Genomic DNA, 56,828 nt, shown 5'->3' on the forward strand with positions numbered 1-56,828 from the left:
CCCACGAAATTTAGTGGTCGTACGGTAAAGGTACGTTTAAGCATTGGTTTGCCGGGCGGGAAAAGGAAATGTAGAGAAATGTACGAACTTAAACCCTGCCTATATTAAAAGTGGCATTTTTTTCTGCGGAATAAGTGACCACATGCCTATATTTCTTAGTCTAAATCTGAAAATCGATAAGGTAAACACACGTACCAGGACAGGTCAATGTATCACGGAAAACCGACTTGAGAATTTTCGTAATCAGTTATGTCAACTCGACTGGAGCGAAGTTTACTGCACTATAGATAGTAACACAGCCTACGAATCATTCTTGAAGATTTTTAAAACAGCATATGACGCTAACTTCCCTTTGCTTACCACTCAAGCTCATCCGCGTAATATACGAAATCCGTGGATCACGAGGGAATTACTGAATAAAATCAAAACCAAGTATAAATTGTATAGAAAATTTCTGAATTCACGCGAGCTGTCTGATTTTAAAGTATTTAAGTCTTTTCGTAAGCAACTTACAAAAGATATACGTAAAGCCAAAACAAATTATTATAATGTCTCGTTTGACGCCTGCATGAATGATACGAAGAAAGTTTGGAATAAACTTAACTCAATTTTGAATCGTAAAACTGAAGTACCACATACTGTGCAAATCCGTAAGGATGGACTTGAAATTGCCGAACAATTAGTCCCTGATACGTTTAATGAGCATTTAACCAGCATAGGCAGCAGTAACTGCGATCTCAATGCTTGCCGTTTTATCACGACCAACTCTGTCGACACTATCTTTCTTTATCTTACCAGTGAATCAGAGGTAATTCATATTTTCCAGGAGATCAACAATAGCACTACCTGTGATGCTGACGGCCTGCAAATTAAACCAGCCAAGTTTGTCATTAATGTTGTTGCTCCAGTATTAGTTTATGTTTATAATCTATGCCTATCATCAGGAACCTTTTCTCAAAAAATGCAAGTGGCGAAGGTTCTTGCATTGTTCAAAAAAGGAAATAGAGCATCGGTATCTAACTACAGGCCGATTTCAATACTTCCTATCTTTTCTAAAGCTTTGGAAAAAATTATCCTTAATCGCCTATCCAACTTTCTGGAGAAGAACTCGGTGTTATCGAATTGTCAGTATGCATTCAGAAAACGAAGGTCGACACATCTAGCGTTACTTGAGCAAAAAGAATTCATTCTGAAAAACATTTAAAAACGACAACTTACATTAGGTGTTTTAATCGACTACAGCAAAGCCTTCGATAGTATAAATCATAAACTACTGCTCGAAAAAATGCGTTACTATGGTATCCGCGGCATAGCTCTAGAACTTATAACGTCATACTTAGGTCACAGAAGCCAATTTGTTCAGGTAAATAATCTTCGCTCTAAAATAAGACAATTGCACTTAGGCGTACCACAAGGCAGTATTTTAGGGACCCTTCTCTTCAACATGTACATTAATGACATCGTGAACGTTGACACTAATACAAAATACATAATTTACGCTGATGATGTTACTCTCCTTGTTTCATCTTGTGATGTCATGCAGTTGGTATAAACCGCTAATGAAGTGCTTGAAAAAATACACAGATGGTCAGCGGACAACGGCTTAAGAATTAACGTAGATAAAACGAAAGCGATGCTTTTTCAATCCAAAAACAGAAATATCCTTTTACTGGCTGATATAATGTTAAACCACTCCAAAATTGAACTGGCGATGTCTGCAAAAACGCTAGGTGTTTTTTTTTCGACCAAGACATGTCTTGGAATACACACATTAATTTTCTCGCAGGGCAACTTTCGCGCATAGTTGGAATGGTATGTTCTGTACGTGACCTTCCGTATAAAGTCAAGTTACTGTTGTACAATTCACTATTTTTAAGTAATTTTAACTATTGTTGTCTCGTGTGGAGCACAACTTCTGCAACTAATATAAATAGGTTATTTTTGCTACAGAAAAAAATTATTCGGCTTCTATGTAATGCACGTTACGATGCTCCTACTGCCCCTTTGTTTAGTAAACTTTGTCTACCTAAGATTCAGGACCTGCTTAGGTACCGCTTAGCCTACACATATACTCTAGAACGCAAAAACAATACTAAGAACATTTCGTTGATAGCTAATCTTCAAATTAATCATACGCCCTATCCGACTAGACTGTCTGAACGTTGGAAAGTTCCTCGCCCACGTACAAACTGCACTTTGCAGATGATTGGGTATACCCTTCCGAAGTTGTTGAATGGACTTGCATTTATTGACTTTGATATTGACTCGTGTACAAAATCTATGCTGTTTAACTTGTTTGTTCGGAAAGACTATGATGTTTGGGAATAGTTCCCTGCTTTGTTTGTGCGGTTTGTTGCGTATATTTTTTTATCACTACTGCCTTCACGTCCTTATATCCACTTATTGATGCGCTATCTATTGTAGTTTTGAACATATTGTATTTTCCGTGCTAGTTTTGTTTGTCACCCACAAGTGGTGTCTATGTACTGCTTTTTTTTGTTTTCCCCGCCGCTGTTGTTTATGTTGTTTCTGTTCACCATGAAGGATGTAGGGCTTCGTCAAGTTGCTGAGTGCAGCTTTTTACCCTATTTTCCGCCATAAAGGTGTACGTTTATGGAAATAAACTTCAACTTCAACTTCAACTTCCATTTACAGACACCTGGCCGCTAGAGAAACGCCAATTTTCGGGTACTGGTTGTCACGAATAGAATTGCGATTTCTGAATTGCTGAATAACAATTCAGTCGTGTTGTAACAGGTATTACAAAAGACGAATGGAGGAACTGGTTCTGGTTAATAGCGATTGCAAAAGTTCCTTCAGCTTTCTCGCAATTCTCAAACTTGCGAAAATATTTAGTTTACATCTGTAAAAATGGGAATCCCTAAGCTCACATGCCAGATTGTGTTTCGGTGACTGCGCTTGGGTCGCGCGATGGTGCAGCCCCGAGCTAGCACATTGGGATGGCCAGGTTCCACTCTCTTACCCTTCAAAACACGCTCCTCTCCATTTTATGTCTGCCGACTCACAGCCGTGCTACAGCGGCTGCGTCCGCTACTCGAGCCTGGCCGTAGCCGACGCTGCTTCGTTCGGGACGGCGCTCTCACGAATACCAGGCAACGGCTGGCGTAAACTGGTTTTACTCTTGCTAGAGCCACGTGTGTGAATTCAAGTGATGTCGCATGTGGAATTGTTGTGGGGTGTGCTAACAGCTTTGCTTTGCAACCACTTTCACAGCGTGGATTGGAGCCATTTTTTATGTGGCGTGATGAGTATTCCTACTCACTGAGTATAAATAGACGCAGTTTAGAGGTGCACGCTTTCTCGGTATGACCCCATCCGGCGGTGCGCAAGTGATCAGATGCCTAATTTTTGCGTCTTACCTGCGTAGCCTTGAATCAACTGTGTTCAGTAACTTAACGGGGCTGTCTGAAGAGACGAGTGGGGAGGCGCGTTGCCGTGCTTGACTTTGTGTTTTATTGCTGTGGCACATCTACCTTGACATTAATCCTCGTGCGTAGTGCATCTGCCCGACTCCTCCGCCACCGGCCCCACAAGTCCGTATCTTGCCTGGCACCGGCTTCCCTTCTACGACTGCAGGCGCCGTACTCCCCTGTACGTCGGAGACTTCCAAACTTATATGGGGGAGATTAAAAAAATGGAAAATTAAGCGTTTGGCAAAAAATGGCCCGGCGGCAAATATAATTACACCACGAATTCGGCGCGACTTAGCTTACCATCACGGAATACATAGATGCGGACGTTTTTTTGTGCTTTGTAGGAGCGCCCTGAGGCTTTGGGAAGTTTTGTTTGCTATTTTGCCCCGTTGATCTCATGCATACTTTCTGTACTGTGGTTAGAGAAACTCTAAAGTGAATTGTAAGGATGGAAATATTAAATCTGCGGTATGATGTACCGTTTCTTACTCCTCTCCAACTGTTGTCATTTCACCTAATTGCAGACTGTCTCTCCAATATTTCATGTTTAAACCAAAGCATGCTTATATCACTTGCGTGTTTCGTCTGACGCAGCATGTACCTCATATATATGTGATCCAAAAATATACAAAAATACTCATAATTGTATATCATGCATAGCACTTCTCACGTCGTTTCTTCTTTCTACCAGTGGCGCTTTCTTGGTGACACCGCAAAAAACGTTAGCCTGCACAGAATTTTTGTTTTTTTTAGATATTGGTGACATACTACTACCTCATACAGATATCGTGGATTTTACAGAGAAGTGAAGTAGGGTAGTCGGTTCATATTCTTGGCGAAAGAACAGCTAACACAAGCAGGGCATAAAGAAAGAAACGAACACACACGAGCGCTTTGTTTGTCATTTTCTTAGTATAGTGATCCAGTTTCTTGGTGCTGCTTTCTTTGCCAGCCTTGTTTGACATTTGTGCTGATTTTTAGTTCCTTTATTTGTTTTGTTTTTATTACCATTGTAAGGGTGCTCCACTAGATACACGGGTGCGATTCATGCCGCCGAGTACGTTTGTTTTTTCTCGCTTTTAGTTTTCCCATATTACCTAGGGTGGCCACTTGTGGGCATGAATAGCGAAATTGAGCAATATTTGGTCTGATTTGGTTATACTATTTGGTCTTCCTTTCTTTGTTTCCTACAAAATTATTTTGCCACGAACTATACCAGTAGTTGGTTCATGTGCGTGTTTCATTGCCAGCGCTTGGCCCCGCCCAGCGGTCTTATCTAAGTTAAAACTGAAGCAGACCGCTCCGTCTCTTCTGTTTCTCTGCCGCGAAGGCTGTCCAGGAAATTTTATACAAGAGTGTATCGGCTATCGCCACTAGAATTGAATATTCTTCTTTAATCGCCACTGTTCGACATATCATTTAAAGGTTCTCTAAGGGTAACGCCGAAGTACAAATGCTCGCAAGGCAAACAACGCGGCATTCGATTCGCCGAAACTCGCCTGTGCACGTCGCATTATTGACTCCTGCTTCGCCGGTCGGGTATAGGGAACCTGCGCTGGAGCTTTGACTGACAGTTAGCGCCGCCGTAGTGGGAGCGCCATTTTATTTTTGGTAGTACCTGCAGCAGACGCTCAAAACAAATGTGGCTGCGAACGCTAGCGGCGGCGGCGGTTGTCGCAACGTTCCCCGCAAAAAAGCCATGTAAAGCAAGGTATTCCTGTGTCTACCAGTGCCACAGTCACGAAGGATTCGATGCGAATATTACGTTCTACTCCTCACCGTCGAAACCGCACGACGTCGAGCGGCGATAGCGCTGGATTCAGGTGGTCCGACGGGCGAAGCAAGGAATCCGACTTCTCATTGCAGAGAATCTTGACGTTGCGAACTTTCGCGCGGCTGAGAGCGGAGAGGAGTTCACGAATATTACCGCGAACCATGCATTGGGTTTGTTTATTTGCGTTTTACTTTTACCGCCCGGCTACGCCGGTCTGTGTTATCTCTGTGCCAAGGGAAGCGCGTGTTCCATTCTTTCTTTCTGTGCCGCATGTGTTATCTGTTCTGATAGGGAGAGCATTCCGATCTAACGTGAACAGCCCGGAATGATCTTCTTGGATCTACAATGTTCTCGATTCGAATCGACGGTTCGAGAACCACGCGCGCCGAAAGATAAAAAGCCGGCAGAGCAGACGCGGGGTATTCGATTCTGCGACGTTCGCCGACGCACGTCACTTTGTTGAACGCTGCTTCGCCGCCTCTGTATTATTTTGAGTTGTTAGGGGAGCACAAGTTCGCTCCAATAAACTTGTTTCTTTTCCAAAGCAACTGCGTCATCCCTGGCTTCGTGACATCTGGTAGAGGTGCTGGGTACGCACCCTTCATGCCCACTACAACCTCTGAACGCCGCCAAGCCAGTCCAGCCAGAGCCAGCCTCCGCCGGCAAGATTTACCACCCGAGTTCGGTCTGCTACCGGAGAAAGCAAAACACAAATAAACAAACCCAATGCATAGTTTACGGCAGTCCGAAGCGGCCGTCCTGGCCGCTTCGGACGGCCGCGGACGGCAGGGGGTACACGTCCTTTTTGGTGATTTTGTTCAGTAGCCGGTAGTCAACGCAGAGCCTTAAGAGGGTTCAGCAGTGCCGGCCTCCCGTAGACAATACATGGACACTTTCAGAAGCCATAGCGCGCCTAATATTTGGCCTAACCCTATGGGGATAGTATCAACTTTTTCCGCTTTCAAAAAGGGGGGGAATGTTGCGGCCAGATTTTTAAACTGGGATCTCGTTTTTTTACAAACAAGTAAGAAATATGAGCGAAAACATGGGTTTTCGGGGTGCCTGTGTTTCTGCGCGCCGCATTGAAAAAAATCAGCCAATATCGAAATTCTGTTCGCAACATTCCCTCCCTTTGGCTCTTCTGATTGCATACATGCCGGTAGAATTCTTCTGAGGCGAATAGTTTTAGCGCTAGGCTTTCTGAAAGTCCCGCAGCTCGAGAACGCTCGCAATCAAATTTCCCACTCTTGTTGGTGGCTCCGTCTTTCGTAATGAGGAGGAAACATTATTAGGCTCTACCACTCACCGCGTACACGCTGCGGTCTTGCTATGTTACTGCGCGAATAGCCGGACTTTTGGGCTTATGCGGCATGCGCACGAAAGAGCGAAGAAAAGTTTGCCGTCACTCTTGCGAGTGACACCACCGCTTTGATTGCAACTATGCATTGCAGCGTCATCTCTTGCGAGCCGGGTTCCACGCTTATCAGCGCGCGGGGAAGAGCACGGTTAGACCGATGGCGTTGGTCGAAGCGGTGAATATTTTGCTTTTTCATCGAACGACGGCTTGATTCCGCAGTAATGCTGTTTAGTTTTAAGTGCGCACTTTATAAGCGACCCCAAACCATCCACCGCCGGCGGCGGCGGCGGCGGCGTCGGCGGCGGCGGCGTCCGCAGTGCTCCTCTATACTTAAAAAAGAAACAGCATCCGGCGCCAGGTTTCGATCCGAGGACTTTGCGGCCGCAGCGCGACGCTCTACCGACCAAGCCACGGACGCGACGCTGATATCAGTGTTAGTGACGCGCCTTATATCTTTAACGCATTCAAACTACGTCGTCAGCGGCGTGCGTTGGCGACTCAGCGGCGTTATAGCGGCTTGATAACTGCGTGGTGTACACGTGATACTACAAACCCGATGGAAGAGATGGAAGAGAAGGCGGCGAGGCGGTGGGCTGCGGGGGCCGAGCGCAAGCGCCGCAAGCGGGCCGACAACCGTGCATTCGCACTTTCACATTCTCCCCCTCGGGGAAATGCGGGGGAATTTTTTTTTTATTATTGAACTCTGAGCCAAGACGAAGCATTTGCTCGAAGTGAAGCGACCTCAAATCTTGCCGGTAAAGCTATTGCTTGTTGCATACTGGCGGTGTCACGGTGCAAAAATGCAGGAATAATATTTTTCATGTACAATGGGGGAAGAGGGCAAGGGGGTGGTTTCGCACTTGAGCGGCTAAAAAAAACTTTAGTTGGGGCTTCCTGAACGAAAAACGCCACCTGACTTCTTTATTTTTCTGTTTGCTCCTTAAAACATTTTGCCTCCTCTTTCTGCTCCTCCTTCTCCTCCTTCTCCTCTCTCTCTCTCTCTCTCTCTCTCTCTCTCTCTCTCTCTCTCTCTCTCTCTCCTTCGCGTAGCATGAGCAATATACATTTAGGAGCACCCGTTTTTCAGATTACAGGGACAGCTTTTTCTTTATCTTCAACTTCGGCATTCCCGCGAGCGGAGACTTAGCGTATGCAGCCACTTGCATCTGCGTACGCGTGCGTTAGCGGAGTAATGCGTAAACCCGCTGACTCGTGCGCTAATATGAAGCATTGTTGTATTGTTCAATTAGCGTAGCAATCTTCCTAAATGTCAGGGCGCCTTTATAGAAATCGTAAAATGCAACGTTTTTATTACTTGATTCCTTGTTTATATCCATTCAAGGCTGAAACTGCTGAAAGTTGCTGACGGAGGTAACTGTGCGATCGCACCTTATTTGAAATTAAGTATATTAAGTCAAAAGTATCACTGTCCTTGTACTGCAATTAATGTAAATTCTTCAGGCTGACCAGTGAGTTACTTTTACTGTCGGTATGAAGGTAAATTTTTCTGCAGTTTAAATGTGCCCTTTCAAAATTGCTTCCAAAATCCTCCTTCACACCGTTCGATTTTCAGTCCCCAAGGCAAAGAAATGCACGGTGTGCTGTAAGATGCACTGATACAGCGTAGAGGTAAGAAAGCCACGCTCGGAAGTTTAGCTTAGTCTTTGAAAGAACAAAATTTGATTTTTCTGTTTTTTTTTTCGTTTCTTTCTTTCCTCTTATTTTCCATCCCTGCTAGCGCGGTCTTTGCTTAATACTTTTTATTACGTTTAGGGTTCATCGCTCATTTTGAACCCTTTAAAGCATGGATAAACAATTGGTCGTCAATGACCGTTCACCGGTGTTTGCCTTCTTTTATTATATTTTTTGTGCCAGTCCACGCACATACATCTTTTATTCATTTTCGCAGACTGTTGAGTTCGTGTACAAATGAAACACGAATGTTACAATGTGTTTTGTAGTATCTGCGCATAATACGTATTTTGTAAGCGAAAGTTCCACTTGTATGTAATTGTAGCTTGTATCAACGTGTTGCAGCGCAGCACAAGACGAGGGACAAAAACGCAGAAGACACACATCGCACTGTGTGTCTTCTCCTTATGTACCAACTCGCCAAAACCACTACTCTGCTGTAACTGGTATGCATTCATGTGTCTAGTACGTTGGCTACAACAGCACTTGCCTTGTTTATGCGGCACCTTTGTCGTCAAACAGATCAACGGCTTTATGATTTTAACCGCCCCCCCCCCCCCCCCACCCAACATCCAGAATTGCTGTTGGTGATGCTGAAGTAAAGATTTGAGTGATTCGTATTTGTTAAAATGCTCTTTGGCGGGTACTTGGTTCATTTGCTTTCATTTATATTCTATTGGAGCATGCTCGGCGCATTTTTGTTACCGACGACCGATCTAGACCAACCACCGGCAGGCCACGACGGTGACTTGCTTGATCTTGTCCCCTCCATCATGCTGGCGCCATGGCTTGTAATAACTCAGCGAGGTTCTGTCCTTTTACAGCTACATAAATGATACCATCGTAGTCTTAACACTTTTATTAGAAAAATCCTTAAATTGTATTTTGGATGAAACAGGTTGGAGCTCTTCCATATTATATTTCCCTTTTTCCCTTTTTTTAATCTATTTCTGGTCCCACACATGGATGTGTAATTTACGCTGTATGTTAACCTAGGGATTTGGGAAGCCAGGCATGTCCTGCTCAGAGAGATGGTTTCGCCTTCACGTAAAATAAGTGGACTTGTTTGTTTCTTTTCGAGATATCACACATTGATTCTTATTTTGTGTATGCCCCTATGCACAGCTCTGTGATGTTTTTTTTTATCGCTTACTCTCCGCATTTCATCCGCACTTGGGGCGGCGAGATTCAGTGCCCGTAATATTCAGATTTTTTAGCCCATTTCAATAACTACGCCCACAGTAAATACATTTGTAAATACATTTGTACCACACACGTGAATCTGACAATATCCAGTATACAGGGCGAGCCTGTACCTGATAATGCTACGATGACGCATCCAGATTCTGGCGGCACGCTTCACAATTATCACCCTCACGCTCTCACAATTATCACTCTCACACACACGCACACACACAGACACGCACGTGCACACGCACACGCACAGAAACGCGCACCCACGCACATACGCGCACACGCATGCACGCACGCACGCGAACGCACAGAAGCGCGCGCGCGCACGCATGCACGCACGCACGCACACGCACGCACGCGCGCACGCACGCGCGCACGCACGCGCGCACGCACGCACGCACGCACACACGTGCGTACGCGCACACGCGCGCACACACGCACAGAAACGCGCACCCACGCACATACGCGCACACGCATCCACGCACGCACGCGAACGCACAGAAGCGCGCGCGCGCTCGCACGCACGCAAGCACACGCACACGCGCACGCGCACGCGCACGCCCACACACACACACGCGCACGCGCGCGCGCGCGCACGCACGTACATGCACACACGCACGCATGCGCATTCACAGACGCACCCACAAACACACGCAGGCACGGACATGCACACACGTACACATACACTCGCTCACACGCAAGCCAGAGCTCTTTGATGTTACTTGATGTTCTCTGAGTTACTTTGATACAGAGTAACTCGGGGTGCAAGCATGCCAGTAAAATTTGACGCCAAAGTTGCATGGCGATTTCATGCAATTAATTATCGTGCATTGTATTTTCTGCAGATTCTTCACACCTATCTTTTAGAATTGCGAAATCAGTTTACCACGTCCATATAACTCACGAATAACCATTGCTGTCCGGAATAAAACAGAGTGCTACTCAAAGATTCTTGATCAATTCGATAGCAAATTCTGTGCCTTGCCTGTACCTTGAAATACGTCATAGAAAGATACGCAGCACGCCCGTCCCACGTCGGGGAACTATACGAATACAGTGTGGCTAAAGCGAACGACCCGTGTGTACAGGAATAGCGACGTCCCTTGCTCAGTGGAACACCGCCGTGATTTCAGGGTTGCGGGAAGCAAAAACACAACTACCCAGGCTACAGTCATCACACAACGTCAACGCAAAATTTAGCAATTTACCCGCCGCCGTGGCTCAGTGGCTAAGGCGTTGCGCTGCTGAGCACGAGGTCGCGGGTTCGATTCCCGGCAACGGCGGCCGCGGCGGCCGCGGCGGCCGCTTTTCCGATGGAGGCGAAAAGCAAAAACGTCCATGTGTACGAGATTTCGGCGCACGTTAAAGATCCCCAGACGATCAAAATTAATCCGAAGCCCTCCAATGCGGCGCGCCTCATCGCCTGCGTTGCGTCGGCGCGATAAAACCCTACAATCAATCAAAATTTAGCGATTTAAAAAAGCGAAAAGCAAGCACTCGGGAATGTTCCCATAGCAACCCTGCAGTACCCGTGCACAACCGGACAGCCTAAACAAATATGTCCAGATACCCGTCACTGCGTGGCTGCGACAAAAGCGCAGCGAAGATGCGAGTGCCATCCCGGCCGCTCTTCAGACGGAGGCGAGAAGGAACAACGTCCCCGTGTCGAGATTTCGCAGAACGATCTGCAGGTGGTTGTAATTCATCCGGAGCCCCCCACTATCGCACGCTTATATCCCAGACGTGGCTTCAGCGTGTTACAGTCCCAAATTTTCAATTTTTTCAAAGCGCACCAAGCGCAGTCCAGGCCGAGTTGACCTCATGCCCGTACATGGTACACCACGTTCGGAAGTCGCCTTGTAGTCACAGCGTCAGCAGGCGCATATTCGTTATCTCGCCGCTGCGACGCGCGTCTGTCGTAGCCCCGTGAACGCTGCGACTATTGATAATGCTGGGTCATGTAGTCTTGGACAATGCGTGAGACTGCCCAGTTCGCGTTATCTGTTACAGTAAACGGTCTATTTTTTTTTCTTTAAACGTTGTTAACGGAAAGTTGAAAGGTAGTTTCAGGAAGTGACAGAAATCTTGTGTTCGTGGCAGGCATTCAATAATCTGCATGGGTCTTTCCATGGTTCGAAAGGAAGCAAGAGCGCATCAGACAGGACGGAAAGAGAAGTATAAAAAAACACTTGCGCGAGTGTTTGTCAAGTTCTCTTCGTGTTCCACCTGATGCGCTGGTTTCTTTCAAACTTAGTATTGATTAACCCAACTTTTCACTCTTGTTTTTGGCGTTATTTTCTGGTAATTACTGGGGTCATTGCTGGAGGTTAATTATTACTAATTGCTTTAAAAGTTTTTCGGACGTGTCGATTTCGAATAGTGCACAATTTAGTATTCATTGTTCTTTACGTTTTCTGTACATATTAACATTCAAGCTTCTCTTTCACAGCACAAAAAGTGCCCAAAAATATTCATAAATGATCATACATACGTGCAAAATCTTTTTTGTTAAGTGAATTTTTTCGTTTTCTGGAATGTTTGGTTTATTTGATTGATTGTAGGGTTTAACGCGCCGACGCAACGCAGGCGATGAGGCGCGCCGTAGTGGAGGGCTCCGGATTAATTTTGACCACCTGGGGATCTTTAACGTGCGCCGAAATCTCGAACACACGGGCGTTTTTGCTTTTCGCCTCCATCAGAAAAGCGGCCGCCGCGGCCGGGAATCGAACCCGCGACCTCGTGCTCAGCAGCGCAACGCCTTAGCCACTGAGCCACCGCGGCGGGTTGATGTTTGGTTTATTTAGGAAGACGGCTACGTTCACGGCCGCCAAGGCGTGCAACCACGCACTATTTTATTTATTTATTTGAAGCGCTCACCGACAGTGGTGTGCCTTCCCGGGTGAGGCATTGGGTTAATTAGGATTATAAGACATACAGAGACAACACATAAGCAAGGGTAGTAAATCAAAAATGGGTAAAATAAATGTGTGGGTAAACGGGGTGTTTCATCGAGACTAATTAATTAAAAAAAATGGGATTTTGGAAGTAAAGCTGTCTTTCTTGCGCTAAGTGATCAGGGGCCGTGGCAGGTGCTAAGTGCTATTTATGGAAATAAGTAACTTGACTTGGTTAATCACTGTTTCAATTATCCTAAGTTAAATGCTTTATTGTAATGATTAACTTGTAGATGATCATGAGTCCATCTCGTATCGATTATTACATTTCCGAAATTGTAACTGCGTTCAAGAGGTACAGCGCTCAGAACCTATAGGCTCACCGTATGTGCGTAAAGGGCTCCGGGCGGAAGCTGAGCGCCGCGAAGCTGCGCCCTCAGGCTCATGTCACTCGGAGCTGTACATGCCACACGCACGCCGGGCTTAACTTCGGCTCGAACAGAAGCAAGGGGCACATGAACAGCCGAAAAGCATCTGATAGCCGGATTTCTAGGTTACAAAGTTCCCAGTCAGGGAGTTATTACGTCTACGTCTAAACAATCTTCGGGCGGCCCATGTGGCCACCGAAACAATATAGATAAAAAAGCGCTCCGACATTGGGAATGAGAGTCTTGGGTTATTGTGTTGCTGGGGGGGAGGGGGGGGGAAGGGGGATAGGGGATATACCACTGAAAGTGAACTAAGGGAGGGAATGTTTTGGCCCAAACAGATGACCGTTGGACCACCGTGGTAACGGAATGACTACCCTGAAATGAGAATACAAAGAGCAGAAGACCGCTAGCGCTATGAAAGACTGAAATAAAGAAATAAAGCGTAAATGAGTTATTCGGACAGAGCAATGTAAAAGCAGTTGGACTTCCATGGGCAACGCCCTTGATAGGCTTATCATTCATTCATTCATTCATTCAATCATTCATTCATTAATTCATACATACATACATACATACATACATACATACATACATACCTGCGTATGCACGTACGTACGTACGTACACTACTAAATTTACGCAGTGTGGACGTATTATGAAAAAGTGAGAAAGAACGTGCGATAGTTTAAGTAAACCGGCATCACATTTCGTTGTCACATTTAGCTCAATGTATAACATGTGACTTTAGCGTTACGGTAACGTTTACCTAAGCTGTGACGTACGCATTGCACTTGTTACATGCGCTCTCGTCGTTCCGTAATGTTTATGGTCACAATAATTTGTTACATTCCTTTACAAAAACAAACAATACAACAAAACGCCTCAAATAAGTGCGCTGCGTAGGATTTAAAGCCGTCTAAATAGAACATCTTGGTACACCAAACACATTTCGCAGAAAAGAACGAGCTAAGAGAGAAATCACCATTGTTACGTATAGCAAGAACAGGTCATAAAAGAGCGTTCTAAGCAGAGCTATGGCTGGATCCCGTCCGCAACACCCCCTTTCCCGTTTCGTTTCTCATGCTAAAAACACCGGGCAGCTAGCCAAATTCAATTGTCCAAGAACTCACAAGTCGTCGCAGCAATGGCCACAATTACTACCGTTCGAACCACTATGTGCATAACTTAGATTGGGCTTAACCGCTTGCATAATAGTGTGATCGGGAAAGTGAAAGTTCTTCTTGTTTGGTGATTTTTTGTGACGAAATGTTATCTCGTCGATACTACGTACAATCGTGTACTTTTACTTCAAATCCCATGTCGCATTGTACGAAACTTTTCAAAAGCAATACAGCGGTAATAAATTCCAACTAAGCTGTTTCACTATTCGAGAAATGTTATAAATTATGTTATAAATGAGAGTACAAATATGTCTGCATGTTAAAAGCGAAGCGGGTGACAACTTTAGGCACCCTTCTTCACCTAGAAGGGCTGATAAAGCTGTAGTTATCGCCGGCACAACGCCGCACAGCGTGATTTGCTCGCCCGCAAGAGATGTGTTTTCAGTTTCTGCTCTGACATTGGGCGATTTTCTTCATGCGTAACACTCGCAATCGTTGCTGCAGTATTTAACACGCATAAGTGGGATATAATTCTCCTTGAAGAAGACACGTTTCGTGGCTTCCACGGGAGCGCAGCGAACCAAGCTTCTATCCCGCAAACGGCAGGATTGACAACGAATGCTGAGGGAAGCCTGCAGCCCAGTAGATCCACACGCACCCCTTGCCGCTTCCGTAGCACGCTGAAATGCTCTTCTGTCGGTCAGAGCCATGTAACCGCCGCCGTTTATGCTGGCGCGAAAGTGAATTGTGTATACGCGCTGTCGCATTTCTGTGTTCTTACCTGTGCGCGTAGATTGATACCAAAGGTTTAGAAAACCTGTAAATACATTTTCTGTCGCCTTCTTAGACGCAGTGGCCTTATCTGGGGGTCGCAGGAAATGATTGTATCTTTTCATTCGCACCACGAGAAGCACCCTCCTCGCCCTCTTTGCAAGTCGCCGACTTCGTGTTCTCCAGAAAAAACAACACCATGCAAAAACGCTAAAAGAAACATCTGGGCCAAGTCATGCCGGTATTCATCCCGTACTGATATCTGAAATTCTTGGCCACGATCTTCGGTCGTACCAGGGAACGCTCGTGTCATCGCACGACCGATGCATGCCGTCATCGGAGCTATATTTCCTTTCGTGCGGCGGAATAAAGCGTGCTTCGGTGTCCTGGTTGTTTTTACACTGCTAGATTGCAACTACCTGACGCAGCTTTTGGGGGGCGGTACGTGATTCGATCTATGAAGCGAAAAAGTGCGAATCTGAGTTGGCGCCGAACGAGTACGACCGGCTCAACCCACGGACTTCTCGATGGCTGTATTATGTCGTCGCTGAGCATGTCGTCGACTGGAGTCCATATGGCTTCCCGCTCGTGTGAAGAGACGCGGTACGGTGACTGTCGGGTAGGTCGGGCCCCATCTTCTGTTATAATTCGGTGCTTCGCTAGGGGTGTCCAACGTAATTTTGAGTTTGCCGGAAAACACTCGCTGTAGCTACAGTGCAAATCCAGTAATCTGTCCCGATTTTCTTGCGGCAGTGCCGGGTTCACGTCGAAAGGTTGCGGCGGCTTGGAAGCATCTGCGCGTGCGCATTCAAAGTTACGAACGCGATCACTTGACTTGCTTCTTGCGTTTCTTCCAGGAACACAATGGCAGCACCCTTGTTTACATGCTGGTACTCCTCGGTGAAATTGGTGACCAAAACATGGGATTTGCATTCCTTAAAGCGCGCAATGCCTCTTGCGACGGAGACACCGCGGTTGAGAAGCAACCTTTGGTCACCCTCTACGATAGCGTCGATGTTAGGACCAGCATCCTCATAGTAGACGGCGATCATCAAGCTTGCGCGGGGTGGCCGAGTGACGGGATCGTCGACGATCCTTACAGCAGCACGGTGATCGGGGTTCAGTGGCGGCGTCGTGGAGTGATCAGAGGAAAAACTTATCGACTTGGTCTGGAGATCAATTATTGCGCCGTTGTCCGTCAAAAAGTCCATTCCGAGTATTACGTCGCGGGAGCAGTTAGGTAAAATTACGAACGAAGCAGGGTACGTGATGCCGTCTATGGTGACGCGGGATGTGCACGTTCCACTTGGTGTTACGAGATGGCCTCCTGCTGTGCGTATATGCTGACCGTCCCATCTTGTCGTAACTTTCTTCAGCTTAGACGCGAATGACCCTCTCATTACCGAGTAGTCGGCTCCCGTGTCGATGAGGGCGACTACGTCAAAGCCGTCGATGGACAACTGGACGTCGGACGCTGCCTTCCTCGAGTTCCGGGTGTGTCGGGGCGTCGCATCTCGGCTTGTGCCTGTTGACGGTCGGGTACCGTGCCTCGTCGTTGTCATCGTCTCAGCGGCAGGTTTGGTCATGTCAAGTACGCGTCGCGCCCTGTAATTGTCGTCGTGTTGATCAGTCACGTCAGGGTTAGGTCGGGTCGTCGGGATGAGGGCATGTCGTAAGTCACAGTCTTCGGCGAATTGTTGCGTCGTTGGAGGGTTTTCGGTTTTCCGCCGTTGTGCAACTTCACCTCCAGAAGGTGCCGCCTTCAGTTTCCCCCGCGTGGGCTGTGGGACTTTCCACGTGCGAAGTCAGCACTGCTACGGCGGTACATAAAGGGTGCGTATCCCGAGACCGTATTCTGCTGATGCGATGCGCCTCGGATGCTCGTGACGTCAAAATGACGTAAAAAAATTGCCAACGCTCCGCCCTCGGAGCATGCCTCGGAGATCGCGGGTAGTACGTCATGTCCGGAAGTGCGTGTCAACGCCTTCGGGGACAATCTCATAACTTTGAAATGCTGCTAGATCTCAATTAATAAAATTGTTTGAATATAAGAAATCCCTTTCTGTTTGTGTGTTTTCACGGGCACTCCCGTTGCTGCTAATGCTAGTTGAACATGTATACACGCATTTATTTTTCTACTTTGTTCAGTTATGAGGCGCCAGGGAGCGCTGCGCGCGGTACAGCTGTTTTTAAAGGAGGGATATTTGAACGCTGAGTGCAGGCACTGGACAAAGATTTCGTCCCACCAGGTTGTTCTCTTGGGACGAAGAGCGACGTAAACGGCAGTGCACTTTCTCGTGCAGCTTGCAGAAGACCATTCCATCGTTTTTCGAGACTTGAGCGCCCACTCTATAGTGGGAAAAAAAACTGTTGCCAAAGCGGCAGTATATATGAGTACTGTGACGTGAGTATGATATTTCATTCAATTTTCTAACGCCATGTCATTGTTCGGCCACTCTGGCTTGTGCAGCGAATTAAAACCGTTTTCAAAACGTATGTGTGCGTGTTTTGCGCACGATCAGATTGCGTACTTATATTGTCACGAAGCCAAGGATGACGCAGTTGTCTTGAAAGAGAAACAAGTTTATTGTAGCGAACTTGTGCCCTCCTAACAACTCGAAAGAATACAGAAGCGGCGAAGCAGCGGTCAACAAAGTGACTTGCACAGGCGAGTGTCGTCGAATCGAATGCCGCGGCGTCTGCTCTGCACGAGTTTATCTTTCGGCGCAAGTGTTTCTCGAACCGTCCATTGAAATCCAGGACATTGTAGATCAGAGAAGATTATTCTGGGCTAGTGACGTTAGGGCGAAACAGTCTGCTTATTTGAATGAGATAGCCAGTGCGGCATAAAAATAAAGAATGGAAGACGCGCTTCGCGGACAAAGATAACAGAGCCAGGCGTGGCCGGGCGGTAAAAACAAACAATAAAGAAACCCATACATGGTTCGCGGCAACATCATGGCAAGCTCATTTTAATTTTTTCAATGAAAGCAGGGCTGCAAGTGCAACGGCAGTAAAAAATAGTACTGACCTCCAATCTTTAGCGTCCCGAGGATACGTTACCCGCATAGCTTTGCTTCGTGAACTATATTAACATGCTGTTCTGCGTGACGAACTGCTCTGACAGCCTCAGCATGTATCACGTAATATTGACCACGCCCACATATTTTGTGTTTAATCATGCAAGTTGAAGCAGTTTGCTCAGTTTTTTTCTTAAAACATCCCGAGAATCAAACCGCCTTCCCGCAGGTATTGTTTTCATCCGCGATAGCCACTTGTTTCTACAAGCATAGGCACAACTCTGCAATGAGGTGTAATTTTTGTAATTGAGCACCTGCATTGTATCCTTACGTTAGCATATTTTGTAATTCCACTTCCCTATTTAATGCCTCTATCCTTGAGGGTTAAATAGGTGAAGCATATCGCAATACGCTTCGTTAACTAAGATAGAGACCAAATTTTCAACCCTTTGTTGTTGTTTGGCCGTTAAGCTCATAATGAAAACATTTTCAGACACACTGGATCTGGAGAGCTGCTGGACGTGGAAGGCGCTGAACGAACAAGCAGTACTGTGGGCCACAACAAGAATAGGTGCCAACTATGAGCACTTCAACAAGCTGGAGTAGAGAAAGCACTTTTGGCATTGCATCACAAACATCAATGTGCCTTTATTTATTTTTGCAAAGAAGATAGCATTGGTCTCTGTGCACTTTAAATAAGGCTGTGTACCATCACTACAGAAATGCTATAGTTGATTTTGTCACAATTATTTTTTCCCAGTGTTGGTTACTCCCCTATCGAAAAAAACCTTATGATTTTTATATGGGTCCCATAAAATTCACACGGGCCCGTAAGAATTCATATAGGGCTCTATATGAATTCTTACGGGCCCATATGATACAGACCCATAAGGAGTCTAACCACATATGAATTCTTATGGGCCCATATTAGATCCCCATATGGCATCTTACGGGCACATATGATAGGGACCCATAAGAAGTCTAACCCTATATGGATTCTCACGGGCCCATATGAAATCTCCATATGGATTCTTAAGGGGCATACATGATACGGTCCCATAAGGGATCTATCCCTATACGAATTATACGGGCTTGTTTCAACCACCATAGAAGGCTATATGTGGTTCATGAAGTCATGCGGGGCACCACGCTGCTTTCTGTGAGTGATATAAAGCTATGCACAGCCACGTCGTTACCACACTGTTGCAGATGGGGCCCGTAAGGTTGTAAATGTTTTAACAAAAATTAAATTTCATGTACTGCATGAGCATTAATTGTGAACTAAATTACATTTATTTTTATTCACTCTCATGATATCTCAAACGGTGCATTAAATATGTGCACCGTACCCAACCGATTCCCCTGACCCACTTTTCTGAATTTCTAAGCTTATGCATGAACCATATGCATTGTGTATATTAACAAATTCTCAATTGATGGTCCAGTGGGCATTTTATGGACCCGCGAAGCTGCTCCTGGAAACTCTTAATTCACCCAATTTTCTTCGTCAAAGCTTGTTTGGTATGCACAAGGGTAAATTAATTTCTCCACCTACCTCGAGGTGTGCTTTTTGCACAACACGCCAGCTATGCAGTAAAGCCAGACACACAAGACTGTTTATATGTTTGCAGGCGTTTATTTTCAAGAACAAATCACTTCACAATAAGAAATGCAACAGCGTAAGAGTCATATAAGAAATGCAGGTAAACAATGTTCTCAAATCTACAGGAAGAAGTTAACACAAAGAATATCAGCCTCTACAGCGAATGATGCACAGTACACTGCTGTCCACATACCGGAGTACTACTACATCACGATTTAGGAGTGGATCACACACATCTGCTTTTATTACCCAGCGTGTACATTTTGCACCCACCTAACAACACACATAGAAAAGAAAAGTAACTCTAGCTAGTAAAACAATTCGTATATCATATCCGACCTAGCACAGCCTAAGCTTATACATGTACCTTAGAAGAACTGCCAGTTGGACTTGGTATATGTTCATGGTTGAAACAGCATTACTTAAAAAGTGAAGGAGGAGGAAGACACACAAGCGCTACTAGAAACTTTATTTTATGTTGAGAAAACGAGGATATATGTAAAAGGAAAAAATCAAGAATCAGCATCATCACCAAAACAATGATGCATGCGTAGGACTTACAGGTAAACACCGCAGTGTTTTTCCCCATCAGCAGCCCAAAGAAATGCGCAGCTCATGCATAGGGTTGTTCGTTTTCGGGATTTATGTATTTTAAAAATTGGGGGTAAAAATTGGGTTCTATATTTCAAACTGACGATCGGGAGAAATGGGGTCTTTTTGTAAAGCCATCCCTAAACACGTTAAATACTCAGATCCACTTTTTGGTGCCTTAAGCATTTCAAGTACTAAACTTGTGCTGAAAGGGCGCATTAACTTGATGCTTTTTTCTGCACACAAAATTGGTCAGACGGTTCTAGCTGGCATACTGTACCGGGCGGCTACGTTCTTTCTCACCGGCGGAGACGATATTTCAAATTGCGAGTTGTTTTGGAAAGACAAACTTTTCATTTTGTAGCAGCAGAACTCAACATCGACAAACTAACACCACAGATAGCAGTTAAGACGCGTGACTACACGCCAAAAGGCATACCTCGAACCTAACCAACACCATACTGACACGCGCAAACCCATGGTAGTTTCCGGTGTGGACGAACCTCACTGAACTAGTGCATTTATCCACACGATTTTCTAGAAAAAGCCCAAAAAACAATGGCTCATCAGTGTAAAGAATTTGTTACATCAAGGTTAACAGTCTCAACGCCTTCATTACATAAAGATAGGTCATGAACACATGGGTTTCAGTGGGCTGGCAATGGGGAATTGAAAAACCTAAATCCAGGAATTTGTTACTTTGATGTTCATTACATCCAGGTTTAACTGTAGAAGGAATACTGAACGATCTAGTCTCGCTCGATGAAGTTTGGTACAGTGCATATGAAATCCTCTCTGTCACCAAATGAAACAAAAACACACGGCTTGGCTATTGCACTCAATTTTAGTGCAATGACAGGTTGTGACCGTGACAAAAAGCAATTACTAATGTGATCTGGAAGATCTGCATGGGTGTACTCACGCACAACTTTGCCACAAAGCAAAATCGCTTCCCCGTTTGCTGTGGAGCGAGCATCTGTCACTTCCAAAACCCTTTTTATCACAAAGCAACCACCATCATGGGCCCCAAACACTGCGCTGTCTCGTTTCCCACTACGCTTATACTCCTTACTGTGAAAAACAGTGCCCGCATAAGCGAACCTAAAGTGCTCCTGCACATCATGTACATCCCCGACCAATGAATTGACTGAGGCCGCCTCCATGGATGACAGGGACAGTACTCTCTTTGGCCGACCAAACATGCATGCACCCCCAACATGGTAGGCCTTCTCTAGTCTCGGGCAACCAAGGAAGTCTTGGCACAGCTGCTTTACGGAGGGTGGAAATGAGGCCAAAGATAACAGCAGCTGCAGCTCCTGGTGCATGACAACACGCTCAACGATCTGCTCTTTCACACCATTTGCAGCGGTCACAAGCTTCACAATACGACCATTTCCACTTTCGAATGTGAAAGCGGAATGTGCCCACAGAGGGCCATACTTGCGTGCAGCTTGTGCTAGGTGTGTCAATTGGTGAACGTTGAAGGTCATGCAATGATCTCCATACAGTCGTGCAGCACGGCCCACAAACTCTTGGAGAAGACGATCTGAAAGGAAGTAATTAGTGGTTGGTTAATATTACATCTAGTTGTTTTTCACTTGTGTTTCGTAAAAAAAATGCAGCATACCATTTCTACTGGGTTCTGCATATAAGGGATCAAAATTCAAAAGATGAAACACAAGCTACCTACCCACCGTAAAGTTACGAGAGAACGCCCTCCCCCAAAGCATCGCCCGCCTCCCTTTAGGTGTGAAATATTACAGCGAAGCTGTCAGCCTCTAGTTGCTAGGAAGATTTCATGTCGTAAACAAAAAAACCCAGGCAGGATCCAGCAGTTCCCGCCTAAGACACTGAGCGCATGAGTCAGGCTAGTCAGACGTGCAGCATAGAGCTCAGTATTCGTGTAAAAATCCTCAACAGAAGTATCTAAGTCACATTATGGATGATAAGGCAGCTGTGAACAATGGAAACCACCTCCCCCCCCCTGTGTTCCTGGTAGAGATTATGTTTGCAGATTACGTTTGAAGACTAGGCAGGGGCTAGTTTCACTAAACAGAGCAGGTCTTGCCCAAGGCACTGAGCACATGCATCAGGCATGGTAGGACCCTATATTTGGTGCCAGAAAAGCCGAGCACAAGCGACAAGCCCTGCCAAGACGACGAGGAACATTTCACACTCTCCCCCATCAGCATTTGCAGAGGTTTACAACAGCTTCGTTGGACATCCACTTTCACAGGGCAGGATGGCGACTTTTTTCCAATTTGCTAAAACGCACCACAGATTCCCCCCCCCCTTCCCTTTACCCCTTCTAAAATCGCACTAGCTTCAGCACTTTTGAAATCTCGGAAAAGTTCCTCCGTGAAAACGTCCCGCAGCCGGGAACACCGCCGATGTCTCGATTTTCAACAAAAGAGACACAACCTGTCCTAGCTTTTTTTACTTGATATCTCCACAGTTTTGGCTGGCAATGTGGCTGCTTTTTTGTAGTTTTTCGTCCCTGGCCCGAAAGTTCGTCGATCCCGTATTTTAGGGCACAGCATTTTTGCGCCTGCCACAGTGGCTTGGCGGTGGCGACGGCGTTGCAACTGAGTGACCGAAGGCAGAAAGATTACAAAAGTGGCTACAGTTGGAGTGATAATATGCTTTACCTGCATGAGTGATGGCAGCATGAGATAGCTCGTCTTGGAGCAGAATGAAGATCGCTTCAGAGAGGAAGGCAAAGTGCTTCAGGTAAACCGGCGGCAGAATGCCCCAGCAGCAAGGAAGGCAGTAAAAGAGTAACCAATTCCGCCATTCGTGCGCCTTCCAAAAGCACCGCACACGAAGCGTGCGGGGTAGGCGGGTGATGTGGTGAGGTGGCCGGATCCTCAGGAGGCGCTTGCTTACGGCTTGCAGAGTGGATGGTTGCCCTGCACAACATTATGACACACCTTTTAAAAAGTCGTTTGCTTCACATAAACCACACATATTCATAGATTCATTTAGCATACAGCTTAAAATTCATTTCAGCACAACTAATTCTTACCTATGTAGTAATCTTCATCGGAATTCACCGAGTCCACCCAATACTCGGTGAACTGCCTCACCACACCCAGTAGCACACAATGCATGTACTCGACAGTGTAGCACCACACCAAGTCCAAGTACGGCAAATTCGTCAGTGGCGAGGGTCCTTTCACACAATTCACTGGTGTGTCCAGCTGCATGGCCAGCTTTGCATCCCGTTGAACTCCCTCTGTTGTCCTTTGTACAGAGGGCTCAGTCTCCAGGTAAAGACGCCGTTCTGGAAAAAAAGTGTTTACAAGCGTTTAAAAATACACATAGTAACACAAGTTTGTAGGCATAACGTGAGCATATATTTCCAAAATGCCAAAGCAAGAAGGTGAGCAGGAGTAACAAATAAAAAGACGTTGCACGAACATTCTTTTTAAAGAAAAAAAGGTCATTTACTACTGATGAACAAAAAGGCAACACAAGGATGGTGCTTTGCTAACATGCAACATTGATGCATTTGGGACTGACTTCCTTCCAAACATATACTCTTCTGTCCAACTTGGTGATGGATGGCACTCGATTCCTGGGTTGGCGATGAAAACTACATGTTCCATAACACAGTAAAAAAACCAAAAGGCATAGCCTTGCTCATAAAGTAGGTGGCCCCTCATTCCTGATTTCTTGTAAGAAATTGTTACACGTGGAGAGAAAATTTGGTCGTTTACTTATTGTGAAACCGATTCGAGCCATTTGGGCATTTCACTATTTCACAGCTGTCAAAAAGGGGCAAAGCCCGACATCCAAGTTAATTCTTGGACCACTACTACCTGTACTGTACTTCTAAGCTAACTAGCGGTGTATTACCCCCCCCCCCTCTCCCTTTTGCCCCTTGTGGTGGCTGAGTGGCTAGGGCATTGTGCTACTGAGCCCAATGACGCAGTTTGATTCCTGGCCCTGGCGGCTAGCTGCTTTTCTGGTGAGGCTAAAAGCGAAAACGCCCGTGTGTTCAAGATTTTGACACTTGCTAAAAATCCCCAGGGGGTCAAAATTAATCTGGAGCCCTCACTACAGTGCGCCTGATTATCCTGAACAGCATCAGCGTGTAAAAAAAGCGGTGTGTGGTTGGTTTAGGAAAGCGGCGAAACAATTTTTTCACCAAAATGGTTCGAAATAAAAAACCAGCAAAAAATGTAAACAAATGTTTCCATTTTCATTAAATATCCGTTATTTCCCTAATAGTGTCACATTGCAGTGACAGAGCAATTTCTTTTAACGTGTAACTTTTTGTGCAAAGGTAATACAGAAATAATTTACAATATTTTTAGAATTACGATGGATAAACACAAACAGTGCGTAAATTATTCGCATGATGAGGCTAAAGATGAAAGCATTTTTTTTTACAAGGCATTTACCAAATGCTCTGTACGGAAACGTTGACTTTGTTTTTGCAATTTCGGAGGTTTAGCATGCCGAAGCTACGCCTGGGCTTTGTGGCATGCCACTGTGGAGGGCTCTAGATTAATTTTGACCACCTGGAGAACTTTAGTCCATCCCAAAATCTCAACCATAGGTCTTTCCTTCCTTCACCTCTACTTGAAAAGTGGCTACCATGGCTTGGATCGAATCCACGTTCTTTGGCTCAGGAGTATATTTTAGCCACTGAGTCACTGCAACGGGTTTTAATAATTGTTGCTTATGGACACTAGAAAATGATGTGCAACTGAGCTAGAAAGTGTAATTACACAAGCGCAGATTCAAATGTGTATGCACTCTGAAAAAATGCTTACTGTTGTCAAGTTTTCCACACGCCAGGCACCAAGGACAACCAAACTGGCCATTGAATTGGGTGTGGTTCCCAACCGCAGCTCTAGCAGGGGCATCAACACAGACACAAACAGGATACACCTTGGAGCGTAGCTCAGCAGAACCACATTTCCACATCAATTCACCCACGGCCTTCACTTCTTCCACAAACTTGGTCATGAAGAGCAACATGTCTGGATGCTTGTGTCCAAACCACAATCCAGCAAGCACGGTGTGTTCTGTTTGGCTTGAAAACGGCAGCTCGTTTACGAAGAACTGAATAGGCCATATTGACGCATTTGTCGACTTAAACAACGGGCTCCCATCTGTGTTTATAGTAAGCGTCAGGTCACTCCACCGGACTTTGCCATCTTCCCGAAGCGCTTTGCATGCAGCACCATCTGCGATGCCACTAAGGGCAGTGGTTCCTGCGTCCATGCGTTCCTTCAGTTTGCACAGGTTGCTGTACAGGGCATCTTTCGTCTGCGCCACGATGTGCCGCAACTGTTCTTTCAGGTCCATAATCACAAAAAGGCAGCCCTTCTTCTTCACCTCGGCGATCGTGGAAGTTGTCTTGCACAGCTCACAGCGTAAGCTTCACCCACCTGCTCTCGGCTCGAGCAGCGAGGTGCACGCATCACAGTAGTAATAGCTCTTCGTCATTCCTTTACACTTTGGCGCCCACAGCTTTCGGAGCAAGTACTTTGTGCCTCGTAAGCCGGTTTTCTTTGCACCAAATAGTGCATCTATCAGCTTCAGGAGGTCGTCGACTGCATTCCATGAGAGTCCGTGCGCCACCACGAATGCCATGATCAAAACGATTGCCGCAGCAACAGTCGTTCCGGATCCAGGTAATGTTTGGTTGCCGAAATTGCTGAAACACTCCGAGAGAGTTTCGATCTCATCAAAGAACGGTGCAGCATCATCTTGACTGGAAGCGTCGTCGTCACTTTCACTGTCTTCATCTGCGGTGGCAGCGCCGTTCGAGGCGTCGCTGGCGTTGTCAACATATTCGGCTTCGTGGGCACAGCACGCGGGATCACTGCAATCAGCTGAGTTGAGCAGTTCGTCCGCCGTTGAAAATCAATTTCTTGGCTGCTCCTGTTCTACACCAAGGTGAAGATCTGGCACCGAGTTGGGCGTAGCCGAGGTAGCTCCAGTTGACAGTCGCTTGTCGTTATACCACCGCGTTGACCGAGGAACTACAAAAGGTTCGTCGGTGCTTAAGTAGACTTTCCGGCGCTTTTTCTCCGTCTCCTGACTCATAATGACGTTTACACTGAGCTGTAAGCAATGTATAATTACATTATACTGCCCAGCTGATGAGTGATTAGAGAAACAAGCGCGTTTTCGACAGTGGATTGATGTGGATTTACCCTCTGTACTTTGGCCTGATTTGGGTGAAATCAGAAAGAAGCGGAAAGCTTTTACGTATTTTTGGACAAAAACTGCCAAATTATACTTCATAAAATAAATTAAGAGACATTATAAAGAAACAATAGTTTCGTAAAACATTGTAAATATTCTCAGGATTATTTACGAGCAAGACGACGAGGGATAAATCAAACCAAGCCAATCCGCAGCAGTAGTCGTTTCCCGTGTGGGCCTTTGTTGTGTGTATGCCTGCGGGATTTTGCGGCGGTGTGCGGTGCAGCACGTTTCTATGGCTCCAACAGTACCAACTTTTGCTTATGTCGCGTATAAGGACGGCCACAAAGCTATTGTGGCCGTTTCTCTGATAAGAAATTACGCGCCGTCGTCCTTAACGGACGTTCAAAAGGACAAAGACGCGTATTGGCGCTCCAGGGAGTCCGAGGACGAGGGTTTTTACCCTGCCGACATTCTGGAACTCGGAGGTAAGTTTTTATTTCACCACATAGTTCATAGTAATGTTGTCCGTATGGGATGTTATGACAAGTGGTAAATGTGGCGGCACACTTCGTTTGGCGTGTAGCCAAACGTAAAAGCTTGGAAACAGAGCATGTTTTGTAAAATTGAGAACGTTTGCGCGGAAGGCGTGCCATTCTGTAGTGTTTTCTTGTCCTGCAATTCAACGAAGCATTGTTGCATTGTATACCTGTCGCGTTTGCAATAACGCTGTGTATGAAGGTACAGTCGCCCAAATGTTATAACTAGCGTGCGAGAGCCACGACTGTTTGCGGGCGAGCGACATATGACGGGCCAAGTTGCAAAGTGGTTGAGGCTAAGCGGATGCTCAGAATGCGGGTTCGGCTGGGCTGTTCCTTCTTAGATTGTCACCCCATACAACCGCGCTGCAAGCGATCAGGCAGCGTGACTCAGCGAATTATTTGCTCGTATTTTATGTTCCGAAGATTAACGGTGCCTGCCAGTACAAATCCCTCAAATGAAATCTTACGATACAAAGAACACGCCCAATCGTGAAGTAAGCCTTAATGGCATAATACCAGTGTCAGCAATTGTGCACCTCACTTGCAGTCACCCAGACCGACCTAGTGAAGCGGCTAGCTAAGCGCCGCATTCCAGTGCCGGACAACATTTTTGAAGACGTGCATGCAACGGAGGTGATGAAGAAGGTAAGAACTTGATTTTCGCTGCCAGTAAGTAGTCAAAGGTTTTGGGAATGGTTGCTTCTGCTTTTTGGATGTTTTATGTTGTCTTCCCACAAGTCTTGAGGAAAGCAGTAGTGACATATCTGTCGGTTTGAATAAGCACTCCCGCTCATGCAACTTTTCTCATGACAGAAGCACAGGTGACTTCTGCTAACTGCATCTGCCCAAGTAGCAGCCCTTCTAGAGGCATTACTCAACAGGGCTGTGGTGGCTTACTGCTGTTCCAAAACAAACCAAGTTAAGTGAGTTAAAAGTTGTAGCTGCAGTCACTTTTTTAAGCAAATAAAAGCTAATAACACTGCGGAAGGTGGGATCCCAGCCGAAATTAGAAGTTCTTTCAGCTGCTAGTGTGCTTTTTGAATAAGTCTATGCATAAAAGAAGTAGTGTTATAATGAACATCAGCAAAATAAAATCACAGGGTGGAAAAAGCGGTTGAGAAAACAGTTCTGCTGTAAAAATTTAAACAAAAATTCAGGGAAGCTTGCACTGCCACACAATTGAATGGCAAAGCTGCTGTAGGTGAGCATTGCTGGACACATGTATGCTAATTTCTAGTATCATTGTTTATTTGTGTAGTTGTGGTGCTAGTAATTGTCATATGCGTCGAAGAGGTTGTCGGCTTCTTCGCGGCGAGTGGTGGATGCAAAGTCATCCTCAGCATTGTAAACTTCCACCAGCTCTTTGTCATTGAATCGCGGGGGTGGTGGCGGGATCTGTAAGTCGTCTCGGGTGGGATTGGGCCCGTCTTAGCCATGTCTTCCGTTATCCATGATGGCTGCTAGAGATTGCGGCCGCAGTGGCCTGTCCCAAGCTGGCTATCTGTTCACATTTAGCATCAGCGCTGGCGTTTTGTTTTTTGACATGCGCGGCAGCACTTGACGACAGTGCTGCTGTTTTCTGTTTGTTTGTTTTGTAAGCTACTCGGTGGTGGCCGTGATGCTCTCGCTTGGTATTTTCCTGGCGTTTTTTTCCCCTACAACACCAAACTTACAGCTTGTACAACAGCTCCACTGTTAAAATTCACACAATATCAATCGCTAATATAGATGGAACATCTGTAGTGGCACTATGAAGTTAGGTGTGTTGTGTTGTTTCAGGCTATTTCTGCAAAAGATGCGGCTGCAAAGGTGCGAGCTGAAAACAAAAAAAAATGCAGCGGCTGAGGCAGAACAGCACCTCCTCCTCCGACGACGACAGCGTGGTGCCCAGGGCGCTTTTGCTGGACGAGCAGCAAAAAAGTGCTGCTTTTCGACGCAAGCTCGCCACAGTACGGCAAGAATACCATGAGCTGCAGGTGCGCCACAACAGCCTGCAGGACCGACATTCTAAATTAGAATATGTGCTTCTGCACAAGCTCGGTAAGTGGCAGCCATACTTCTAATGGAGGCTTGCAGGGGCCGTTTTGTCAGATGAGTGCAAAAAAAAAATAATAAAAAGCAGTGGCTTTTTACTCATAAAGACGACCAGTGAAGCTGCAGTGCGTAATGTCTGAGCGAATAATTGTCATACACTTTGTTTCCGAATAGTTCCGGTAGGATAATGTCCATGCTTAACTGCGCAACAGGCAATGTGGGAAAGCCAGCTAATACAGATGAAGCTTACACCGGTCTCATTAATGTCGGCTTCACCTCTATACACAAATGCATTGCTAGGCAGACATTTTTACAGAGGGTTTGTAAGCACTTGTCAAAATATAAAAGGCATAGGACCATCTTTTTTGTATTTATGCTGTACTGTGAGCTTCTTTTTATGGCACAGAAACCTCCTCCAGAGGGAGTGTGGCATGATACCAGTAGATACTGTCGCCAGGGCGACCCCCATAACACCTCTTCTGTGAAAAACTTCTGTATGCCGAGATTTTAGCCCAAGTGCTTTCTCAGGTGGGCTAAATGGACCTTTTCCACAACTTTTATCTGCCCAAGCACTTGGTATGTTTACTGTCCAGGTTCTTCTGCAGTTTTTCCATGCAGCACTTTCTTAGATATTGTAGGTACCGGGCAGCTGGACAGGTGGCACCACCACTCGGCGCTCCCCTCGTTAGTAGAATGAACTGGTCCATTCGACTGCGCAGCCTTCCGTTGTTTTTGCCGTGTTTGCTTCGTTTCATGGAATGTTTGGGGGTGTTGTGAGCAGATATGTATGGTGAAACGAAGTCTAGACAGATGTGTTGGGTTTTTAGATGCACTAATGACTGCGTAAACTTGTCGGACGCTTCTAAGGTTGGATATGGGCTACGTTAACATGAGTGCTTCTTGCAGTGGTCTGTGCTTGGCTCCGCCCGATTTGAGTGCGAATATAACTATTAGTATTAATATTCATTTTTTCTTACATTCACTAAAGGCTACGTAAACTTGTTGGGCGCTTCAAGGGTTGGGTATACGTGCTGCATTGACATGCGTGCTTTTTGCAGCGCTCTCTGCCCGATCTGAGTAGAAATATAGCTAATAGTATTGGTATTCATTTCTGCCACTTTAAAGTTTCCACATGAGCCTTATAATGGTGGGGTACCTCGATACATATGGTTTGAAGAGAAAGGAACTTGCATATGAGTTCGATTACCGTGTTGCCGTGGGAACGTCGCGGCAGTTTACACTTTCTGTAACCGTGAGCTTTGATCCTTGTGAGTGACCACACGGGAGCCTAATAGCCGAAGAGGGACTCCCATGTTTGTAGTGGTCATATTACCAAGAGCCAAAGTAATTCAAACACCGAACAGCCCAAAGCTAAACATCTTCCCTCCTCCGCTGCCCATTTTTCCCCCTGCATGGAATAAAGGCTGGCACTGATAGTATTTTTTGCCCCTGTATATGTGCAGTTAGAATTTGTGCAGTGAGAGACAACTGCCTGATTTTGGTGTTTGGAGCTAGAATGGTATATACTGAACTACCTTAACTGTAAATATATTAGTGGGCAGCACGATGGTGTTAAAGTGTTGCAATGAATTTCAGTGCCAGTACTAACGAATTTCTTTTTTGTGAATTTGTGCAGGGGTATCGGCCGACTTCCGGGAAGCCCAAGCTGTTGTACCTGGTGTAAGCATATTTCTGTTTCTAAGCAGATTTCGCTGTGACATTTTCAATGCACGCCAGGCCTTCACCTTTAATATTTTGGGTGTTCTTTGTCTTGCTTTTTTTAGCCCTATTGCACTGAAGCAGTAACCACACACATACCTTTATGGGCCTGTGTGTTTGTGTTGTGACGTGACTGATGAGAATAGGGACAACCACCGACATCGAGGTGTGCGAAAATGCATGCACTGCTTCGCACTTGACGGGACCGCCTTGATTGAAATGGCCCCATTATACTACTCAAATGGCGTGTTAAGTTTTCAACACTATTGTTGTAATGCGAATAGGCGTCCACTTTTCATTTTAGCACAGAGCAACATTACCTGCAATAACTCAGCTTTTTACTGAAACACAGCAGCATTGGTGCATTCTCAGTGCATGTTGGCAGCCAATCCAGAGAGAAAAGTCTGCCTCCAGCTGGTAGAGTTCCATCATGTGCACGTTTCTGTTGGATGCTTTGAAATGAGAGAAGGGTATGCACTCAATAAACCTTGTCTAACACTGCAATTATGCTTGCTTATCACAGGAATCTGAGAGAGGGGACAACGGCAGCTGCACTGCTGGATGCTCCAGCGGCTGTCACGGGTCCCTGGGCCTTGTGAGCGACAGCACTGATTTACCGCAGCTGGTAAGCAGCTTGGAGTACATACAAGTATCTGGCATTGCTAGTTCTTGCAGAACCTGCTGCGTTTCACCTTGCGCATCACATCTGGCCAGTGCGAGGTGTCGAATAAGCTTGAAATTTGGCATACAAGTGTGTGCATGTACCTACTGCTAATCATCAATCTGTGTTTTCCCCATTAGATCTTATATGTTACTTCTTTATATTGCTGTTCTCTTGTCCAGCAATTACCTAGTCCTCTTTACTTTTTGATATTGCCATTCTTGACTTATACTCTAGTTACACGGGTGCAGTTAACCACGGTTAGACAAAACCACAGTTTGCTGCGTTACATGACAGACGAGACTTCGGTTACCCCGCTAACCATGGTTAACGCAAACTGAGCTTGGCCACCTCAGTTCGGTCATGCTAACCGCAGTTACCGCAGCCGCAGTGCTCAAAATCGCACAAGTCAGTCCGGACGCAAGTGGCGGCACATCAGCGGAGGCGGAAAAAAAATCATCTGGCATTCGGAGGAGACGAAGGTTCTCAAATAGCGGGAGCCCCAAAGCTGCCCCCAAGAGGTGCTTGCATTCTTTGCATCGCTCTTGCAATCAGCACGACTGCCCGTCAGCAGCGGCTCGTTTCCCAATCCACCCGATCAACTACGACAAAAGCCGTGCTAAATTTGTAAATTTCGCGCGTCTTCTGTTAAAAAAATAGATAAAGCACGCAATCATGAAGCGTTTTCCCCACTCGGAGACAATCGGCGCGCACGTTGGCCGTGCCTGCAAACACCGGCGCGCCTGCCTGCACGGCACTGCAAGTGGCTCGAACCGGCCCAGACCACGGCAGTAACAGCTTATCGCCGCTCTTCGAAATCAACCTGATCACGGAAAAGAACTTCCACATGCGAGAAAGTGGATGTTAGTGCGGTGAAAAATTGTGCTATGGATTGTAATTCGCAGTTGTAGAGGTAGCGGCGGTCAAATATCTACCGCAATGCTGAGCCTAAAGTTCCCAACACCCGAGCAGACCTGAGCAAACCCAGCTGGTTGCGAGCTGTTGGGGAAGCTCCTCGCCGCGCGCGAGTGCGTTGCGTTTGGGTCTGAAGCGGCTGCTTTAGCGATATTTCCTTTTGTCTACATTGCTTCTCTTTTGTTTTTTAATCATGCAGTTAAAAGTGTCGTAATTTATTTTTGTTACGCTCACAACCAAGTGACCGTGGTCACCACGCGTGTAACAGCCAAAACCACAGTTTGTGATAACCGCGGTTAAAGTTTAATAAACACAGTTAAACTTAACTGCAGTTACTTCCGCCGGGTAACTAGGGTATTATCTGACTTCCTCCAACAGCCAGAAAACAGAGGTGATGGCGCCCATCTGCCACCAAACCCACCATGCTCTGCCACCCCCCCCCCCGCACCAACCACAGAGACGACCCTTCAAGGCCTTGCATCTTTGAGTGCTCTGCACGATGGAGAGGTATGCAAATGCAATATCGATTACCAAAGTGTTTTGCTACCCAGCCCACTATTACATTCTGTGCTTTGGTGTACTCAAAGAAGTGTGCATTTAAATAGTGCACTGCCTTAAATGTTAATTGTTGTCCCGACGGTTCATAAATATTTTTCAGGTGTGGGTTATTAGGTGGACCTTTTTTGTGTGTGCTGCTAGGTTTGCACGGCTGATGCTTTGCAGGCAAGTTCCAGCGACTACACAACTCCAGGAAAACCAATAAAAAAGGAAGCAAAGCTTTTGCAGCCATGTTGCTCGAAATTCAACCGTAAGAGCTGTATGGGCTTGTTTTTGGCATTATGAGCCAAATACTGTCCAAGAAAAAAATTCAGTTTGGTTCACTGACATATCTGTTTACCTCTTTCAAACTGGCTCGAGTACAGAGGCGGAATGTGCACCAGATGTGCAATTTCAGATAGTAAGATATTAATTTTATAGCTTTAGTAATATAAGGCAAAATTTGGCAAAACTATGTGAATCTTTAAAATAAGCGCGGAAGGACGGTTGCTAGTAGCAACCGTCCTTCCGCACTAGTAGCGCGTTGTCCTGTGTATATCTTTTCTTAGTCAACATCCTTTGCACCCGTTTTCAAGATGAATGAACACCAACTTGCCAACTTTCCATCCTGTTAAACTATGTGAATGTAATGCAATAATTTATTTTAGCAGAAGCTATACCCAGCCTGTGTGCAGCAATAGAGTTCTAGTGTACTGACCCTGTCATTACCATTCTTCCATGGCATGTCGCTCATGGCTGCACATAGAACTCTTTCAGTCAAGTGAAACAAAAAGTTGTTTTATAGCACTCCCGAGTGCCATTCCATGCGTATGATGTGACAGCTGGTGGATGTCTGCAAGGGCAAGGCTTGCATCGGCATCAGCAGCCCACGGTTGTGGCTTAGTTGTAATGTCATCAGTGATCACACTTCCTGCCTTTTCACTTTAAAAATTGAACTTCCTCAACGGTCCAATCGTCTGGAGGCCTTAGATTAAAATAACTTATGATTTACTGATATTTTATACTTTTAACTTCCGGTTACTGAACGTTATTTCTCCATAGGATTGCATGCAGAGCTGACGGGATCCTCACTTCAGTTCTAATTAAGAATTCCAATTAAGGGACTACATATTATTACAAGGCGCGGCACGCAGCATTTTTTATGCCGCGCTGTGTGAGATGAATAGTTGTGCACTTCAGATTTGAGCGGGGGTTTCGGTGCCCACATTGACATTTTGTGCGGTGAAAAGTTGTTTCCATTTCTGGTTTTACTAAGAATGCACTTGCGTGTTCATGTAACTCACGAGTGTCATTCATTTAGAACGTCAGTAACAAACAAGCACTTAGCTTGTCTTAACACTTTGAGTGTTGCTTTGCTTTCCATTCATCCATGAAATAAATTATGAAAGAGCTGCTGTTTCTTTTTTTTTTCTTCCAATTTGTACTTGTGCCACGTGTCCCCTCGAAATTCCAGCCTGGTGTGCTTTTCATAGTAGTTGTTTCTCACCGTATAATCATATTGGTTGCTCTGATGTTGCCAAACGCAGGATGACATGGACCCAGCCAGCACATGCGCAGCCAGCACATCCCAAACCCCTGGCATTCTGGCGAGAGTTGGCGACCAGGTATGATTATCTTTTGCGTGTTTCAACTAGTCTACCATTATATAAAAGAGTGTTTGTGTCACGATGCCAGTGAACTCCAGAAAGTGGTGGTGTGATTGCAGTGCAATCTAATGCTCTTTTTTTACAAGAAAGACCTAGATTTTTGTTGCCTGCATAGTGCAATACCTTAAAGTATGTTGTGTTCATGGTTGTTATGTGACCATGTGCACCTTTCTTAATTCTTCTGACTTCAGGGCATACCAAATTACCATATTAATGCGATTCTAAGCACCCCTTTTTTCCACAATCACGATGCCCAAAGTGTGGGGTGTTTAGGTTCGAAAAACCTTAATTTGTTTGTAGCCTGTTGAGTTATCTCGGAAGTGGCAGAGAAAGAGTTAAACTAGTCTAAACCTGCCAAAGCTTAGTGCGAGTGGTATCAGTCCCTCTGCTCTTCTTTTTAATATCGGAATATATTTAATGCTATTTTCAGTAATGTCCGTGTGCTGGACATTGGAAAGAGAAACAAAAAAAAACCGATAGTACACACAACATACAGATTTAGGTTGTGTACACTTGCAATCATTTTTGGAAAAAACTGTGGTTGATTTCTCTGTCATAGGAATCTGTAAAACACGAAAGTGAAATGTGGAGTGAAATCTGCATGCAGCAAAAGGAGCATGATTATCGGCTCTCTTGTTGGTGTGCTTGGTGAGTTATGTCCTGCTAGCGGTTCGCTTCAGGAAAAGTGCGAACACTTTGGTCCTGCTCTGTGGCGTGTATGGCAGATGGTTGCGTTGCGACAAGCTTAGCTTGTGTAATTGTTTCTTTTCGAAATTGTTAGGTGGCACTGCAATGTAGTAGGCTCGTAGTGCTAAACTCACTTCATAGCATGACGGCGACTTGGTGAAAGCTTGCTGGGCACAATCCTAGCGCATCGTACCTTATTCCTTCAAGCAGAGCTACCATAGCGAGTTAGAACAGAACATGATAATAAACTGCAAATGAAAGTTCTGACTGATAAGTGAGGATCAAAACGTCAACATGCATCCACCACAGAGTTTGGTTTATAACACCAAGTGGATTTTTCACATCGCTTGCCTTCAATAGTGTTCTCGTCATAGTCATTGACATGGTATTTTACATCACATGGAGGATAATTGGGGCCTTTATTGATGTCAAACCACCAGAAATCTTCCAGAGAACCATCCAAAATAGCAAAATTTGAAATAGAGATTGGGCTTCACCGCAAGGCATGGGCACCACGTGTGCTAACATTTTCTTTGACATCTGACAGATTGTACCGCGCAACGCAATTGTTTTTCTAGGGCGTGTTTTTGAAATGGCTAACTATAAAATGTGTATTTTTTTCACTACTGGTGGTTTAATATATACAACTTCCTATTTTTTATTTTCTTCGACGCCTCGACAAAAATTTCAAATCTGATCTTTTTTTCGCGATCATTATTTATGGAAACATTAAAACTGGTGTGGAATCATCTGTGAAAGCGCGTGGAATCATCTGCATTTTATGTGACTGCAATATGTGCCTTAGCAATATATATAGCACAGAAAGAATGTTTTGTTAGACCCCTCAAAATTGGTCAATTTCCCACACTAATGAAATAGTTGACCCGACTGACTGCCGCTACGGCATTCCTGGAATGCATGAAAAGGGAATGAAGAGGAGTGAGAAAGCAGACAGATCTCATTGAAGTGTTGTTTCCTTCGCGTTTGGGGCGTTCCAATTTCCAGAGACCATGTGGGCATTGGAACTCTACTTGGTCAACATTTCTTGGTAAACTTTTTTTGCCGTAACAGAAGCGGACAGGCTATATCCTAGTCCAAAGGAATTTGGCAAGTAATAAGTAATTTCCATGAAATTACTGGCCTGAAGTAATTTATTACATTAATAAATTACCAACACTCATAATTCATTACAGCAAAAAGTAATTTAATTAGTGTAATTTCCTTACTGCCGATCAAATTGCTTGTAAAGATAACTGCATCGATTACTTTAATTGGGCTGGTCACTGTTACTTTTATTCCTTTCCTTTCATTATCTGTGTATCTTTGCAAACCAAAATATTTTGTCCTGCAGGTTCACCTTGGCAACGATGTCTTTGTGTCCGCCCAGCGGTGGGAATGGCTGCTATCGAGGAAGAAGGACTCGTTGTTCGTCAAGGAGCTGACGAAGGCGGTTTGGGGGGTGGCGAACCTTCGTGGCCGCAGCGTGATGGGTGCACCGTGCCGCCGGTTCCTCAACAGCAAGGAGCCGGGGACGGTGCCCAAGAAGCGTGCCCTCACACCGAGGAAGCTGCACGCTGTTGCTAGTGAGTGTCTTTGCTGGGATATCTGTTTTTGCTCAGTGCATATTAGCAGTTTTGTCCTCATTGCATTTAAGCTTACCAAATTAATGTGAACATGGTACACTTTCAGGTGCATTCGACCACTTCATAGGTCGAGCGGACATCGACGTGCCTGCGAAAACCCGACGCTTGAAGATGAACAGGTTTCTTGCAGAGATGCTTAAAGACTTGAAGTGAAAGTGCATCTCTGCAATAAACCTGTTCATCTTTCAGCTCTGCATGTGTGGCTTTGTACTCAAGTATGTACACAAATATGTGGCAATAAATGCCTTAAAAAGCTGAAACACCACTGTCTCCTTGCAAAGAGAAGCCGGTATACGCGGCAAGGACATTCACCACAGCAGATATTTGTGTTCACACGTGTAAACAAGCGAAACAAAAGTTATCTGAGCTTTTTATATGGGCATGTAAATATATGGGTCTGTGACACCATATGAAATCCCTATATGAAAGAAGCCCTATATGTTTCCCCCATATCCCCGCCATATACCCATATCCAATAATGCCATATGTATGGGGCCCATAGATCCCATATATGGGGTTTTTTGGTAGGGTCTTGGACGGTGCTGCTGCATGCTGGGGATAAGGAAACAGTTCAAGATAACTTGCCACACTCTGATTTATTGAGGAAAAATTCAATACACCTTTGTAGATGCTGCTGTTGGCATATCATAATTATTTTTTACAAGCAGGTGTCCTACATGATAAAAAATCGCAATATCACTCTTCACAAACCTAAGCAAGCAATCAAAGCACAGAGTGCTAGAATACAGGCAATGGTGGGGTAAATGAAACTTTTGTGACCATTTTTCCACTTATCATGAGAATGTCAGAGTAAACCATGAGAGTGAACTCTGTGTTAAGAGACAGCCTCCAACATTTTAAGCATGTTTATTTTTTTGTATCAACAGTGGAGATGCATACTTGTATTTCGTGTTCTCTTAAGTAAAATGATCTGTCAGAGATTGCCAAACAAAGTCACCGTGCAATATCATAATGTCACCGTGCAATGTTGTGCTATGTCATAATATAACTCTTGACAGGACTGAACTAAATGTGTCCAAAAGTGTCCGCAGTATACTGATTATGTTTTTTTGTTTGTGGTACATGTATCATCATTCTTTGCTTCACAACAGAATGACGGTTACAGTGTAATAAACAGAATTTTCTCAAGAGAATCTTGACCAGTCTCTATACTTACAACCTAGGCCTCACGACCCATCAAAACAGTAGTCACTGGCTATCCCAGATCAAGCAACACCGTGTCAAGACATAGTATAAAGTGGTCAAAAGCACAGCAACTTTCTCTGTTATCCTCACACTACCTTGTCAAATACAAAACGACAAGAAGCTTCTCTACAGAAAACAATGTCGCATCAGGGCATAGTATATGCTGCTTGAAACAACAACAAAACAATTTTCTCCCGACAAAACAAACACCGCACACCACACACAATCAGAAACGAATATTAAAAATGAGATGTTCAGTGCCACAAAGCTGTCTGAAGATGTGTTGGTTGCCCTGTCCTTCAGGAGCAAGAATCAACATGTCGGGGGCAGGCACCTCCTCAGCCGCGTCGTCTGTATCACTGCCCTCGTCCCTTGCTGCTGCTGCAGATATTGTCGTCAGTCGTTCCAACAGGCAGCCACACAACACACACTGACAATGTTGGCTGCCAGAAGAGGCCTATGAAGAAAAGCTGGTGCTACTGCAGGCAAGGAAAACAGCTCTTGAGAACTGCAATGCTGCACTTCACGACAGACCACATCGAAGCATGTGCGGCATTGTACTTTTCTTGAGGTGTCTGGGGCCTGGACGACGAGCAGGGGGTGTCATGAGCCACGACTCGAACAGGTGGCCACCATCAACCCCAGAACTCGCCAAGCTTTACACGTCACGGGCAACAGTGAACAGCCAGTCACACAAAGGCACTGTAGTCGGCAGTCACAGTCAGGGCCTTCATACTGGCGTCGCACACCTGAAAGAAATACATAACACAAATATGTACTAAAGCATTAAACAAGTACACAGTTTGAAAAAAGGAAAAGGTAATAAACAAGAGTAAGAATACAAAGAACTGGGTTACTTGGAACTGTATCATTCCGCAACTGCATGCAACGACCAACGACGTCGCCGTGTTGTATGTGCCTTTTCTTTAATCGTCGTTGTTTCGCATAGCAGGGGAATTAGACCATCCAGACGACCTGAGAGGAAAATTGGTTACTTACAACTATAGATAAGGGCCCTCCCACCCATCTATGCGGTACAACTGCGAAATACAACCCCTCCCCACCCCGCATTTCGAAATCGATAAACCCTTAAAACGACCCGACAAGCTGAACTTGTCACCTTTTCACTATGTGTCAAGGAGGGGAAAACATGTCAGCCGAAGTGACAAGAAGCCGAAGCAGTTGACACATGATGGGGGCGGGGCGAGGGCGATATACTTTACGCATATATTACACGGTTCGTTATGAAGTCAGTCAGACGCCCAACACGGTACACCTGTTTATCTTTCTTTATAGGCTTTTTTTCTTTCAAGACGCCACCCTATTCGATACCTCTGAACGTGTTCATTTTATCTACATTTATTGACATACCTTTTCGATATCATTACACTTAAGCGAACATAGGCCGGAGAGTTAACAGATTATTTACATATGCATGCATCTGCTAAGTTTTTTTTTTGACAAACTATTTGATGATTCACAATTGCAAAATTTATGGGAGATCACTGCCACCACACGACACCGCACAAAACAAACACATTTCAATGACTGCTTCTCAGACATCGCGCTCCTTTTCCCTTCGATGCAAAACAATGGGGCTACATCATTTTTTGCTTCCGTAACAAACGTAGCCAGAAACAAGTAGTACTTACACCGTGCTTACGTCGCCGGGGTATCCAAAACCCTCGTTTGTCGGAGCTCCGTCAGTGCCGACACCACAGTGTGAACGCTGCGACTGGCGGCGGGGTGCGACAGTGTTTCGTGGTGGCAGAAAACGCTTTGCAAACTGTCAGTTACGAAGAGGGACACAGCACGCACAGCACCTTCGTATCTGTTGACACTTCGCTGCACCTCGATGGCCGATAAGGGCTTCCAATTTCAGCGCCTTGGCAACGGCGTGAATGCTGCGGCTGACCGACGGCTGCGTCATGCCGAGAGTATCACCGCTACCGACAATCTGTTGAAAGCTGCCGGTAGCGAAGAACCTCAGCGCGCACATCACGTTCGCTTCCGTAGACGGCCCCGTCGCACCTCGAGGCCTAACGTGCTCGTCATGTGCATCGCACAGCATCCGCGCCGGGCCCTTGTTGACACGGAAACGGCGCTGAAAGTCGCCGTCGCTCAGTCGACGCTCAGGCACGGGATCCTCCTCCAGCAGCTCCAACAAAAGTGCAAACACAGGCGGCATATACGCAGCCATCGTACAATCCGATGCGCTCTCAACCGCGCCGGATTTCACCCGCCGGTCGCGGGAGAACGAGTGGGAGCCTTTGGCTACGTGAAGTCACCAAAACATAGCCAAAATATAGCCGCGTGACGCAGGCCGGCTGACGTTTTCGCTCCGAGCCAATCGCGTGAAATCCCATCCGAGCGCCTCCTCACGTGACCGCACCGGATTGCGCCTCGAGGCGCGCCGGATGCCCAGCAGAATACGGCCCCCGTTATGCTTCGGCGTTAATCATTCGAGAACTAGCGAACCAGGTCTAAAACATTGGCGACGAATAACGAACGTTCTATCCAAGTTAGGAAAGGAAATACACCCTTCCCATGAAATTAGATAGCCCGAGAGGCATACAAAAAAAGAGGTGGAAAGGCGCGCTTCTTATAACTTAGCTTAGATGGCTGGGCGCGGCCCGGCGCTGGCCACAAAATACACACAAAACCAAACTACAAGATATAGCTGGCGGCGAAATGATCTTACACATTAAGCCAATTCGCAATTCTCATTTTCAAATATCGGATTTTGTTCAGGCATGAGGAATTAAGTATTTTTTTTATTTATTTGTAGTTACTGCGGTCTCTCTACGAGATATTAGCTGGGTGGGTACAGATTTGTAATGAGGGCTTAACAAGATACACAATTGCACAGAAACATAGTCGACGGCAGGTAAAAAAAACACACAACAACAGTCAAAGCATGGATTCGATTTGATTGATTGTGGTGTTGGACGCGCCGACGCTTCACACGCGATGAGGGGCGCCGTAGTCGGGGGCTCCGGCATATATTTTACCAGCTGTGGATCTTCAACATACGCCGAAATCTCGAACACACGGGCGTTTTCGCTTTTCGCTTCGATCAGAAAAGCGGCCGCCGCGGCCGAAAGTTGAACCCGCGGCTAACAATAAAATTATGTGCGACTTGAATAAGGGTAATAAGTTATGAGAAACAACAAGATTCTCCAGGTCAGTCCTGTGTACAATGGTGCGTGTGAAAAAAGAATACTTAAAATAGTTATTTCGCGCGACAAGAGGTGTATTCATCAGAGAGTTTCATTTTCTGGCTGCATGAGCTTCAGAATAGCATAAAAGGTGCCAAGTGTCCCCATGGTAGTGGCTTTTGACTAACTGAAAAAAAAATTTCAAGGGACAGATGCCATTGCTCTCTCACCAACCTCGTGGCTCGAGATTTTACCCGCCGAGCAAGCGCTGATGAAGCCGAACCCGAGCGCATGCAGCCTGGTGTCACATACAAGCCAATTACGCAGCACTATAGGCTGTCCCGTAAAACCAACTCTCACCCGCACAAATAGCTACCCAGGGACCAGGAAGAATTACTGCGCTCCCTGTAGTTTAACGCCTCTTCACATCCCAATACACTTCACCTCTTTGACCAGACTCACTTTTCTCCGCTTTGCCGCTTCCGTAGATAGCCTGCGACTCTCAGACACATAGTGGGGGGCTACGACAAATCTACGCTAGAACCCTAAGATCCAGCTTTCCACAGAGAGAACATTGGCCAGCTCCGGCCTGGAAGATCCACTCAGCTTGATCGAACAGCTGTCGACTCGCCCCGAGCTCAAGGCATCCTGTAATGAGGATGCCTCTCTGAAGCCTTTGTTGATTTAATTAGTTTATTCTCTCTGTCCGAAGCTGATTGAAACCCGCTTTTTCTAGAAATTCAGTGATGAAGGAACGGCCGTATCAGTAAATATAAATTGAACTGCTTCGTTTTGTATTCTTTCTCAGATTTGTATATTGTTCTTAGTAAAAGAGTACCAAATGACGACTGTATACTCCATTATTGGACGGATAATTTAATTGTAGGCAAGAAGACGTAGATTGGGTGTTGCGGACTTTAATGAACGCCTTAAGAAAATAAGTTTTCGAAGAGATTTTGCAGCTACAACATTAATAAGATCGGTCAAGAGGGGTCATTTGAAATCCAAACACCCGATATTAGTACTAATGTACTTGGGAAAGAAAAACGTTGTTTGGAGTGTAACAATACAACAGCGGTAGCTATTTGTGTGTTATTCTTATTACTACCGCTTTTCAAGGTTTATTGACATTTGCCACTTATAGCACCAAGAAATTACTTTGGCAAAATTTTCGTTTTAGTCGAGTCCGATCTTCCACAGAACTAATTTTCCCATATATTGCACAATAATCAGTGCATAACTTTACTGGATCAGACAGGTCTGTTACAATGTTATCTAAAAACAGCAAAAATCAGAGTCAACCGAGAACACATTCCGGGGGGGCGCTGGAATCAACTTTGACTTTACCTGAACAAACTCCATTCAGAACAAGAAATAGGTTGCGATTCGACGGGTAGGCTTTCATAAATGCTAGCATTTTTCATTTCTGATTATCAAGCGGAATTTGTGCAGTAATTTAGTGCGTGAGATCTCGCCAAATGCTTTACGGAAATCTGCAAATATAACATTAGTGTGTTTGCATTATTCTATTGCTTGGGAGAACAATAAACAGTTTCACGTAAGAGTGTCGTCGCGGAATTCCCGCAACCGAACCCGTGTTGAGCATTCATCAATGCATAATGTTCTTTGAGAAATTTAATGAGGTGTTATTGAATTTTGTGTTCCTACAATTTGCATGTTGTTGATGTCACGGAAATAGGGCGGTAGTTAGAAATGAATGCCTTTCATCATGTATATGCAAGGGTTTCATTTAGGCGGTTTTCTAGTCTTCCGCTAGGACACTTTTATTGAGAGATATGGTATATAGTGTATATAAATATTCTGAGCACCACTCACGATACTGCTGCAGGAAGGCACTGTAAATATGATCAGGTCGAGTTGATTTCTTAACATCAAGTTCAGCAACAAATTAAACACTCCAAACTCAGAAATAGAAATATCAGGTACAAGGGGGAGATGCAAGATAGAAATGCGGACGCCTGGCGTTGCCCTTTGTAAACACTGTTCTGAAATTACTGTTGAAACCTGAGGAAGCCACAGTTTGGTCATCACTAGTTTTTCATCGATTAAAAATGAATCAGAAGAGCTGATTCGGGATAATAACTGTCCAGAACGTTTCTGGAGAGGATTAAATAAACGATGGAAGCTGTGTGCTGAAATACTTGACTTTGTCTTGCGTAACTTTCGGTTTTAAATTTTGGGATACTTTTTCAGTATAGTAGCCGACCATTATTTCGGACTCCGAAAATTCGGACTGTCTGGATGTTTTGGACTTTCGCGAGGAACCGCCTGTTACCCCATAGGAGTTATTAAGTTTGGGCACCTCACTTGGTAATAGAGAGTTATAGCACAGCGGGCTCCGTCCGCTAACGCTACGGCGGTGGGTAGCGGGGCCCAATTGCGCAGGTGGAAATTCGTTCCTGTAGGGGAATTAGTTCCGCTAGCCAGCCTTCGCAATGCCCGCGCATTCCTCGCAATGCCCGCGCATTCCTCGCAATGCCCGCGCATTCCTCCTCATCCTCCTCAACCTCCTTACACGCCCAGCGCGCGCATGCGCACTAGGGGCCCGCTATCCCACCGCCGTAGCGTGAGCCTCCGCTAGCCGCTATGCTAAACTCCCTAATTATTGCCGCCCGGAAACTGGGAATTGTTCGGTGGGCATAGCGGATATACCTGTATTATATTTGTTTTCCCAGCGGACGAGCTGACATGTACGCGAGGGGCGCTGGGAGAGACTGGAGGGGGGGGGGGGGGGCTGGTATTTGTTCGCCGTGCTATTGTAGTCATCGGACAAGGAGGCCCAGAAAGGACGTATACAAATGCGTCGGTCACCCCATAATAGTTGAAAGCGAAGTCAGCCTTCGAAGGAGGATTTCTGTGCATTCCATTGAGAAACCGGCGGAGGGTGGCCGTTGACATTTTAACGACCGCGGTTACTGCCATGAGAATTCCCGGACCGGACGGGAGCTGGAGGTCAAAGATAGGAAGAGGGCACCAGACGTTCAGTCTACGACAGCTGCACTGCACAAAGCTGCTGGGCCAAGTTTCCGTTCGTCACACGGCTAACCCTGGCGACTCGGCGGCTGGGGTGCATTAATAGTTAGGCAACTAGGCGTTGTTAGGCACAGCACGTGTTTACAAAGGAAAGGAATTCTGGTGACGCGGAGCACAAACATAGGCGTGTACGGTATGGACATTACTTCAGGACGCTCCGCCCGAGAGCCGATTCCCGTCGTTAGGTCTGCTTTTAGTTGGTTGGTTTTCATTTTTGTGATATTTGTGTTTGGGGAATACCTTTAGGTTTCTGTCTGAGTGTGAAAGAGGTTGCTCACGTGACTATTTTGAACTTTGTTTGTCACGGTGGCCAATCAGTGGACTAGTGTGGGCTAAAAAATGAGCCATCATCACTCTCAAGTTGTAACGCCCCTTTTGTGGGCGGGGTTTTGTTGGTTGGTAAAACCGAGGAGTTTGAGGTTTTTGGAGGATAGGGGAAAGACAGAGGAGAAAAGAGGACAGCAGCGAGCCCCGCTCGGCGCGGCCTTGCCCGACCTCTTGTATGCGATCGCGAGCCTTAAAAGTTGTAAATACGTAGTGTATATAAAGTATACATATTGTACATTTTGAGCTTGCTTGGGGTAGACCGTCGTCGGCTATGTGCCGTCGGCCAACGAGCCAGCGAGTCATCATTTCAGAGATCATCTCGTTGGATCATCGCTTCGATTATCGACATCGGCCGACCGATCCACTTCTGAATTTCACTGGAGTAATGACTCACGAATTTTTCGGACTGCTCTTTTATGCGGCCTATTTTTCGTTCCTCTCCAGGTCCGAATATTCAGCCGGGTGAACTAGTTGATTTTGCTTCATTGCCACCTTACTTTCTGGAATTTTTGTGCAGTCGGTTCAACTTTTGGTTTGTGTACAATGTGCCCAAGTAAACCACGAATTGTTATTGCTGAAATTGCTGAATACACCAAAAAAAAATACCCTTATATATTCGGCATAATGCATCGACACTGCAGGTGTTATCTTAAAATTTTATCAGCGTAAATTCAACATATCAATAATGAATTCATTATCAGCGCGGCAGGAATTGGCAAAACAGTGAATGTCATTGCACGGAGTTATGGTGACATCCCTGAAGGTGTAGTACAACTGCTTTACACAGATACCTTGCCCGACTTCGTATAAAAAATGATCTTTTTTATTCCCGGCCACAAAAAAATGGCTTAGAAGAAATTCTGAATACGTTTGCATTCTAGTAGGGTCGTTAACAAACTGCAATAGATCAAACCTGATAGAAATATCAAGAATGTCGTTTTCTACAATATTGTCGGAGGAGAATGACAGAATGGACCAATTTATGTTTGGCAGGTCAAAATCACCCGTGCAAATAAGCTTATCGTGCTGTTTCGGTCACAGGTTACGCAATTTTTACGGGGTTTAAAAATACGAACCAAGGAGTTTGGAGGATAATTTGGAATTAATAAACACTTTGAAAAACACTCTCTATGTGTTCAACATTAGGCATTCTTATCACTTTTACAGACTTTTTGAAAATAACGGTGATTTCAGCTCCTCGGCACCCACGATCTCCACGAAAAAAAAAAGTAATTGTCTGGCACACATTCACTCGGATACATAACCTCATATCCTCCCGTAACCATGTCTCTGTTAGTACTGCTATGTCACGACCGTTGGAAAGTAGCACACTGTTTAGCTGAGCTGTTTTGTTGACTGCACTACGGCAATTGATATTTAAAATAGAAAAGTCCTCATATCGTTTTTTAGAGGTCAATGAACAATCTTGTCGAATTTCACCGCTTGTTCTCTTTATAATCCCCAGAGAAAAGAGTCCTGCCTACGATTAATTTGCAAAATATTACTTCGACCTTTGCCCCATTTGAGCCCTTTTAGGTTGAGCTTTGCAATACAGCTTCTTTTCTAATTTCCCTAGTATTGGAAGAAAAATCCTCCGAGATCGAGAACGTAGTTCCTGTGAGTTCTGGGCAAGCCTTTATATTGCCAGCTTTTCACGGCAGTCGAAGGATTTAAAAGAACGGTTATGGTCGCTCTTTCTGCCCAATCTGTGTCATTTTTCAATGCTGTCTTGGGGCACTTTGAGTTTTTCTTTGAAGAGTGCATCCTTAATCGCATTGAGAAAGTCTTTAGGCTTTTCGTTATTTTCTTCCTCTAAACCAAACAATCAAGTTGTTCCTCCTAGTCTTGTTTTCTAGTTCGTCAACTTTGTTTGCTAAAGCTGTCATGTGCCCTTCAAGTTTCGCTATTGTAAATGTAATGTTGCTTACTTCTGCTTTAATATAATTAGGGGCCGTCATTTGGGTATCTAGGGCATTCAATCTGTCAGTTATTTTTGTCATGTCTGCATTTATCGTGCCCTATTTTTTCGAACGTTGTTTACTGAGGCAGTCATTATGGCCTGGCCTGCAAGAATCCGAAGCAAACGTTCTTTCTCTGGAGGACCTGGATTTGCCTTAACGTCACCACAAGTTAAAAGGTTTATTTCGAAACATAAGGCATCGATTAAAACACTCCCGGCAGCAGGTGAGCAACGCAACCGTACTTAAAAACGGTTGTCACGACGAAGACATTTTGCAGGCAAGTAAGTACTATCGTGTACGATAAAATAATACGAGTTTGGTGTTGCGTCCCATGTGCTGCTGCCGAGCCCCGTGATAATATCTATCCTAAGGCGGCTCTTTATAAGCGCCAGTGCACCCTAGTTGTCTGGCGTCACCGATGAGGGGGCAAGCGCAGAAGTGGCGAGGAGTGACAGGAAGACGTCGCTGGTAGTACATGGTCACGTGTGGCAGATGAGTAGCCGTCCAGATGAAGAGCTTGGTGTTCGAACAGTACCAACCGTGTGTATGCGTGCATTAGGCTAAGCAGCAGGGACCTGCACGATGAGACAAAATGGGTTCGCCATAGCGTCCGATGTGCTGCTGCCGACCCCCCTCTCGCATCGGTGTGATCTGTAATCATGTCGGCATGCTCTGTGAAAAAATGTTCACGCATTAAAGGTTGAACCCCATCATCCAGGTCCACACGTAGTCTGTCGAAACAGCATTACGTAGTTGTGTGATAATGGAATGATTCTGCACGTACAACCTTTGAGTATGAATTTATAAGTACTATACACCAAGCCCACTCGGCCGATTTAACTCGGACCATGTAATGCCTTTCACACGCACAAAAATGCACAATTGGCAAAGTTAGGATATTGAATTGATCCATTACAACAAAGAAATAAAAAAAGGATGCACCTTTCCGTTTCAGGATAACGATTGTTCAAGGCGAAGCTTTCTCGTGATGAATGTTTGAGTTGGCCAGTGCCACACTGCAAGTATTTGCTGTAAAAGGGACAAGCACTCTCGGGTGTGCACTCCGTAGGACTAACGTTTGCGTTCTGTGTAGCGGAGCGAATCAGTACCTGCTGCTCGGCGTTTCCTTCGACCATGTGGAGATGGAGCAATGCGATAGACGCCGCCTTCATAAGGCGAGAGACCTAGGTTCAATTCCGACCACGGAAGCATTTTCTTCTTTCATTTCACCCACGATCATTTACCATCACCGTCAGAGAAAGTTCGGGTTTCTGCAGGGCGTATTGGCGTACAATGGCATCAATGAGGACACTGAAGCTTCTCTTGAAAATGTAAACCAAAACCTCAACGTAACGAGACAACACGACTAGAAGTATAAAATAAGAAAACAACTTCGTGTTTTTTTTTGCTTAGGGACAGCTAAATATGGTAATGTTACTAATGGTGGCAAAATACTGAAACTATCGTCTCTCGAAAGGAATTGAACAAAACAAATGACTGAGGTAAAAATGAGGTTGCAATTAATGCCTCGGTTGTAGCTCTGTTACCACATTGCAACGGCTTGCAACCAGAACTTGTCAGCGCGCTGAGGTTGCCTGAGGTTGCAATTAGTTAACAGAGATTCGTAATCATTTTCCCTTCTCGCGAATAAGTAACAAAACCCAAAATGAAAACCTGGCGAAAACTGAGGATATACGTACCTAATACATCGTGTTCAGGCGATTGGCTCTAAAACAAAAATTGGCCGCGTATCTGTTCCTGTCGTTGCAAATGTCGTCAAAAGACAATAGTCTCTGCAGACATTTGCCAAGAAAATGCCTCCCTTTGCTTTCCCGCTCACCTCTCATGCTGTTCCTGTACCGACGCGCTCATTTTAAGGTAAACACACTAAAGGTTTGCGCAAGGCGATTTGAATTTACCGCGTTCTACTGCTAGAGGTCGGGTTCCTTTATGCCAGCGCTGCAGTACAGTGAAGACGCGCGTGGATGGAGGCGGCCGACTAAAAGGTTTATACAACCGCGTGGCCTTGCTCCACGTGCGTTCCAAGCAGAACGGGGAACCTAGCTAGTGGAACCTTTCGTTGCTGTTGCCGCGTGATTTTTCATATGCCGCCACGGGCGCCGTTTTTCTGGAGTACATGTAGAATATCATTTGCTATCGAAAAACCAAGTATCCATGAATTTTGTAATAAATTAACACTGTATATATCCCTTGTGTATTAATTTCCTGTCTTATATTTGCGTAATGTCTTGTTCTTGTTGACATGTATGAACATGTAAACCGGGCTTAGACGTTTATATTTCCCGGTGAGTATTTGAGACTATTGCGCAGTATTTTACTTTGGCCGGGTGGCTGAATCGAGTCACAGACAGGCAGGCGGACAGACAGACAGACATACAGACAGACCAAAATTCCTGGGTTTAAGTAGCCCAAGAAGGACTATCGTCTTTAAAAAAACTGCCACAAGTCCCCAGAACGCAAAGGTATAGACCATTCCAATGAGGGCGCCACCATCTTTCTTTCGCGGCACCCTCTGGTAGCACGCATCGGCGTTTGCTCCGCGGCGCATGGGCGGCAGCAGCGGCTCGGTGAATCTTTCGTTGTAGCGCATAGCTAGTTCTTCTCCGTAATAAACTTTAAAAGGGAAAGTTGTTGCATAAGACCAGTTTAAGCGATCTGGCTTAAAGTGGCTGCTTTTTTGGCTGAGGTAGAGCTGAAATTTGCTTCGAGGTAGCGTGGTCCACGGTGGTTAACGATGCCGTGTCGAACATGTTTGCAATACTCCGTCACAATTTTGTTTGATTGCGTGTGTGCGGCCGGGATCGCGTATAGCGTGTATTTTGATGGCTTTACTGTGAAAACTGACGTTTGTTAAAACGATATAACTGTGATAGGCTCGGCGCCCATGGCGACAACCAGAAGCGCATGTCAGTGTAACCCACTTCTGGCTTCATGTCCCGGCAGGGTGTAATTCAAGTAGTTTTGGGTCAACTTAGTAAGTATTTGGCGTATTGCATAGTTTGTATTAAATCTTATCGATATAACTGCCACCACTGTCACTGTCACTGTCACCCTCAGCCACCACTGCGGCCAACTGTAAACAAGACTTCCTCTTTCTAGAATTCCAATATGCTCTGCAGCACAATTTAGCCGAGTAACTAATGTACCACATAAATAAAATGAACTGCACGGCTCCCAAAGAGCGTCATATAAGGTCTTGTTAAGCATACGCCGTTCGGCGACCATTCACGCGTTCGCGTGAGTGTCTAGTTTGATGTTGCCGACAAAGAGACATCACATTTGGGTAATACATTGAACTCTTGGCTGGAGTGAGTGAGTGAACAACTTCATTTTGCCCGAGTCGTGGATGGGGGAATAAGGGAGGCGGAATTGTCTTGAATAGCCCTCCCCCATTTCCCTCAGATTGACTGGGGAAAGGGAACCCTATTGAAGGTAGTAGTCATTGTGAAAATCGCCAGAACATCCCACGTAATACTTGAGCTGGGTATGCCGCAATGTGACCGCAGCAACGGTGCAGATGGAACTAATACCATCTGCGGCACAGGTAATTGTCAGTGGTTCATTTTAGTTCGGAAAGATGGTAGAATTCTCTGCCACTACTCCAAAGTAGGTGTACAGAAAGAGCTCAGCCGAACAAAAATGCCAAACATCTTTTGTCTTTTAAAGTTCTGAACTCCCAAGCTGCCAGCCTGGCTCATTTATTAGCAACATTTCAATAAAATGATGCGTAAATTAGTGGCAAACCCACCCGTGCGATGTCTACAAAGCTTAGTGAAAGGCAAAACAGCAGCCGCGCCAGTCCCGCCGTGATCGGCGCGCACACTCCAGAGAGGGGAAAAGGCGGCCACGCCGCGACCGCTGAGTTGGAGAGTATGTTTCCTCCTCGCCCGATGGAACGGTCTATCGCCTCGAGCTTCCCGATCGCTGCGCCCCCTGCCGCCGCTTCTCCGCGGCGCTTACGGGATGACGGCTGTGCGTCTGATAGCGGCTCTCTTTCGCTTCTTTTTGCCTTTACGCGCCCTGAACCACTCGTTGTTGTAATGTCTGCAAGCATATAGGGCACCCCACAAAACAGCTGCGTCCTGATAGAGTGTTCGAACGCCAACAAGAGCTATCCGGGGACGCGGTACTGCGCGCTTCTTCGCCGCTCTTACGGGTGTCGGCGACGGCAGCAGTATATCACCACTGTCACCTCCAAATATGTCAGGCGCAAGCGAATTCTATTGTCGCCTCGTTTAGACCTGATACTGGCCCAGTGAGATGTTGGTTTCGTTTTGCAGCACGAACAACAAATGCGGTTTTGTTCCGAATATATACGTCGCAAAAAAATATGATGCGGGGATGTGCTTATTAATACCTGGCAATAACGTGCATTTTATAGGAATAGAGACCACGCGAACATGTTGAGTATGTTCCAAATTGTGGCTCGTTAAATATGTGCCCACTCCCGCCTGACAGCAAGGACCAAGGAGAGTTAATAAAACCACGGAAGAAAAAGTGGTCTGTCAAGTCCGGAAGCACTATATTAGCTCGTACGGGAACTAAAAAAAAACCAGTGTAGTTTTGGGAATGCTGGAGAAGTTTGTCTTAACTTAAGCAAGGTAGGACTCTTACTAGACCAACTACTTCGATGGGAAATGCACTGATATTTTCGAAGATGGGGAGGGCGGAAGGGGCAATTAGACATCGGTGTGTGCAAATGTGGAGCGAAATCATGGAATGGCCGTTTTAGTAACCACACAAACTGCACGTTCACTTTTCTTTTGTTTTTCGACTTTAAAGAACAGCTCACCGCTCGTCGGACACATTTTTGAAAGTATACAGTAAGTTCACAAGCGATAAAAGGTGTCGTTGGATGAGTGTGGTAACTGATAAGGCCCCCTGATTTCACTTTTGTGCTAGATTCTGCAGGCTCCCTGTGTCATATGACGATGTTTCAAGGAATCGTTTAGTCGCGGACGCCGATATAGGCGGAAGATATATGTAGCAGATGTTGAACATTTGCGAGGGCTCACCTCGCGACAAGACGACCCATTATTAAATTCTTTGTCTTGTGCTGACTCCCGCAAGTAATATTACATTATTCATTGTACTTATTGCGTAGAATGTCCGTAAAACTTATGCCACATGGGCAATTGTTCAGGGTAGTGATCAATATCTGAGGTATGAAGCGTAACTGGCGTGCTGTTTGGTATGAGTGCTCTGCTAGATTAGTTAAGCACACGAAACACATTTACATCGTAGTGTATAGCCGTAGCATGACCATCTGAACGATCGCTGCTTACGGATGTACTATTAGTAAATTTCAGGGGCAGTGCAATTACGATCAGCTCCATGCATCTGCTGGTTGCGCAACCCCGGCCTGTGACACACACTGGCGCTTATGCAGACCGAATGTACTGAAGATCGGGTTAGAAGCAATTGCACTCTAGTAAATACACCCCACTTGCGAACAGAGTGACTGCTCCACATAAATACGTATTTCCAACGCATACAAACGGAAAATATCAGTTGCGAACGTACGGGAAAGGAACGGCGACAGTGGTGACCGGGCCGGAGACTGCCTCCACTGCTTTTGAAACGGGCCGCTAGGGGGATTTCAGTGGCGCCCGTCCAGGCAGCGCTTGAGGCGTATATCTGAGTTACCAAGCGCACTCACGCGACTAGCCGAACAACAATCAGGAATGCGCTGTTCGGTTCAGGTGTTCCCGCAATGCTCCCGAGAAAGCACGGGTGGGCAAAACGAAGAAACGAAGCAAGAATGATCAAACATTGGTTGAACATGTTAATAATTACGTTATTTTTTTCAGTAATGAAATACGCTAAAATTAGCAGAGGCAGCTGTGAACGTATTGGCTACATGTAGGTTCTTCACGCCGAATGTTACCTCTCGCAAAATCTTTGCGCGGTGATCACAACTAGTTTACTATGGCATTAATCCTTTCTGTGGCGATTTCGCTCACCCTGATTCAGCACCTAATAGTCTTGTGAGAGCCCATGCTGTAAACGTCTCGTAACACGCACCTATTGGCAACAGCAAGTGTTCGCGCCCCGCTGTGCGACAAACATGCTGCGTGGTTATAGTGAACTAGAATACTTGGAGCGTGGTTGTTGCTTTTGCGTGCTTATTAAACTTTGATCATCGCCGTTACTTTGATCATCGCCGCATCGCCCACCAATCAGCGTGGGAGGCTACCATCGGCTACCTTTGTAAGTGACGGCATCACGGGTGGCTGCTCAGTTTGGTAAAGGTGCGAAAGCGGTCTCCAAGTTCGCTAACCAACCTGTTTTGTGCAAGTGAGACTTTGGCGTTGTTGAAACAGTATCCCCTTGTCAAATTGCTGCGCACTGCTGCCAAACTTTTACTTTGATACATGGCTGGCAACGCTAAGGAGATTATGAAGGCTCTCGAAGACTTCAAACGAGAAATGAGAACCGAGTTGCGGAGTGTGAAAGATAGTGTTAAGTTTTGTAGTGATACATGTGACGAAACAAAAGCGATCGGTGCCGGCCTGAAGGCACTTCGACAGGAAATAGCTCATCTGCTCGAAGCTAATGAAGCCCTTCAAGACGAAAACAAGCGCTTAACGCGGAGAGTTGACGAGCTGGAGCAGTACACAAGGCTAAATAACATGGAAATAAAGGGCATCAGCTCAGACGAGGATCCTGTTGACGTTGTCAAAAAAATCGGCGACGTTCTCAAAGAGCCCGTTTCTAGCCATGACATTGACATGTGTCACCGAATCCCAACGCGGAAGCCAGGCGAGACCAATATCGTGGTTCGCTTCGTCCGGAGAGATAAGCGCCACGCGCTTCTTGCTAAGGCTAGGAAGCAGATGCTCACAACTAAGCAGCTCGGCTTGTCTCAGGCCAACGCAGTGTACGTCAACGAGCATCTTACTCAGGCCAACAAACAGCTGCTTGGTGCCGCTATTGCCCGCAAAAAGGAAGTGGCATGGAAATTTGTCTGGACGAGCGGAGGAAAGGTATTTACGCGGAAAGACGAACAAATGGACGCTGTGAGGATACAGGACTTCTCTGATCTGACCAAGATGACGAAATAAGAATGAGACGTTTGCAGCATGCTCGTCACCCCTGAATTCTCACCATGCATTTTCCACCTGCCTGTATTAGATACAAAACCGATCACTTTAATTCTAGCTTTAGCAGTGTCAAGAAAAAATTGTTTTCAGCCTTCCATGTTAACATTCGTAGCATTAAAAACAAGCGAGACGAGGTTGATTTATTACTTGGGTCACTGTCGGTTGAGTTCGACGTTATGCTTTTCTCAGAAACATGGTTTGGCACTGACAGCGATGTGTGCTCCTTCGATAACTATGTTTACAATGGTTTATCCAGGCCCCATGGAAGAGGGGTGGGCTTGCTGTATATGTTAAAAAATGTCACTCACATTCTGTGATTGGCGATGTTACAATCACAAATTCCAATGTTGAATGTTTAGCTATATCTCACAAGAATATAATCGTTGTTGCTATGTACAGGCCCCCTCAGGGTAACAAATCACAATTCTTCGATTTTTTGGAAAGCCTCTTCCTTTTCCTCGACTCCACTAAGCTACCCTTCATTTTAATGGGTGACCTAAACATTGACCTATTATCGGACGCCGCTCATGCAAGGGAATTGCAGAGTCTCCTTTCCTCGTACGCATGTATTAATTATATCAGTTTACTGACTAGAATAACTTGCAACACGGCCACATTATTAGACGTTTGTATCTCCAATGTACAGCTTCCCCACACTGAGTCTGGCGTAATATCTTCCGATATTAGTGACCATTTGCCGATATTTTGCTTCATACCCCTCAAAATAAATGCCATAACAAACAGTGTTACCCACATGATCAGAGATTTCAATGATCTTGCGCTCAACGATTTTCACAAACGAATCGAAGATACTAATCGGGCGCCCGTATACAAGATCACGGAAGTCAATGCAGCATATTCTGCTTTCATAGATATGTTCATAACCCAATATAACATTGCCTTCCCACAAATAGAAAGAAAAATTATTCGTAACAAGTTTAAGAAGCCTTGGATGAACCAATCACTTCACTCAAGGATCAGGAAGAAAAAAAGCATGTACCACGATTTCCTCAACAGCAGAAATCTCACTCTACTTGCGGAGTATAAAAAATATCGAAATAAACTGAACAAAGATCTAAAAAACGCGAAATCGGACTACTATGTAAGAAATTTCTCCGGCATATAAAATGATTGTCGTAAAGTTTGGCGAGAGGTCAACAACTTGACCAATAAAACCAAATCTATGCAACTTGATGAAATAATCACAGAAAATGGTAAATTAACTGGTCACGAGCTATCAAATGCCCTGAATGACTACTTTATTAATGTCGCTTCTCCAAATTCTGTCACGCAAACTCCTGTAAATAGCTCACTGAGCCTCACCACTCCCTTACTCAATTCTATAGTACTCGCGCCCACAACTCCTCAAGAAGTAGCTACACTGATCCTTTCTTTAAAAAATGACGTATCTGCAGGGTACGATGATATAAAGGTGATCCCCTTAAAGCACGTTTGCGCCGTTATATGCGATGTCTTGTCACACATTGCAAATCTAATGCTGTCAACTGGTGTTTTTCCTGAAGATCTCAAATTGGCCCGAGTCGTTCCAGTACATAAAGGAGGCAATATAAATGAACTGTCGAATTACCGACCAATATCTGTTCTGCCTGTGTTGTCAAAAATTTTTGAAGGTATTATCAATTCTAGGATAGCCGATTTTCTGCACAAATATAATGTGATTGTTGATTCACAATATGGGTTCACGAAAAATAAGACCACAGAGCAGCACTGTTAGTTGTTAAAGACAAAATAATAGATAATATTGAAAACAAAAAATGTACCCTTGGCCTATTTTTAGATTTTCGCAAGGCATTTGATTGCGTACACTATGAGACCCTTCTTAAGAAACTTTGTAACTATGGGGTTACAGGTATTGCGTTGAACCTATTGCAGAGTTATCTGAGCAATAGGTCCCAATATGTTCGAACAAATAACATATCCTCTGATATACAGGTGGTTAAGCATGGTGTCCCACAGGGATCAGTACTAGGGCCGTTATTATTCATTACATATATCAATGACCTAGCCGGCATACATAACTCTCCCGATCTGGTGATGTACGCTGATGACACTAATCTTTTCTTCTCTTCCTGTTCATTACCGGCGCTTCAAAATATGGTCAATGCTTACTTAATCAACCTTCGTGATTGGTTACAGAGGAATAAGCTTAGTTTAAATATCAGCAAAACGAAATATATTATTTTCAAGCCCATCAACACCCTGGAAACTAATTGTATACATATTCATTATGACAGTATAACAATCAATCAAGTTTCTTCCCAAAAATTTCTTGGTGTGTGGTTTATGAAAATCTGTCGTGGTCTGTTCATATTTCCAAACTTACTTCTGAACTAAGTAAAATTGTTGGCCAATTTTATAGGATTTCTAATCTATTGCCTGTTTGGTTAAAAGTGTCTATGTATAATGCCCTGTTTTTTTCAAGACTTTCTTATTGTAATCTTGTTTGGGGTACGACCACGTCTTCCAATTACCAAAAATTACTTGTCCTGCAAAAAAGAGCCTTGCGGGCTATTGAGGGATATTATGGTGCACCACGAAACTTACGCACGCAATCATTGTTTGTAAAACACTCCATATTAAAAGCCGACCAAGTGTATTATCTGCGGCTTCTTCAATACATTCACCAGAATCGCTTGTACTCTGTTCCTGATAGCAACATAGGTTACAATCTTCGCGTAGTAAAACTAAGAGTTCCGCGAACGCGAACAAATTACGGTGAACAAAAACTGAGTTTTCAAGTACCCAATGCGCTAAACAAATTCCCCTTTCCTGATGAGTGTTTTCTATCTGGAATCATGTTAAAAAAAAGACCAAACAGCATCTGATCGAAGGTGAAATTCTAATGTAAAAATGCAGCTTACCGTCTTTGATATATAGGCGTATGTGTATGTATGTGTGTACATGGATGTAAGTGTATATATCTATTGGTCTATCTTTTTCACACAAGTACTTAAGTCGAATGATTTACTTTATTTCATCCGTATGTACAAAATTGAACTCGTACAAGTATCAATTTGTATTTGCCCATGATTGTGCACATGTTTTGTATTCTAGTAAGTGTTACTGCTTATAATTTTACTTTTGTATTTAGAATGCTGACCATTCTATGTATTAAGTGTTTTTGCGTTTGCATCTGTACTACTTACAGGCTTAGGGTACCGAGGCCTCGTCAGGCTTAACCGCCTTTTGCCTTGGTCCCCTCTTTTCTATGAAAAGGAAAATAAACTTCACTTCACTTCACTTCACAATTGCCAAATTCGCGCCGTTCACACTGAGCAAACGAACAAACATGCTTTTTCCACAATTCTAGTGTGCTTTGTTCTTTTTTGTATTTCTGCGGTCGCCCCACAATATTTTATATCCGGCGTACACATCTGCCGCCTTCTAGCGGAGTGAGGAGAAGGCAGGTGCGAGCACAGTGGGGCTTCAGTGCAAGAGGTGCCGCTAGTTGCTGTAAGAGACGGCTTCGCGACGGCGTTTCAGCGCGCTGTCAAGTTCTCGTGGAAAATATTAACGGTAGCGCCGA

The 56,828-nt window shown here is 45.2% G+C and overlaps 3 protein-coding genes across 3 annotated transcripts; 2 read left to right on the forward strand and 1 right to left on the reverse strand.

Annotated features, from left to right (window-relative positions):
• Window positions 1-19,519: 19,519 nt before the first annotated feature.
• Window positions 19,520-25,252, reverse strand: LOC144164922 (uncharacterized). Its single transcript, XM_077695149.1, has 4 exons — window positions 24,663-25,252; window positions 22,907-23,164; window positions 22,530-22,790; window positions 19,520-21,427 (listed from the first exon to the last, which is right to left on the reverse strand). The coding sequence occupies exons 1-4, from the start codon at window positions 25,198-25,200 to the stop codon at window positions 20,631-20,633; spliced, it is 1,854 nt and encodes a 617-aa protein (XP_077551275.1). The 5' UTR covers window positions 25,201-25,252; the 3' UTR covers window positions 19,520-20,630.
• Window positions 25,253-28,151: 2,899 nt separating this feature from the next.
• On the forward strand, window positions 28,152-36,604 carry LOC144164923 (uncharacterized). Its single transcript, XM_077695150.1, has 7 exons — window positions 28,152-28,628; window positions 30,259-30,302; window positions 30,865-30,966; window positions 32,296-32,424; window positions 34,002-34,079; window positions 36,160-36,391; window positions 36,498-36,604. Exons 1-7 carry the CDS (start codon window positions 28,421-28,423, stop codon window positions 36,602-36,604), a joined length of 900 nt encoding a protein of 299 aa, XP_077551276.1. The 5' UTR covers window positions 28,152-28,420.
• Window positions 36,605-52,552: 15,948 nt separating this feature from the next.
• On the forward strand, window positions 52,553-53,242 carry LOC144164924 (uncharacterized). Its single transcript, XM_077695151.1, has one exon. It carries the CDS (start codon window positions 52,553-52,555, stop codon window positions 53,240-53,242), a length of 690 nt encoding a protein of 229 aa, XP_077551277.1.
• Window positions 53,243-56,828: the final 3,586 nt, after the last annotated feature.

Source organism: Haemaphysalis longicornis, unplaced genomic scaffold, assembly GCF_048455015.1.
Source record: "Haemaphysalis longicornis isolate Haplotype H1 unplaced genomic scaffold, Haemaphysalis longicornis Haplotype H1 scaffold_14, whole genome shotgun sequence".
Lineage (NCBI taxonomy): Eukaryota > Metazoa > Arthropoda > Arachnida > Ixodida > Ixodidae > Haemaphysalis > Haemaphysalis longicornis.

Coding starts and splice junctions, on each gene's coding strand:
- LOC144164924 (XM_077695151.1), top strand. CDS start 52,553: ATGGCTGGCAACGCTAAGGAGATTATGAAGGCTCTCGAAGACTTCAAA.
- LOC144164923 (XM_077695150.1), top strand. CDS start 28,421: ATGCAGCGGCTGAGGCAGAACAGCACCTCCTCCTCCGACGACGACAGC. Junction 28,629..30,258: donor TGTGCTTCTGCACAAGCTCG/GTAAGTGGCAGC, acceptor GAATTTGTGCAG/GGGTATCGGCCGACTTCCGG. Junction 34,080..36,159: donor TGGCGAGAGTTGGCGACCAG/GTATGATTATCT, acceptor TTTGTCCTGCAG/GTTCACCTTGGCAACGATGT.
- LOC144164922 (XM_077695149.1), bottom strand. CDS start 25,200: ATGGACCTGAAAGAACAGTTGCGGCACATCGTGGCGCAGACGAAAGAT. Junction 23,165..24,662: donor GTGTGGAAAACTTGACAACA/GTAAGCATTTTT, acceptor CTTTTTTTCCAG/AACGGCGTCTTTACCTGGAG. Junction 22,791..22,906: donor CGATGAAGATTACTACATAG/GTAAGAATTAGT, acceptor AATGTTGTGCAG/GGCAACCATCCACTCTGCAA.